The sequence below is a fragment of the Miscanthus floridulus genome, chromosome 11, assembly GCF_019320115.1.
Source record: "Miscanthus floridulus cultivar M001 chromosome 11, ASM1932011v1, whole genome shotgun sequence".
Lineage (NCBI taxonomy): Eukaryota > Viridiplantae > Streptophyta > Magnoliopsida > Poales > Poaceae > Miscanthus > Miscanthus floridulus.
The window spans coordinates 94,682,327-94,752,517 of record NC_089590.1 but is presented as its reverse complement, the minus strand read 5'-3'; the positions used below and the strand labels follow the sequence as shown (position 1 = coordinate 94,752,517).

The 70,191-nt window shown below is 47.1% G+C and overlaps 4 protein-coding genes and 1 pseudogene across 10 annotated transcripts; 3 read left to right on the top strand and 2 right to left on the bottom strand.

Moving 5' to 3' along the window:
- Positions 1-10,833: 10,833 nt before the first annotated feature.
- On the top strand, positions 10,834-13,482 carry LOC136494006 (myb family transcription factor RLI1-like). 2 transcript variants are annotated; one of them, XM_066490145.1, is made up of 8 exons: positions 10,834-11,024; positions 11,129-11,784; positions 11,899-12,136; positions 12,281-12,357; positions 12,523-12,568; positions 12,788-12,842; positions 12,951-13,020; positions 13,111-13,482. In XM_066490145.1, exons 2-8 carry the CDS (start codon positions 11,152-11,154, stop codon positions 13,348-13,350), a joined length of 1,359 nt encoding a protein of 452 aa, XP_066346242.1. In that variant the 5' UTR covers positions 10,834-11,024; positions 11,129-11,151; the 3' UTR covers positions 13,351-13,482. The 2 variants fall into 2 exon arrangements, with proteins under 2 accessions (XP_066346242.1, XP_066346243.1); XM_066490146.1 differs by having other exon boundaries at positions 10,840-11,024; positions 11,902-12,136.
- Positions 13,483-43,974: 30,492 nt separating this feature from the next.
- LOC136494005 (uncharacterized) lies at positions 43,975-47,974 on the bottom strand. Of its 2 annotated transcripts, none has more exons than XM_066490143.1 (6): positions 47,202-47,974; positions 45,900-46,005; positions 45,630-45,798; positions 45,349-45,527; positions 44,497-44,633; positions 43,975-44,271 (listed from the first exon to the last, which is right to left on the bottom strand). In XM_066490143.1, the coding sequence occupies exons 1-5, from the start codon at positions 47,813-47,815 to the stop codon at positions 44,514-44,516; spliced, it is 1,188 nt and encodes a 395-aa protein (XP_066346240.1). In that variant the 5' UTR covers positions 47,816-47,974; the 3' UTR covers positions 43,975-44,271; positions 44,497-44,513. The 2 variants fall into 2 exon arrangements, with proteins under 2 accessions (XP_066346240.1, XP_066346239.1); XM_066490142.1 differs by having other exon boundaries at positions 43,975-44,279; positions 47,202-47,973.
- Positions 47,975-49,290: 1,316 nt separating this feature from the next.
- LOC136494004 (cell division protein FtsZ homolog 1, chloroplastic-like) lies at positions 49,291-52,441 on the top strand. The gene is made up of 6 exons (XM_066490141.1): positions 49,291-49,620; positions 50,253-50,352; positions 50,594-50,823; positions 51,268-51,435; positions 51,512-51,745; positions 51,907-52,441. Exons 1-6 carry the CDS (start codon positions 49,393-49,395, stop codon positions 52,162-52,164), a joined length of 1,218 nt encoding a protein of 405 aa, XP_066346238.1. The 5' UTR covers positions 49,291-49,392; the 3' UTR covers positions 52,165-52,441.
- An 846-nt stretch (positions 52,442-53,287) lies between these two features.
- On the bottom strand, positions 53,288-55,622 carry LOC136494001 (uncharacterized). 5 transcript variants are annotated; one of them, XM_066490137.1, is made up of 4 exons: positions 55,406-55,622; positions 55,179-55,252; positions 53,587-53,666; positions 53,288-53,505 (listed from the first exon to the last, which is right to left on the bottom strand). In XM_066490137.1, the coding sequence occupies exons 1-3, from the start codon at positions 55,545-55,547 to the stop codon at positions 53,619-53,621; spliced, it is 264 nt and encodes an 87-aa protein (XP_066346234.1). In that variant the 5' UTR covers positions 55,548-55,622; the 3' UTR covers positions 53,288-53,505; positions 53,587-53,618. The 5 variants fall into 5 exon arrangements, with proteins under 5 accessions (XP_066346234.1, XP_066346235.1, XP_066346237.1 ...); XM_066490138.1 differs by having other exon boundaries at positions 53,288-53,501; XM_066490140.1 differs by having other exon boundaries at positions 53,613-53,666.
- A 1,249-nt stretch (positions 55,623-56,871) lies between these two features.
- LOC136492485 (protein FAR1-RELATED SEQUENCE 5-like) lies at positions 56,872-59,172 on the top strand (annotated as a pseudogene).
- The last annotated feature ends 11,019 nt before the right edge of the window (positions 59,173-70,191 follow it).

Genomic DNA, 70,191 nt, shown 5'->3' with positions numbered 1-70,191 from the left:
ATCCGGGTGAGGTACCACTTCATCCGAAGCTGTTTGGAGGAAGGGAGCATCAAGGCGAGCTACATCAACACCAAGGACCAGCTTGCGGACCTGCTCACCAAGCCCCTTAGGAGGATCAAGTTCCTTGAGCTCTGCTCGAGGACTGGGATGGTTCAACTTTCCCACAAGATGACGCACAAGACTTAGGGGGAGAATGATGGATAAGTCTGGCTGGTTTGGTCTTTGTGGGGCTGCTGGCTGTTGCTACCACAAGGACAACATCTTAGCATCTCGGACAATATCTTAGAGGATAACATCTTAGAGGACAGCATCTTAGCATCTTAGACTAGCATCTTAGCATCTTAGACTAGCATCTTGGCATATGCTTGGCTGGCTAGCAGCCTATAAATATGTATCCCCAACCCCTTAGGTTGGCATGGCATTTGGAAATAAACCAGAAAATTGCCCCAACTCCTAATGTCATCCTCTCTCGATGAGAGTAAGAATTCTGCTACTACCAAGAGTAAGAATTCAGCGACTAACACCCCCTCTGATCTTTACTATAATTTTGTATGCTTGCAATCCAGCTAGAAATGGAAGCCATAAGTAAGAACAATGATAATCTACCAAGGGGAAAAAGGAAGAGAGGGTGAAAGCACCAAAGCCTGTGTTTGTCCCCTAGCCTCGTGTCTAACATGGAAGCTTGCACTTTATATACTAGGTGGATGATCTTTGCATCTTGTTATTCTTTGTCAGTTGCTAGCTGCTTGGCTCCCATCAGGAGGCCCAGGGAGGACCTCATATTCCAATTGGGATAGATGATCAGGAGCCCTTTCTGTACCCATTCTTCGTTTCCAATCCTCCTGCAGATTCCAATCCTTCCTCCTGATACAGAGTGAGTGAGGGACACAATTTCCAGGAAGCCTGCTTCAGTGCTACACACATGTGATGCCTTCAAGTTGTAAGTTGCTCGAACCATATCTGCCGATGCGCCTGCACAATTCCTTCCTCCTACTTGCTTGCATTGTCGTGTTCTTGCTGTTAGTGTTGATCTCTCCAGCTCGGTCTAATGGCCGAGTTGGGCCTTGATCTCGTGCCCTGATCGGGGGCGCCTAACCCTACATGGTTGGTGGGCTTTCCGTCGCACTGTGCTATAAAGAGAGGTGGGGGCCGGCGGCTCTTAGTACGAGGTTCACCGTGAACCACCACACCCACCAACAAACCTAATCCGATCTAGTGAGGGGTGTAGCCAGCGATGGGAAGCACCATCACCGGGACGCTGTCGCCATTGGACCACTTCACCGCTACACCGCCACTGGAGCGCCACCTCTTCACCATCCTCCATACGACGCGATGGACGGTTCTAGCTCCACCAAGCCCTCCGATGGTCGGTACCTCTGCTCCCATCTCCCTCTTGGATCTCGTAGTTCATGTTCTAGGGCATGTTTATCATATTCTAGTCAAGTCAGCATCCCTAGATCTACATCTAATGATCTTGTAATTTTAACAATGGTATCAGTCGCCTACCCTAGCGTGCAGATCTAGATTTCGGGGTAAAAATCCAAGAGAAATTAGAAGGAGATTAATCAAAAGAAACGAATCAAGTTGAATCACCTAACCCTAACCCTAGAAGGGGAACAGACGGAGAAGGAGAGGACATACCTGGTTTCTTCACCACCGTTGACACCGCCGCGTGGGGGAAGGACCCACCGCTACCTCGCCGGCATGCGGGAAGACGGTCGAGCCGCGCTCGTCGCCGTGCACGCGAGCCCCGACCGAGGGCGCCACTACAAGCCTGCTCGATGGTGGCGCGTTCACCCTTGGGTGAACACGCGCACCGACGAGGGGGCTACGATGGCGTCGGCCTTCTCTTCTCCGGCAGCCTCGAGTCACCGCCGCCGCTGCGTCGCTGCGCTGAGAGAAAAGAGGAGGAGAAGAAATGAGACCTAGGGTTTTGGGGGAGGAAGTCGGTCGTGGTTTTGATCGGGCGAGGACTCCGAGGAGCCATCCGATCTAGATGGATGGCTTCGGGCGGCCGAGCCAACTTTTGGCCCAAGCGGGGAACAGCTTTCCCGACCTAGGTCTAGGTTGCGGCCTAGGCGCGGAGAGTAGAGGCATGCCCGAGCGCCTGATGGGACGCGGGCCTCACTTTCCAGGCTAGGCTGAATGAATAGTTGACGACAGTTTTATGTTTTTTCTATTTTTCAGTAGCATTTTGACAATATGTTTTAATCTAGTTTTTATCTCTATAAATTTGCACCAACGTGTTCAATTTTAGAGAGTAGATAAGTACTCAAAAATGCTTATGAAAAAATAGAGTATTTTCATGTTTCCGCTGCTATGTTAATGTTTTATCCCCTAATTAAATTGGAACCAACAAGAAAATTGAATTAGAGGAGTAGTCATATTTGTTTAAGTTAAGTTATGGTATTGTTATTTTCTGACCAACATTGATGATAACAATATTATAAGTTTATTCATGAGTTGTTTTCCATGCATTAATTCCATTTCTACCCAACGGTGATATAGAATTAATGTAGAAGAATGTTGTATTTATAATATTGCTATTTTCTGACCAAAGTTGATGATAGCAATATTATAAATTTTTTTATGAGTTCTATGCATTAGTTCTATTTCTGCCCAATGGTGATGTAGAGTTAATGTAGAAGCACATTGCATGTTTTAATTTTGACCAACGTTAAATTAAGTCATGCAATTATTATGTCATGTTTTCTCACTTTCTCTAATGATGTTTTCAGGACTCAACCCTATGGCATTCATCTCGCACATTCCGCCTCTTGAAGGGGGCCACTATTGCGTATGGTGAGAGAAGTATAGGTTGGCACTTGCGCTGTCCGAGAATGACCTAGCACTTATCTCTCCATGTCCTACTGAGCTAGTGGACCCGGTGAGGGCAGAGAATGAAACTGATGCCGATTTCACTGCTCGGTAGCGAGATCATGCAGAAGTGAGAATGAAATACGATCTTGATCGTAAGAAGTGGGACATTTCAAACCACAAATGTTTGATGGTGGCTAAGTCCACTATTTCAGATGCAATAAGGGGATCAATCCCAGAGTGTGACACCACCACTGAGTATCTCAAGAAGGTGGAGAGTCAGTTTACTGGCTCTTCAAAGGCTTATGCAAGCACTCTGATCAAGAAGTTATTCAATGAGAAATACTCTAGTGGAGGGATAAAAGAGCACATATTGAAGATGAGCAACACGACATCCAAGCTCAAGCCAATGGATTTGGGGCTTAAAGATGAGTTCCTGATTCATTTGGTTTTTGCTTCCTTACCCAAAGAGTATGAAACCTTTGTTGTTAATTACAACATACAGCCCGATAAATGAGACATTGAGAAGCTCATTGCCATATGTGTGCAAGAAGAGGAGAGACTTAAGAGCTCACATGGTGACTTCGTCAACTATGTGAAGGACAATAAAAGGAAGAACTTTAACAAAAATGCCAAACTATAAGGGAAAGCCCCTCAAAATGATCACCATCAGAAGAACAACAATGTCCAAGTTGACAAGGATCAATACAAATGGTGCAAGAAGTATGGACATTACGAGAAGAACTGTTCAGAGTTCCTGAAGAGCCTTTTGAAGAGAGGTGGGGACATTATTACATTCATAGATGAGTTCTTGTATTTAAGTTATGCAAAATCTACTTGGTGGATTGACTCAGGTGCAACTATTTATATTGCCAATTCGTTAAAGGGATTCAATACGAGGAGGACCCTGCAAAGAGGAGAAAGAAGAATTAAAGTAGCAAATGGAGTTGAAGCTAAAGTTGAAGCCATTGGAGATCTCTCTCTAGAATTAGATGATGGTTTTGTACTTCAGCTTTTAGATGTCCTTTATGTACCCTCTTTGCATAGAAGTTTGATAAGTGTTTCACATCTAGACGATGATGGATATGATTGCTATTTTGGTAATGGCAAATGTCAGACTGTGTTTAATAATAAGTGTGTTGGTCTTGCTTTCCAACAAGACAAGCTTTATTTGTTATCACTTTCTGAGAATGTGAATGTTGTGAGCACTGAGAATGAGAATACCTCATCGTCTATGAATGCAAGAAATAAGTGGAAGAGAGTTCATGATGCATCATCAAAATTATGGCACTGTCGTTTAGGCCATATTTCGAGGGGGAAAATAGAGCGATTGATTTAGAAATCAATTCTTCCATCATTAGAATTTTCAGATTTAGAACAATGCATTGATTGCATAAAAGGAAAGTATGTTAAGAAAATAAACAAAGATGTCAAACAAAGCGCATGAGTTTTAGAAATAATTCACACAGACATCTGTGGTCCTTTTTTTATGAAGAGTGTGGATGGTTATATTCATTTATAACATTCACATATGATTATTCTCGTTATGGCTATATTTATCCAATTAAGAAAAGATCAGAAGCATTGGATAAATTTAAGATATTTAAGGCTGAATTAGAAAATTAACATAATTTAAAGATTAAGATAGTAAGATCTGACCATGGGGGGAGTACTACGGTCGACACGCCCCATATGGCCAAGTTCATAGACCTTTTGTAAGGTTCTTACAGGAAAATGGCATAGTTGTCCAATACTCTGCACCAGGCGAGCCTCAGCAGAATGGAGTAGCTAAAAGACACAACCGTACCTTAATGGATATGGCGAGAAGTATGATAAGTTACTCTACTCTACCGATAAGTTTATGGATGGAGGCGTTAAAAACCACCATTCATATTCTTAATTGAGTGCCAAGCAAGTCGATGCCCAAAACACCATGAGTTGTGGACAGGAAAAGAACCCTCATTTAACTATTTACGTGTGTGGGGTTGTCCAGCTGAGGCTAAAGTCTTTAACCCAAACATAGGAAAGCTAGACTCCAAGACAGTCAGTTGCTATTTTATTGGCTATCCAGAAAAGTAAAAAGGTTATCGCTTCTATTGTCCTAACAGACATACGAAGTTTGTAGAAATAAGACACATTATGTTCTTGGAGGATGATATGGTCAAGGGAAGCATGGTAGCGTGAGAAATTAATTTTTAAGAGAAGCGGGTATATGTGCCCACTCTGATGGTTCAGGATCCATTTTTCTTGCTACCTGTTGTTGCTGCACCAATAGTTCAGGACACTATAGTGATAGCACCTGTTGTTAGTTCTCCTATGGCAACAATGAATGAACACGAAGAACCTATTGTTTAGGATCCTATAGAACCCATTGTCACACATGAGGAAGAACAACAACAGCCTCATATAGAACAAGCGTCAACTAACGAGGCCCCTATAAGGTCTGAAAGAGTTAGGAAACCAACCATTCTTGATGATTACGAAGTCTATAAATGTAAAGAATTTCAAATGGAGGGAGCCATGAGAAGCGCTCACACATCAAAGTGGCTTGAAGTCATGCAAGATGAAATAAGATCAATGAATACCAACGGTGTTTGGGACTTAGAAATAATTCCTAAATGAGCCAAGATAGTAGGCTGTAAATGGGTCTACAAAACTAAATATGACTCCAAAGGGAATGTAGAAAGATTTAAAGCACGACTTATGGCGAAAGGCTTCATGCAAAGAGAAGGCATAGATTACAATGAGATATTTTCTCCAGTCTCATATAAGGATTCTTTTAGAATTATAATGGTGCTTATAGCACATTACGATTTAGAATTACATCAGATGGATGTAAAGACGGAGTTACTAAATGGGGATTTGGAGGAAAATATTTACATGGCACAACCAAAAGATTTTGTTGTGGAAGAAAAAGAACATATGGGATGCCGTCTAAAAAAATCTATTTACGGCTTAAAACAAGCTTCAAGATAGTGGTATTTAAAGTTTGATAGTACAATAAGGAAGTTTGGGTTTTAAGAAAATATAGAGGACAATTTTGTTTATGCAAAGTTCAAGAATGAGAAATACATTTTCCTAATCTTGTATGTGGATGACATCTTACTCGCTAATAGTGATGTTAATCTACTACTAGAAACGAAGAAGTTCTTGTCCTTGAATTTTGATATGAAGGATCTCGGTGAAGCTTCGTTTATTCTAGGAATATAGATTCACCGAGATAGAAGAAAGAGGGTTTTAGGATTATCACAAAAGACATACTTAGAAAAGTTCTAAAAAATATAGTATGCAAAATTATAAGCCTTCACCTGCTCCCATAGTCAAGGGCGATAGATTTCGGGAATTCCAATGTCCCATGAACTAATATGAGATCGATCAAATGAAAATAGTTTCATATGCTTCAGCTGTCGGAAGTTTATAGTATGCTCAAGTGTGTACACGCCCTAACTTAGTGTTTGTTACTGGGTTACTTGGCAGATATCAGAGTAATCCAGGAATAGAACACTAGAGACTGGTAACAAATTTTTTGCGTTACTTGCAAGGCATAAAGGCCTCATGCTAACGTACAGAAGATCTGATTCCCTACACATAGAGAGGTATTCCGACTCAGATTATGCGGGAGATGATAGAAAGTCCACGTCAGGATATATATTTACTCTCGTTGGAGGAGCTATATCGTGGAAAAGCTCCAAGCAAACCATCACTACATCGTCTACGATGTATGCTGAGTTTGAAGCGTGTTATGAGGCCACAGGACAGGTGAATTAGCTGAAGAAGTTCATGTCCGGGTGTCGACAGAATATCGTCGGCAGTCCACCGAGGGGTATCTCGTGATGGTAGATTTGTCGGTGGGGGTGCGCATAATCAGGAACCGGATGGTGACACAAGGCGCAGAGACAGCGATTTAGACAGGTTCGGGCCGTCTGATCGACGTAATACCCTACGTCCTATGTCTTTGGTGTATTGTATTAAGATGTAGTAGATAGATCTAGATGGATCGTGTCCGCTAGGGGACCCCTGCCTCTCCTTATATAGTCTGGAAGGGCAGGGTTACAAGGTAAGTATCCTATTTGGTACTATACAATGTCTTGCGATGCACGTCGAGCAACGCTGTGCACGCCTTGATCTTGTGGGACGGGCCACCTCTAATAGTGCGGCCCATGTCTTGTCTTGTGGATACCGGGGGCCATACCTCCACAGCTAGTCCCCGAGCCTAACAGTAGGTGACGTAGTCGCATGGTGCTAGGGTCAAAAAGTAGAAGACCAGCCGAGCAGGCAGCCAGTCCCTGGCCATATCCTCGAGATGAGAACAAGCACATTCACCGCAAGGTGAAGTGTGCCCACTTAGTCCCCGAGCCTGCTGGAAGATGAAGAATGAATCTTGTAGCAGGGTCAAAGAAAAAGAAGTCTGAAAGCTTGCTGACGTTGTCTGACATGCACATATCAAGACCCTAGATGTGCTGCCCAAGATCAGCACCCTGATCTGAATAACATGGAGCAGCTTGATAGCACACCGATGACACATAGCAAGATCCGACAACCAAGGGAGCATCGCGGAGTCCCCGGCGTCGCTGGCGATGACCGAGCACCGAGGAGCGAGGAGTCCCCGGCGTCGCTGACGATGACCGAGCACCGAGGAGCGAGGAGTCCCCAGTGTCACTGGCAATGACCGAGCACCGAGGAGCGAGGAGTCCCCGGCGTCGCTGGCGATGACCGAGCACCGAGGAGCGAAGAGTTCCCGGCGTCGCTGGTGATGACCGAGCACCGAGGAGCGAGGAGTCCCCAGCATCGCTGGCGATGTTCGAGCATCGAGGAGCGAGGAGTCCCTAGAGTCGCTGGCGATGACGGAGCACCGAGGAGCGAGGAGTCCCCGGCGTCGCTGGCGATGACTGAGCACCGAGGAGTGAGGAGTCCCCGGCGTTGCTGGCGATGATCGAGCACCGAGGACCGAGAGTCCCCGGTGTCGCTGGCGATGACCGAGTACCGAGGAGCGAGGAGTCCCCGGCGTCGCTGGCGATGACTGAGCACCGAGGAGCGAGGAGTCCCCGGCGTCCCTGGCGATGACCGAGCACCGAGGAGCGAGGAGTCCCCGGCGTCGCTGGCAATGACCGAGCACCGAGGAGCGAGGAGTCCTCGGCGTCACTAGCGATGACCGAGCACCAAGGAGCGAGGAGTCCCTGGCGTCGCTAGCGATGACCGAGCACCGAGGAGAGGAGTCCCCGGTGTCGATGGCAATGACCGAGCACCGAAGAGCGAGGAGACCCTGGCATCGCTGGCGATGTCCGAGCACCAAGGAACGAGGAGTCCCCGGCATCGCTGGCGATATCCGAGCACCGAGGAGCGAGGAGTCCCCGGCGTCGCTGGCGATGACCGAGCGCTGAGGAGCGAGGAGTCCCCGGTGTCACTGGCAATGATCGAGCACCGAGAAGCGAGGAGTCCTGGGCGTCACTGGCGATGACCGAGCACCGAGGAGCGAGGAGTCCCCGACATCGCTGGCGATGACCGAGCACCGAGGAGCGAGGAGTCCCTGGCATCGCTGGGGATGACCGAGCATCGAGGAGAGAGGAGTCCCTAACGTCGCTACTGATGACCGAGCACCAAGGAGCGAGAAGTCCCCGGCGTCGCTGGTGATGACCGAGCACCGAGGAGCGAGGAGTCCCCGGCATCGCTGGCGATGACCGAGCACCGAGGAGCGAGGAGTCCCCGGCGTCGCTGGCGATGACCGAGCACCGAGGAGCGAGGAGTCCTAGGCGTAGGCGGCGATGTCCGAGCACCGAGGAGTCCCCGGCGTAGGCGACGATGACCGAGCACCGAGGAGCAAGGAGTCCCTGGTGTTGCTGGCGATGACCAAGCATCGAGGAGCGAGGAGTCCCTGGCGTCGCTGGCGATGACCGAGCACCGAGGAGTCCCCAGCGTCGCTGGTGATGACCGAGTACTGAGGAGTGAGGAGTCCCCGGGGTCGCTGGCGATGACCGAGCACCGAGGAGCGAGGAGTCCTCGGCGTCGCTGGCGATGTCCGAGCATCGAGGAGCGAGGAGTCCTCGGCATTGCTGGCGATGTCCGAGCATCGAGGAGCGAGGAGTCCCCGGTGTCGCTGGCGATGACCGAGCGCCGAGGAGCGAGGAGCCCCCAGTGTCGCTGGCGATGACCAAGCACCGAGGAGAGAGGAGTCCCCGACGTCGCTGGCGATGACCGAGCACCGAGGAGCGAGGAGTCCCCGGCGTCGCCGGCGATGACCGAGCACCGAGGAGCGAGGAGTCCCTGTTGTCGTTGGCGATATCCGAGCACTGAGGAGCGAGGAGTCCCCGGCGTCGCTGGCGATGTCCGAGCACCGAGGAGCGAGGAGTCCCCGGCGTCGCTGGCGATGATCGAGCGCCGAGGAGCGAGGAGTCCCTGATGTCCCCGGCGATGACCGAGCACCGAGGTGCGAGGAGTCCCCGACGTCGCTGGCGATGACCGAGCACCGATGAGCGAGGAGTCCCCGGCGTCGCTGGCGATGACCGAGCACCGAGGAGAGAGGAGTCCCCGACGTCGCTGGCGATGACCGAACACCAAGGAGCGAGAAGTCCCCGGCGTCGCTAGTGATGTCCGAGCACCGAGGAACCGGATGGTGACACAAGACGTAAAGACAACGATTTAGACATGTTCGAGCCGTCTGATCGACGTAATACCCTACATCCTGTGTCTTTGGTGTATTGTATTGAGATATAGTAGATAGATCTAGATGGATCGTGTCCGCTAGGAGACCCCTGTCTCTCCTTATATAGTCTGGAGGGGCAGGGTTATAAGATAAGTATCCTATTTAGTACTATACAATGTCTTACGGTGCACGCCGAGCAGCGCCGTACACGTCTTGATCTTGTGGGCCGGGCCACCTCTGATGGTGCGGCCCATGTCTTGTCTTGTGGATACCGGGGGCCATACTCCCACACCGGGTTAAAAGTGGTAGACGATATACATAAGTCACTCAAATTATACTGCGATAATAATCCAACAGTATGTTATGCTTATAACAATAAGTCAAGTGGTGCTGCTAAACATATTGACATAAAGTATTATATTGTGAAAGAAAAAGTCCAGCATCATATAATTAGTTTTGAGCACATAAGTACAGAAAAGATGCTCGCGGATCCGCTTATAAAAGGCTTACCACCCAATGTGTTCAGAGAACACTTAGCCGGCATGTGTTTAAGGGAAAGCCTACGATTTCTGGACAATAAGGGCCTAGTTGAGAATCTATTTCAAAACATAGAGGTGCATTATAACTATTAATCTAATGACACTGACCGTGACGATAAGGCACGCTCTATACACTGATCTGTGATGAAATGAGAAAAAAATAAAGTAAGTTAAGTTTAAGTAATAAGATGAGATCAAGAGGGAGATTATTACTGTTGATCTCTCCAGCTCGGCCCAACGGTCGAGTTAGGCCTTGACCTCGCACCCTGATTGGGGGCGTCCAACCCTACATGGTTGGTGGGCCCCGTCGCATTACGCTATAAAGAGAGGTGGGGGCCGCCGGCTCTCGGTACGAGGTTCACCGTGCGCCGCCACACCTACCGACAAACCCAATCCGATCTAGTGAGGGGCGCAGCCAGTGACAGAAAGCACCGTCACCGGGATGCGGCCGTTGGATCACTTCACCGCTACACCGCCACTGGAGCGCCACCTCTTCACCGCCCTCTCTACCAACGCGATGGACAGTTCCAGCTCCACCAAACAGTCCGATGATCGGTACCTACTCCCCTCTCCTTTTTGGATCTCGTAGTCCTTGGTTCTAGGGCATATTTATCCTATTATAGTAAGTCAGCACCCTACATCTACGGATAATGATCCTGTGATTTTAACACTTGCTGCTTCCTCCTCCGGCGGCTGCGGCATGCTCATCGGCTGTTCGGCGATTCCCAGTAGTTCTCTCTTCTCTGTGCGCACTGGAGGCACTCACCGCCGTCGAATTATTCTCGTCACGCTGCAAGACACGCCACCAGGAATAATATGGACCGGTGCAGGATCCTATTCTGCCACTAGAATTAGAACCCAGCTTCCAAATTCCTTTGGATTGGATGGGAGTGGAACCTATGCATCGTCGGCCCTATTTAAGCATACCCGCCGCGCTAATCCTGCTCTCCTGCTTCAGCTGCCGCCCGAATTAGTTGCTAGAAGTAGAACCCTCTGTTTCAATTCAGGTCTCACATGTTGATGTTAAAGTAAGCTGTATATATGATGAACCGTTGATGCGTCCGATCGAGCTCGTCTTGAAATAATTTGACAACTTGGTTGTGGTCGTTCGTTTGTTTGTTTGTGTGTTCAGTCCCGAGACTTCGTGATCACTAGATGATGGACGCCAAGAAGATTAAGCTGCACGACTACCACCGCTACGGATCGCCGCTGTGTGACCCGCAGCTATTTCCGGCCACCGCCGCCGCCGGGGGGCTCTCCTTCCACCCGGGTCTGGGGCTCGTGGGCTCCCTGCCGCAGCCTCATGCCGGCGGCTGGGTGCACGAGGAGCACACCACGACGACCCCGAGGTCGGTGCTCGCGACGCAGGGGCAGGGCGGCCGCTGCGTCGGCTCCGACGCCGCCGCGTTTTTCGCCGCCGAGGAGCTGATGATGGGCATGGCGCGCTTCGACTGCCCTCTCGGCGGGACGACGACGCTCCCGGAGCTGACAGCGTTTGCCAAGAGACCGCAGTTTGGCCGGCCGACGACGGAGGCCGAGCAGCTGTACCACCGTCGTCCAGTCGACCCGCTGCCGCTCCGCGACAGCTCTGCGGTGAGGACGTACTACGTCCGGCCGCAGCAGCGCGACGGCGCCACGGAGGCGCCTCCGTCGCTCGAGCTGCTATTCCAGCGGCGGCAGCAGCAACACCAGCAAGAACGAGTGCATGGGCTGTTCGGCAACGCTTCCACCGGCAGGCTGCTCGGCGGCACCGGCGGCGAACCCAAAGCCCACTTCTTTCCAGCTCATGTAAGTGAACGCGTGGGAATGGATCACTGATAGAGTTGTCGTTCTCTTAATTAAGCATACCATGATCGTGTTCTGATAGCGGTTCTTCCGTTCTTGTCTGGCTAAACCCTGAAGCAGGTTGCGGCGAGCACGCTTCTCCCGGCGATGGAGGCGCCGGCGGGCATGCAGCAGAGCCCGATGGAGAACCCGCTGTCCAGGAGCTGCAGCATCGGTGCGCCGGCAACCCACGTCGGGAGCGTGAACGTCGCCGCCGCGCCGGGGCAAGGCGCGCCGAGCAAGACGCGGATCCGGTGGACGCAGGACCTCCACGAGCACTTCGTCGATTGCGTGAACCAGCTCGGCGGCGCGGACAGTGAGCGCCCTTGATCTTGATTTGAACTTCCTCCTTTTCCTGCACGAGTTCTTGGTTAATCTGTCTGCTTTGCTTGAATTGAAGTCTACGTCTTTCGCTTACTCAGAGTCATAGTTTTCTCTTGTTGTTGCGTGACACTTGCAGAGGCGACTCCCAAGGGGATTCTGAAGCTGATGAACTCTGATGGCCTCACAATCTACCACATCAAGAGCCACCTTCAGGTACATAGATTTTTTTTTTGCAAATTAAAAAGGCCACTTTTCTGAACTCATCAGCAGTGGAATGGAAAATTTCAAATTTAAACAGATGCTGTCGTGTGACACGAATTTGTAGGACGGCCTAGTTGAATGTAACTAACAATTTCATATTCGCCTCTTGGATTTCAGAAATACCGCATAGCCAAGTACATGCCAGCATCATCGACGTCTGAAGGTAATCTAATCCCGTCCAATCCACCAAGAATTTAGAATAGTACAGTACCACAACAAACTATTCCACGAACACGTCAACGCCAAGCTTTATTCATTCCATGGGCCATGGCCGTTTTGCCAATTGCATGCCATGCCTGGCTGACACATGTTGCCATTGTGAGCTCACTGTGTTCAAATTCAGTCCTATCGCCGGCTGACACATCCCGTTGTCGAATTGCAGGGAAACAGGAGAAAAGAGCCGCCGGAAATGACGTGCAGAATCTCGACCCCAGCACGTACGTAACTGTCGTCGTCGTCGTCTACCTTTTGACATTGCAAGAATCCTAATGGCAACCATGTGCACTAGCTAACAGTAGCAACAACCCTTGCCTTTTCTTTTGCAGTGGGATGAAGATCACTGAAGCACTACGCGTCCAGCTCGACGTGCAGAGGCGCCTCCACGAGCAGCTCGAGGTGCTGTGTCGATCTACGCGTCAAACACTAGCTCTGATGTGTGTTCGTGACATTTGGTAACTTTTTCTTTTTTGGTGGCGTGTGTTGCAGATCCAGAGAAACCTGCAGCTGAGGATCGAGGAGCAGGGCAAGAAGCTGCAGAAGATGTTCGAGGAGCAGATGAAGGCGAGCAGGACCGTGATGGAGCCGCCGCAGGGCACCGCCACCGCCTTCCTCGGCGTCGGCGAGCGGGATGAGGAGGAGGAGGAGGACGCGTTCGACAACGTGCAGGTGCAGCTGCTGGCGGCCGTGGCCAGCAGCGACGCCGGGTTCCAGTCGAAGATAAGCTAGCCTTTGCCGCCTCCAGCTGGCTCTGGCTTTGTAATCGTAGGATTTGAATGCAAATGTCGGCGTCGATGTCCTTTTTTCTTTTTGCGAGCCGGCGTAGATGTCCTTGTATGTTACCTACAATGTTTGGAGTGCTTTGTTTTTGCCAAATCGATCGAAATGTCCATTTCTTCTTTTTTAGAATTTTTTTGAGGGATTTTTTTTAGAAAAGAGAGAGAGAGAAAGAAAGAATTAAATATGCAACTTAGTGCAATTGTGCAAACACAAGAGGTGACAGGATGCTCGTCCTTGCTAGCTGTCCAGGAAAATCTAAATGGCATGAAGGATGTCCTCAAAGCTTGGGAGCGAGACCAGTTCGGGTCAGTGCGCGGGGAGCTACGACTACTCCGAAAACGACTTGAAGTGGTACGACGAGGCTCTCTTGGGATCCAGGGAGGAGCGCGCCATTATGCGTCGCCTCTCTGAAATACTGGCAAGGGAGGAGGTAGTGGAAAAACAACGCTCTCGTGTTGATTGGCTCAACTCGGTCGATCGTAACACGGGATTTTTTCACGCGAAAGCGCGGCAGAGAACAAGAACAATAAGATCATTGCTCTCAAGCGTCAGGATGGCTCGGTTTGCACAGATCAGTGTGAACTTGAGTCCCTGGCTGCTGAGTTCTACCACCATCTCTTTTCGGCTCAGGAGCACTCTCGGCCCGAGGAGGAAAGGTAACTGATTTGCAAAATGAATACTTAAGTTCTCCCTTTACTGAATCTGAAATCAAAACAGCTCTGTTTATGATGAAACCCAGTAAGGCTCCGGGGCCAGATGGCTTCACCGCAGGTTTCTATAAAAAACACTGGAGTCTTGCCGGAAATGATATTTGCCAGGCTATCTTAAGCTTTTTGAATGGTGGAGACATGCCTTCGGTGGTAAATAACACGGTCCTTGTATTAATCCCGAAGGTGAAAAATCCGCAGGAGCTCACACAATTTAGACCAATTGCTCTCTGTAATGTATACAGGGATTTGTTCTAAAGTGATTGCTAACCGGGTATGGGCAGTGCTAGATGAGATAATCTGTGTCGAGCAGTCGGCTTTTGTCCCGGGGCGCTTAATCACTGATAATGTGTTGGTGGCGTATGAGCATATCCACTACTTGAAAAAGAAGAAAGGCAAAACAGGAGCTTGTGCAGTGAAACTGGACATGGCCAAAGCCTATGATAAGGTGGAATGGAGTTATCTCCGTAGCATCATGATCAAGCTGGGATTCGATGAGAACCTGGTTAATCTGATCATGAGGTGTGTGGAGACAGTTGGTTAATCTGATCATGAGGTGTGTGGAGACAGTACGGTTCTCGGTATGGGTGAATGGGCAGCTGTCCAATGCCTTCTACCCTACTCGTGGAATTCGTCAACGTGAGCCGATGTGACAGAACCGTCCGAAATAGCATGTTTTAGGAGGCGCTCGTCTTCCACTAGATAATAAACACCCCGAAAGTATGCTATATCGGACAGTTTCGTCAAGCACACTCCAAGAGAGAACTCGAACAATCCACATTTTTCATCCAGGATCCAATAATAAAAACGAGTTTACAATACTTAGTCAATTTCATACAACAAGAGTTCTCGAAAATACATTATTACAATACCAAATTCAGAGTGCGGAATTTAAACAACGAAATTGAAATAAATATTTAACGATAAGATACATGATCTGTCTATGCCCACCAGAAGAATCCTCCACACAACAACCACTCCTCAAGCTGCACCTGCAACAGGGGTAAATAAACCATGAGTACACAATGTACTCGCAAGACTTACCCAACTAGTGAGAATAATTTTCTGACTCCAAAGGATATGATAAGCTTTATAATTTGCTGGGTTTTCTTTTTGCGAAAAGCCTTACTAGTAGTGAATCCTTATGTATGTATTTTATTAGCAGTCATGTTTAGTTCATTAGCTAACCATTCTATGTAAGCACCTATTCTACTTTCAAGTAAGAGTTGAGCAATTAGATCCATTTATCCTCTTTCATCTTCCAGTTCTTACTATAGTGCTAGATCATAGCCAAGTCGTACTATATCACACGACGATTCGTGAACCAATGTATCCTAGCTGAATAGTCCGAAATACATGCCCCGCTTGTACCCTAGGCACAAACAAGACCAACCCACCACTCTCCTATCAAGGGGTCCAGATCTCCGTCCAAACTTGGACTCCAAGCCCCCACTCCTGTGTCCCAGACTCAGTGTGGTGCTTAGACCTCCACCATCCACGTCTTCAATCAGTCGGTCCGGAAAGAGCCGGAACCCACGACAAGAGAGCAACGAGCATTTCCGCTCCCATAAGCAAGTATGTGCTCAGAATAATAAGTCTGTGACATAGCTAGAATCCACAGCAACAGACGGCCCTTAACCGACACGGATAGGGAAAACAGTGTAACCAAGTTATGCCCCGTTGGCCGCGGGACACAACCTATTACATCCACCAATACCCGTACCATATCTCTGCTCGGTCTCCGTTTCCTTTCACCATTTTATCATGAGAGTAATAATAATAATCAACTATTGTGAGTAACGACATGTTACTCACTCTACAGATAGCTTAAGCATAGCAGCTACTCGACCTATGCTAGTAGAACTCATAGGTAGGTTTATCTATGCATATAGTTTTAATATAAATCCTGTAACATAAATGCACATCACATATATATATTCAGTGATTATTCAAAATAAGGGTTATGCACCGGGGCTTGCCTTGGACAGGCGGAGTGTCAGCTAAGTCAGTCGTCAGTGGATCCGAGGCTTCCTCCTATATGAGAACCTCCTCCTCGTACTCATCGATCACATCCTTGTACTCCTGCTCTCCGACGGTCACGAACTCCACCAACTTATTCTCTACATGCATGCAATGACGATGCAACCCTTAATATTAAGGCAACAACAATTCTTAAGATAAGAATACATCTACTAAACCACTAAGCTAGCTCTAATGACTAAGATACTAAGCTAATCATTATCTCTACCAAATAGATTTCAAGCTCACCCTACACGTGCTTAATTTTTATAAACCAATATCATGCCATTATTCATTTAATCTTAATGGGTATTTAGCTACCATATTAAATAGTCTATTTTAGGGCTACAAAAATTACAGCAAGCACCTAATAATGCCATGAAGCTACTACAGAAATTTCAGAGTTAAAGCTATCACGGATTTGCCACAATAATTCCTACAAATATTATCATAATAATTTTAAATGATTTCAATTGATTTAATATATCTCAGCATCATCATAGATAGGCATAAACTAATCACACCAATAGATAGATCATATTTTTAGAAACCTAACAAAATTAGTTTCACGATTTTTGGACATTCGTTCGAATTTATATTAAATATACAAATCTATCTCAGAATTGAAATAGAAAAGCTTTACTAATTCAGCTAGAAAAAGAAAAAGACCAAAACAGCCCAACTCGGGCTTGGCCCACGCGCGAAGATGGCCTATACGGGGAGCCCGCAGGCGCGCTGACGCTCTTGCAGAAAAGCCCTTGGCTTTTGGACAGACAACCCGCGGTCCACACTACTATTCCTAGAGACGTCACTTATGCAAAAAGACCCTTGTACTCTCTCCTCTTTACAATGGCATGGCCTCTGGCCTCCCCTGCGCGCTCCGGTGCCGCGAGCGGTGGCACTGGCGACATGTCGGCCACCCGGGACCCATGCTAACCTAGCTAAGAGGCCGAATTTCACCAAGGGGTCGACGCGAGGTGATGGGCGGCGGTTGCCCGAGCCGGGACGCCGTAGAAGGACCTCTCCACGACGGCGGGCACCCTGCGGCAATGGCGATGGTGTTCAGGTGAGCCGCAGCAACAACAAGGCAGTAGGGGTAGTGGGTGAGCAACGACGACTCACCAGTGACCTAACCGAGGTGCTGGCTCGACCAGAGATGACTCGAGCGAGGCTGGCCACGTGCGCGTTGCGAGGTGAACGACGAACCTTAAAGGCACGGCCGCATCAACGACGAAGAGGTGGCACTAGAGCTACGACTAGCGTGCGCACAACGAAGAGGGTTTCTAGGCGGGGCTAGTGGTGCGGTCAATTCGACGCGAGATGACGAGGTTAGAGCTGACCACGGTGAGGCGGACTAGGCCTTAATGGCACGGCGGCGGGAGCAAAGCTCTAAAATTGGAGCTCGTCCTGGCCGTAATCAAGGCGGGGTGGGGGCGGTCGGTAAGAGGACGTAAAGGTGGAGACACAGGCATGGGGAATTGATGAGAGGTGCTCACTCTCTGGCTCACCGTGACCGCGACTCGACGACGGCGGAAAGCAGAGGGAGAAAGAGAGAAACAGGGCGCGACAGGTGGGCACGGTTCGTCCTCGCCTTGGCGGGAAGCGAGCGGTGGTGGCTGAGGGACCTATGTCCCAGCATGAGGGAACGAGCGCGATCGTCCGTGACCAGCCATGGCCCGCGCGCCGCAGCGCCATTCATAGCGTGACGACGACGTGCACGGCCACGTGCGGACGACACCCAACCGGGCCAGGGAGGGGGCGGCGCGATACAGCGAGCAGACGCGAGTACAGGAGTGACACGACGACAGCGGCAGCGTTGCGACACGAGGCAGTAGTGGGCAGACGCGACGGCAGGAACAACACAGCCGTGGCGGCACCCATGGTGGCAGCACAAAGCTAGGCAGCAGGGTGCGGGGCCAGCGGCTCGCTGTGGCTGGCCTCGGCCAAGCCCAGGCGGCCCTACCGACCCAGCGTGGCGGCGCAGGGTGACCACGCGAGACGCGACCATGTGCGCGGCGTGGGGAGGCCGCGCACACGGCACCAACCAACCCGAGACAGGTGACGCGCACAAATTTTAAAGCGCCCAACACGACTAAATGGTTGCTCCTAAACCTAAACCGGCTCCACTATGCTCAAGATGGCATATGGAACTACTAAATCGAATCATAGCCCTACACCACTTCTTAACCCAATCTCTCCAAATAAATTGCTAAACATAGCAGCGTCTAGTTGTTGACAGACTCGGAAATTTTCTATTTTTGAACTGAACTTGATTTCAATTTGTGATTTCTAAGCTATTGAAAATATTACAAAGCAATATTATTTTTCAAAAGCAAGTATTTCATCATCATCTACAAAGTTTGCATTCAAACTTTATTTAAGTATCACACACATGTTGTATAGCATTTTTGCTTAATAAAAATTGATTTTAATCCACACTTGTTATGCATGAACTATCGAGTCAACTTTCGTTTAGCGTTTTTATCGATCGTTTTGAGTTACAGAAATTGATCTACACACTTTACCACATGTATTAACACATAAACATGATGCTCATGATATATTTTAATAAATAATTTAGGGGGTGTTACACCCGATGTCCCCCTATTTGTTTCTTTTATGTGCTGAAGGTTTGTCGTGTATGCTGAAATTTTCAGGGCCTCAATTTTTAGCAGCAGGTGTCCGGGTGGGTGTCCATGCCCCCATGGGTCTCGCACTTGCTTTTTTGTAGACGATTGCCTAGTGTTCACGCAAGCCAGTGAGCGCGGTGGGCAGCGTCTTGCGGAAATCCTACACACGGCCACGTTTAGTTGGGCGCCGAATCGGCGCCGCCGGGTTTTTAGGCGGCTACAGTACCGTTTTGTTTTTATTTGATAATAATTGTCCAATCGTTGTCTAATTAGGCTCAAAACGTTCGTCTTGCAAAGTACAACCAAACTGTGTAATTAGTTTTTGATTTCGTCACCATTTAGTACTCCATACATGTACCGTAAGTTTGATGTGATGATGAATCTTCTTTTTGCATAGTGCCAAATTCTGGAATTGGGAGGAAATAAACATGCCCCTATCAGGCTGGATCAGGCCAAATGGTGAATACGGCATAATCAACCATTTTTTACAGCGCGAACTGTGATGATAGCATGAAGGAAGAGATGAAGCAGTCGACCGGTATTCTCACAGAGGCGTTGTGTGAAAAGTACCTGGGGCTGCCCACAGCGCTAGGGCGCAGCACCGCCGAAGCTTTTGAACCGATCCCAGCAAAGGTTTGGGCCTTGGTCGGTGGATGGAGCGAGAAGCTCCCGAGTAGTGCAGCAAAAGAGGTGCTAATTAACACCCGGTTCGTTTGGGCTTGTTTAACTGATACATGGCTGAAAGTATCGTTGGCTGATTTGGTGTGAGAGAAAAATATTGTTCGTTGGCTGATAAGCCATGGCTTATAAGCCAAACACGACCCAGCGAACAGGCTGTAAGTCGGTGGCGCAGGCCATTCCGACTTACCCAATGAGTTGTTTTTTTGCTCTCCTCCAGGACTCGAAAGAAAATCACATCGGCGGTCTCCAATTTCTGGTGGGGCTAGCCTTGCAGGCGGGCTCGTTCGCGGTCGGCCGCTGACCCGCATCACTTGGCACAAAGTTTATTAGCGGGTTTGCGGCCAGCCACTATGCTATAGAGTTCGCGGACAAGTTTTCCACGGACACAACACACTTGGCTGCAAAACCCGCGAGACCCGCTACACTACAGTGTATGTACACGCACAATGTATCTACACGGACACAATAGCATGAACTTATGATGACAAAAACAAGAGCTGGAATGGGAGCCACGCCCGAGACTGAACATGGCCATTCCGAGCCCCGCGTCCGACAGGATGGAGATGGATTGCAGGATGATGGCCAACATCTGAAAGTTCTACCTGCAGGACACCAACAGATCCAATATCTAAGCTATCAACCGACTGCCTCACCGGATCACCCGCTACTCTACTCCACCGACCGATGCATGCATGTCGTATCGGTTGGTAGTTGCTAGTACGGACCTGAAGCAGACGAGCGACCAGATGACACCTATGAGGCTGGAATAGGTGTCTGGGTTGCGGATGGGCTTGCGCCACACCATGATCAGGATGAGACGGGACATCACGCTCATCGACGGCATCGCCATCGGTGCGGCCACCGCGTTGGCGTCTCCGCCCGCCACCGCCGCGGCCTTCTCATCCCCTTCCTCCGCATCCTAGTCCATCATGCCCCTGTTCCCGAAGCTGAACTCGTCGCGCTCCACGCAGTCGTCCTTGCCATGGCCGCAATCGGCGTTCCCATCTGCGCCGAGGGCCAGGACGAGAGTTGTAGAACGGGCAGATGGCGAGCGGAGGAGGACGATGCCCGCCGCCACGCTATCGTGACGGCGACTGCGATAGGGATTGGGAGATGTAATTGTCTGGGTTCTTGCGGGTTCATGCGACCTCTGTCTCTTGCCCAACGGGCTTCGCGGGTTAAAGGATACTGGGCCACAAAGAAATTGCAGCTGAGCCGCAATAGCCACGAAGAGAATTTTTGCGGGGCGAGCATACAGATTAGGTTAAGAGCCCGCCCCGCCTGCAATCTTAGGTGGGGCGGATCGGCAGATAGCCAAGCCATTCACTGGAAAACAAGATCTCACTCTTCCGAAGTGTCATGGAGGGATGGGCTTCCGAGATATAAAGTTGTTTAATTTGGCGATGCTTGGAAAGCAAGGATGGCGACTGATGACATCGCCAGATACACTATGCTCCAGAGTGCTTAAAGGAAAATATTTTCCGAATGGAGACTTCATGACAGCCAGGAACAAACGGAATTCGTCCCACACCTGGCGTGCTATTTTAGAGGGTCGTAAGGCTCTGCAGTGCGGGCTTATCCGCTGAATTGGTGGTGGTGAAAGCACCAATGTTTGGGAGGATCGCTGGATACCGGGTGCTATCGGCGGCAAGCCGATCTGTCCAAAACTAGGTGCCTCGGTAATCCGTGTCAGTGAGCTCATTGCAGCAGATGGAAGAAGATGGGATGAGGCAGCGCTCGACCAGAACCTTTTGTTCATGGATGCACAGGCTGTCAAAAGTATCCCGTTGGGTAGGATTGAACTCATTCAGAACTACTTTTCAACCATAAAATAATGTTTTTCTCGCACAACATTTCAACATAAATATCTACATAAGTCAAATTTCAGCATAAGCAAAGATGATTTCTGCCTTTCTGGGCATGGTCGGGCGAACGACATGGACTATACTCTGTCCGATCAGCCTACCGCATGCTGAGAAAGGGACCATGGCGAGGGCCGGGCTGCTCACTCGGCGGCAAGCAATGACCCCTACTGGCAGAAACTCTGGAAGACCAAAGTACCGCCAAAGGTAAGAGTGTTTTGGTGGCGAGTATCTCACGATTTCATTCCATGTCGTGAGAACCATCACCGTCGACACTTGGAACCGTTTGGAACTTGTTACTTTTGCGGGAATGAAGATGAATCCACATTCCAAGCTCTTACACAGTGCACTATAGCAGTCATCTTTTGGGATAGGCTGAAATCTCTAACAGGGGTCAAGCTTCCGCGGCTCCACCCGGAGACTTGGACAAGAGACCTTCTAGATAATTCCTATTGCCCGGAGGTGGACCGAGGAATAATCCTATGCGGCATGTGGTCACTGTACGTGGTGTAGCAGGAATGATAGACAACACGGGAAAACACCCATTGATCCTTGTCTGGCGATTAACTGGGCACTAGAGACTTGATTACACCTTTCGTCTGACTGTGGAAGTGGTGTCAGCGACAACACAAGGTCACTGTCAACACGATGGAGTCCTCCGGCTCCAGGTATGCTGAAGATCAACTCCGATGGCGCCTTCCTGCAGGATCGCGGTACTGGAGCAGCCGGGGCTGTGGTCCGTGATAGCAGCGGCAACTTCTGTGCGGCATCAGCCCGATGGCTGGGCCCTGTGGGCTCGACATTGATAGCTGAAGCGGAGGCGATTCGAGATGGCTTGCGTCTGATTCCACAAGGAACCATGGAACACATCATCGGGGAGACTGATGCTCAAGAAGTGGTGGCGCTGTGGAAGAATAGGACCAGGCAACGGTCCGAAATTGCAGCAATCCTGAAGGAGATACAAGAGATAGCTTCGGCCTTCACTTCTTTCGAGTTGATTCATGTAAGACGGGAGGCAAAATTTGTAGCGCACACATGTGCCCATTTTGCGTCTTCTTCTCTAAATTCTCATATTTGGTTCTCACCCCCCCCCCCCCCCCCCCCCAAACAAACAAACAAAAAGAGTAGACAAAAAACAACAACGAATCCTATGAGGCTGTGAATTTGGGGCATCCAGCCCATCCAGAACCAAATTCGTTAGGTGATCAACCGGTCAGGCCGAAATGACACTTTCCAGGTTTGTGCATCATCAGTGCATGCAATCGGCCCGTGCGGCCGGATTTGACCTTCATGGATCGTTGCAAATTTCTGTGAAGCTCTGCCATTCTCACTGCGCTGATTTTGTTACGTGTTTCATTTCAGGAATTAAAGGCTATTCGGTGATTATGAAGCACCAGTTTGGCACCGGGGTAGGTTATGTCCGTAGGAGAGTGAGGTTCCTCTGGAGTCGAGTTCCCGTGACTTTGCCACTGATAGACATCAAGGGTCGCCGAATTCACGAAAATTTCCGGGCGGTGCAGCTGACTTGCCGCTGGCTGCACGCGAAGAAATGCCCGGCGATACTGCTTAAGGTGGACCTTTCAAAGGCTTTCGATTCAGTCGCATGGCCGTTCCTACTTGAGGTGTTGGAACACGTCGGCTTCCCGGGGAAATGGCGGGAGTGGATTGCTGCCTTGCTCGGCACTGCAAGCACGAAGGTGCTTGTCAATGGGAGGCCAGGTCGACGCATCTGCCACGCCCGCGGCTTGCGACAGGGAGACCCGCTGTCACCATTGCTGTTCGTCATTGCGATGGACGTGCTCAACGCATTGATTGCTGAAGCCAATCGCAGAGGTGTTCTAGCGCCGCTACCAGGGAATTCAATTAAATTCAGGGCTTCAGTTTATGCGGATGACTTGGTTGTCTTCCTATCGCCAAATACTCATGATTTCAGCTGCATCCGGCAGCTTCTGTGCCGGTGCCTCAGGACTAGCGACCAATCTTGACTAGTGCCTCATTTCACCCATCAGATGCTCTGACGAGCAGTTGCAGGAGGTACTTCAGGTTTTCCCCTGCCGAGTGTCGCCGCTACCTCTGAATTACTTGGGAGCACCGCTCTCAATCCATAGGCTCAAGTGCTCTGATGAGCAACGGATCGTCGACTCCGTGGCGTCAAGGATCCCCACCTGGAAAGCCGGCCTTCTGACAAATGCAGGGCTGACAACTCTGACTAAATCGACACTGTCAGCAATACCGGTACATGTTTCAATTTGTTGTTGCCTGTCTTCCTAGGCAATTGAACAAATTGACAAACGACGGCGTGCATTCCTTTGGAGCGGGACCGAGAGTACATCAGGTGGCAAATGCAAAGTCGCATGGCCGATCGTGTGTGCGCCAACAGAATATGGTGGCCTTGGGGTCACCGATCTAAGGATTCTTGGCTTCGCGCTTCATCTGAGATGGGAGTGGTTGCGGCGTTCTCAACCAGAACCTGGGCAGCGCTGCCATCGAGGCCGGAGAGACTAGTCACTGCTATGTTCTGGGCTTCAGTCACAGTCCAGCTTGGGGATGGAAACACGAGCAGTTGCTCGGCGCTAAGGACATCTGGAAAGCTGCGGTCCCGCCAAAGGTCAAGTTCTTCTTCTGGCTCGCGTTGCATGGTCGCCTTTGGACTGCTGATCGGCGTATGCGGCATGGCCTGCAGCAAAGCGATCTATGTGCACTATTAGCTAAACAAGTCACTAACATACATCGCATGGAGAGGTGGCATGTAACTCCAGCATGTGTCAGTGATTCGATCTTGTACGAGGCTTCGGCCAATCCTGATTGAATGAAAGGCAAGGAAGTCAAAAAAAAAAAAACAACGGATCACCTCTTGCTCAACTGCGTCTACAGCCGTGAAGTATGGCACCGGCTGCTCAGGTCAGCGGGTCTCCAGTCATGGGCGCCGCAGGGACATGATACCGTGGCAGTCTGGTGGCAAGATCGGAGAGCCAATGCGCCATCCCCATTCCCCTCTTCGCAAGAGCTTCGACTCTGCGCTCATGCTGGTTGCCTGGTCGTTGTGGAAGGAACGTAACCGGCGAGTGTTTGAAGGTGCATCGCTACTGCTGCATCGGCTGCATCACCTAATCCTTGAGGAAGCGGACTCGTGGATTGCTGCGGGCTACGCCGCGCTGTAGGTGTTCTTCGTGGCAGGGGAAGTATAGCACCACAGAGGTCGCCCAGTCGCGAAACGACTCATGTAAATCACAACCATGTGCGCAGCCGTATCTGTGTTTTTCCTTTCGTTAGTTTTTGTTCATCCAACGAAGCTATGGTATCTCACCGTGACTTCTTTGGAAATACGAGGATTTGCGCATTCTCGAAAAAAATAGACATGTAGGTGTCCCACAATTTACGGTGAACTCGACCGTAGAAAATATCCAGTTCCCGTGACTTTGCCACGGACATGTAGGTATCCCACAATTTACGGTGAAGTCGATCGTAGAAAATATCCAGTGGGGTAGCATATGTGTGTCACTGACACGTTCGGATGAATGTATTCTGAAACTCTTTAGGTATGGACATGTTCCCTATTAACATGTTTAGCAAATAAACATATGTTTGTATGACAACCATTTTATGAGACTGAACCATTTCGTCCACCTTTCATTCCTACAGGTTACTATGGTGGTGTTGTTGGATTGATCTCCCAGCCAATAAGCCCAACGGCCTATTGTGCCTTGGTCACGCGTCTTGATCGGGGGCGTCCAACCCTACATGGTTGGTGGGCCCCCGTCGCACTACGCTATATAAAGTGGTGGGGGCCGGCGGCTCAACGTACGAGGTTTCCCGTGAGCCAATCCGCCCCACCAACAAACCCTAAGTCCAATCTAGTAAGGGTGCGCAGCCAGCGACGGAAAGACGCCACCGTCATCACCGTCGGCCTCACTGCACCCCACCGCGTCGCCGGACTTCACCGACTCTTCCCCAACCATCGCTGCCCGTGCGCAGACTGCATCGACGAACCAGATGAAGGCCACTGGATCTTCCACCCCTGCGGTCTCGGGTTCGAACTACCTATCTATCTATCTCTATGTCTCCATCTCTCTGTCTAGATGTACTAGGGCTTGTTTAGGATCAACTGATTATCTAGAAAGTTTTTGGTTCTACCCTAGATTGATCCTATGGTTCAAACATTGGTACCAGAAACAGTTGTTACCCTAGGTGTGGATCTAGATCTTGGGGTAGACAGAGAAAGAAGTAGATCGATTCGAATTTTGATTCGGATGAAAGAAACTCTAACCCTAACCCTAGATCGGGTTCGGGAAAAGTGAAATCCAGTGCGGATCTAAAAGAAGAAAGGGGCTTCGGCCGACAAAGGGTTCGGTTGAACCCTAACTTCGATCCTTTCGGATCTGAGAAAAGAATAGGGTTCGGATGAACCCTAACCCTAACTGGGTTAAAGATGCATGGCTCGTGTTCATGTCAAAACCGAACCTCAAACCCGTGAAGAAATCACGGGAAGATAAACAGTGAAACCCCATCCCCAAACCCTAACCCTAATCCCCAAATCGGATGAAATCCGAGCACTAAAACCAAAGAAACCGAAAGGGGAAAAGGGGAAAGGAAAGGCTTACCTCGCCGTCGTGCACGCTGACGCGTGGGGAAAAGAGAGGGCCGGCCGGGGGCACTGCTCGCCGGGATCCGGCCACAGGGGCGCCGCGGCCAGGCCGCTCAACGGCGGCGCGCTCACCCACTGCGGAGCGCGCACGCCGGCGAGGGGGCCGGCGACGGCGCCGGGGCTCGCTGCTCGCTCTCGCCGTTGACGCTCGTCGCTCGGTGCTGCGGTACTGAGGAAAGAAGAGAGTGCAGTGAGGCGAAGAGAGAGAGAGGGCCGAGAAGAATGATCTAGGGTTTTCTCGAGGGCGCGCGGCGTCGGCGTTTTATTCCGGCCGACACGCCCGCTCGGCCATCCGATGCTAAACGAACGGCCGAGATCAAATGGGTCAACTCGCGGCCCAGGCGGGCGCGCGGACGCGCGAGCTTTGCCGGCCCAGGCCCAGGTTGCGGCCTGGGTGGGGCCTGCGCGCTCGTGCAGTGATGGGCCGAGCCGGTTTTGCCGGTTTTTGGGCCGAAACAGTAAAGAATGAGCCCAATTTTCGTTTTTTCCTTTTTCCAGAAAATTGAAAATAGAAATTGGCTCAAAAGAAAATAGAAAAAGTATTTTTCCCTGTGGGTAAAATTCATCAAATTGAATTATTTTCCGCTGCGTATGTAAAGATGTAATTTTCATTATTAAATTCGAACCAACGGGAGAATTTAATTTTGAAAAAAATAGATATGTTTTAATTGATTATAATATTGTAATTATTCTGACCAACGTTGATTAATGGCAATATTATGATGTTTTGTCTTGCATCAATTCTATTTTCTGCCCAACGGTGATATAGAATTAATATAGAGAACAATTGTATGTTTTAATTTTGACCAACGTTGAACTAAGGCATGCAATTGTTGTTGTTGTTATTATTTGTGTTCTCACACTATTTGAATTGTGTTTTAAGACGGATACAACTTAATGAGTTGTATCAAAGAGATCACCACTCTAAAAGGGGATAACTACATTGAATGGAAGAAAAAAGATCGACTTGGCCTTCATATTGGCTGAGGTGGACTGGGTAGTCACCACACCGTGTCCCAAAGAACCTGTGGCACCGGTGAGGGAGACAGATGAGACTGATGCTGCATGGCAGAACAGAGAGCGGGACTTTGCTCCCGTAAAGATGTCTTTTGACCGTAAACATAGAAAGTGGGTCATAGCCAATAAGAAATGTTTGGCTGTGATAAAGAATACAATTGAGCCTGCAATAGTGGGCTCAATTCCAGACTGTGACACAGTCACAGAGTACCTAGAAAGAATAAAGAGTCAGTTCACTGGCTCTTCAAAGACATATGCAACCCAGCTGATCAAGCAGCTGGTCACAAAAAGGTACTCTGGTGGTGGCAGTGGCATTAGAGAGCACATACTGAGAATGAGCAATTTGACATCTAAGCTCAAACCAATAGATTTGGCTCTCAAGGATGAGTTTCTTATTCATTTGATTTTTGCTTCTTTACCAAAAGAATTTGACACCTTTGTTGTTAATTACAATATACAGCCCGAGAAATGGGATTTAGAAAAGCTCATATCCATATGTGTGCAGGAGGAGGAAAGAATAAAAATTTCACAGGGTGGTACTGTCAACTACCTAAAAGATAAGAAAAAGAACTATAATAACAGCTCTTCCTCCAAGTCATCTGGAAAGGGTCCCATGCAACAGTCTCAGAACAAGCAATTCCCAGTGGATAAAGACCAGTGTCTCTATTGTAAGAAGACGGGACATTATAAGAAGAATTATCCTGATTTCCTAAAGATGATTATGAAAAATAAAGGTGAGAACATTATTACGTTCGTAAATGAATCCTTGTATATCAAGTTTTCAAAATCTACTTGGTGGATTGATTTAGGTGCAACTATTCATGTTGCTAATTCTTTACAGGGATTCCGTTCGATGAGAACTTTGCAAAGAAGCGAAAGTTTCATTAAAGTCGTAAATGGAGTACAAGCAGATGTTGAGGCCGTTGGCGATCTTCCACTAGAGCTTGCTGATGGCTTCATACTTTTTCTTAGAGATGTTCTTTATTTACCTTCTTTGCAAAGAAACTTGATTAGTGTATCAAAGTTGGACCATGATGGTTATGATTGCCATTTTGGAAATGGCAAATGTCAGATATTGTTTAATAATAGTTGTATTGGTCTTGCCTTCCGACAAGACGAGCTTTATTTGTTATCACTTTGTGAAAATGTGAATTCCGTATGTGATGTGAATGAGAATGTATCCTCATCGAACAATGCAAATAGAAAACGAAAGAGAGCTCACGATGCGTTGTCGAAATTATGGCACTGTCGTTTAGGCCATATTTCGAGGGGGAGAATAGAAAGACTAGTTAAGAATGATATTCTTCCTCCATTAGAGCTCTCAGATTTAAAACAATGTAGAGATTGCATAAAAGGAAAGTATGTAAAGAAAATTAAGAAAGATGCCAAACGAAGCACAGGAATTCTACAGATTATTCACACAGATATCTGTGGTCCCTTTCCTGTAAAGAGTGGATGGTTTTGATTCATTCATAACATTCACAGATGATTACTCCCGTTATGGCTACATTTATCCAATCAAAGAAAGAACAGAAGTATTGGATAAATTTAAGATATTTAAGGCAGAAGTTAAAAACCAGCACAATTTGAAGATAAAGATAGTCAGGTCTGACCGTGGTGGGGAGTACTACGGTCGGCATACCCCATATGGCCAAGTTCTTAGACCTTTTGCAAGGTTCTTACAGGAGAATGGCATAGTAGCCCAGTATTCCACACCGGGCGAACCTCAGCAGAATGGAGTAGCTGAAAGGCGCAATTATACCCTGATGGATATGGTGCGCAGTATGATAAGTTACTCCACTTTACCGATAAGTCTGTGGATGGAGGCGTTAAAACCCGCCATTCATATTCTCAATAGAGTACCAAGTAAGTCGGTACCCAAAACACCGTATGAATTGTGGACAGGAAGAGTACCCTCACTTAACCACTTGCGTATATGGGGGAGCCCTACTGAGGCTAAAGTTTTTAACCCAAACATTGTGAAGCTAGATCCCAAAACAGTGAGTTGTCATTTCATTGGCTACCTAGAAAAGTCAAAAGGTTTTCGTTTCTACTGTCTAGATAGACATATAAAGTTTGTGGAAACGAGACACGCTGTCTTCCTAGAGGATGAAATGATGAGGGGGAGCATGGTAGCTCAAGAAATTGACCTTGAAAAGAAGTGGGTGTATGCACCCACTCCGATAATTCATGAGCCATTTTTCTCACTACCTGTTGTTGCTGCACCGACAGTACAAGACACTGTGGTGCCAGCACCTGTTGTTATCCCGCCTGTGGCAACAATGAATGATGATGAGGAACATGTTCCTCAGGATCCTATAGAACCTATTGCCACACATGAGGGAGAGCAACAACAGCCTCAAACAGAAAATGTGCCAAATGAGGAGGCTCCTAGAAGGTCTCAAAGAGTTAGAAAATCAGCTATTCCTGCTGATTATGAAGTGTACAACACTGAGGAATTTCAAATAGAGGATTATCCCACCTCATTTGAAGAAGCCATGAAAAGTGATCATTCATCAAAGTGGCTTGAGGCCATGGAAGATGAAATAAAATCAATGAATGCAAATAAAGTTTGGGATTTGGAGATAATTCCTAAAGGAGCCAAAACAGTAGACTGTAAATGGGTCTACAAAACAAAACTTGACTCTCAAGGGAATATAGAGAGATATAAAGCCCGACTTGTGGCAAAAGGCTTTACACAAAGAGAAGGGATTGATTACAATGAGACCTTTTCTCTAGTCTCATGTAAGGATTCCTTCAGAATCATAATGGCATTAGTGGCACATTACGATTTAGAATTACATCAGATGGATGTAAAGACGGCATTTCTCAATGGAGACTTAGAGGAAAATGTTTACATGGCACAACCGAAAGGTTTTGTCATGGAAGGAAAAGAACGATTGGGATGTCGCCTAAAGAAATCCATTTATAGATTAAAATAAGCTTCAAGACAGTGGTACTTGAAGTTTGATAAGACAATAAAGAATTTTGAGTTTAAAGATAATGTTGAGGACAATTGTGTCTACGCAAAAGTTTAAGAATGGGAAGTTTATCTTCCTTGTCCTGTATGTGGATGATATCTTACTTGCTAGTAGTGATGTCAGTCTACTACTGAAGACAAAGAAGTTTTTGTCCTCAAAATTTGATATGAAAGATCTTGGTGAAGCTTCATTCGTTCTAGGGATCGAGATTCACCGAGATAGAAGAAAAGGGGTATTAGGACTGTCACAAAAAGCATACATAGAAAAAGTCTTAAAGAAATTCAGTATGCACAAATGTAGTCCCTCACCTGCTCCTATAGTCAAGGGCGACAGATATGGGGATTTTCAATGCCCCAGGAACCAATATGAGATCGATCAAATGAAAGTGGTTACATATGCTTCAGCTGTCGGAAGCTTGCAATATGCTCAAGTGTGCACGCGTCCTGACTTGGCATTTGTTATCGGGTTACTTGGCAGATTCCAGAGCAATCCTAGAATAGAATACTGGAAATTGGTAAAGAAAGTCTTGCGTTATTTGCAAGGAACGAAAGATCTCATGATGACATATAGAAGATCTGATTCACTCTATATAGGGGGATATTCAGATTCTGATTATGCGGGAGATAATATAAAATCCACGTCTGGATATGTATTCACTCTCGCAGGGGGAGCTATTTCATGGAAAAGCTCAAAGCAAACCGTCACTACATCGTCCATAATGTATGCCGAGTTTGTAGCGTGTTATAAGGCAACGGGGTAGGTGAACTGGCTAAAGAAGTTCATACCCGGTTTGAAGATGGTTGGCGACATCAATAGACCACTGAAGTTATACTGTAATAATAATCCAGCAGTACAGTATGCTCACAATAATAGGTCAAGTGGTGCTACCAAATACATTGACATAAAGTATTATGTTGTGAAGGATAGAGTCCGGGATCAAATGATAAGTCTTGAGCATATAAGTACTGTGGGGGTATTAACCCCTATACCCTTACGGCTAGGCTTGGGCCGGCCCAGATCAGTGGGTTCGGTCCACCAAAAGACGACGCGTGGCCCGGCCAACCTGATCGGAGTCCCGCGCAAGGAGTCAAGGCAGATTTGGCGATCAAGCAAGATCCTGGTTAGTTAGAATAGGAATCCTTATCCGGCCACATATGGCAATTGTAACTGGCTAGGATTAGTTTCTAGATCTGTAACCCTGCCCCCTGGACTATATAAGGTGGGCAGGGGACGCCTCTAAAAAATATCTCTCATTGACATACAACAATACAATCAGACGCAGGACGTATGTTTTACGCCTTCTTAGCGGCCGAACCTGGATAAAATCTCATGTCTGTCTTGCGTCACCATCTTGTTTGTGGCTTGCGCATCTGTCTGCCGACAATCTACTACCTTGGGCATACCCCTAGGTAGACTGCCGACCATATTTCGTCAATAGTGGCGTGCCAGGTAGGGGGTGTGCGTACTGCTCTCCAAGCAAACAAGATGGTCGTCATCTCCAGCTCCATGGCTACGCCAAACGGCCTCACGTTCACCGTTGGCCAGATCACCTAGACCACCGGCTCCGACGACTTCATCGCCATGACCACGGAGGAGGCGTGGATTCAGTCTGCGCCGACCACTGCCTCACCTGCATCGGCTACGGCTCCGACCATGGTGGATACGGCTCCGACCACAACGGATACGGCTCCGACCACGATGGATCTGGCTCTGACCATGGTACATCTGGCTCCGACCACGCCCGCATCACCTTCAGCCACGCTGACAACCCGTCATCCGCTTCCTCACTACAAAGGGAAGCAGATCGACAACACCGACCTGCTCGACTCCATCGACCGGGTCGGCACCAAACTCGCTGAAACCCTAGCTCTGGTAAGTACGATTCAAAGTCAACCTAATGAGCAGGTAACTGCACCCCACAACAGATCTACCCGACCAGCTCGGGCCAGTCGTCCTACATGACTTGGTACAGATCTCGTGGTCATATCTACTCCTGAAGGGCGCTCCGCTCGTCGCCGGCCAGCCTCCGTGATGGGTCTCCGGCTCTCTGAGTATGAAGCCTCGACGGAGAACTACCAGGCCCAGCCCTACGGCCTACGCAACGCTGCCTCCAACTACGCGTATAACATACGACGCTGCTCGGATCTAGGTTTTGTACATCAGCCTCGTCCAAGGTCAAGCAACTTCGTCAACATGATCCGGATTGAGGATTATCAAGAAGGATCCATCCACACGGTCCAAGAGGGTGACTCCAGCTCCTTGTCTGGCATCACATCTAATGCCTCTGTGCACACCGAGCTCCAGCATCATGACGATGAAGGTGTCCAATACGATCTGGATATCCCAGACCACGCCCCGGGTTTCCTGCAATTCCCGTCTTTCCCACCAAGGCGAGGGGGTTTGATCAACGTTGTCAGCAATGACGAACCGCCAGCAGTTGGCGAAACAGAACAAGAAAGGATTGCACGCGAGGCACGCAATATTGACCGGTTTAATCGCCGGCAAATCGAAGCCGAAGCAGAAGAGGAGGCACGATGCATAAGGGTCCAACCACGCGACCTCAACAATGCTTTCGACAGGGTGGGGGACAAACAGGTCTTCAGGACTCCAAGCGCCAACGTAGCCGTCGCCATGGCGACAATGCAACGGCTACCCAACACCCCGGAAACCTAGGCAGTTTGCGATGATGACGGCTGCTATGGCTCAGACCGCAGAGATGGTGAATCAAGCCCAGGCTCCATCCGTTTCAGTAGAATCAAGCCACAGCTGCCAATACTCAAGTCGCTCACAGCCACTCAACCAACGTGGCTCGCGCAACAATGACCCATCAGACAACCGTCAAGGCGGAAACGGCGGCCATGATGGTGGTCGGGACGACAACCGCCGTCGGGAGGACAACCGCCGCGACGTTCGGGATGACAACCACCGAGATAACCGCGATAATCGCCGCGGTCGCAGGGTTAATCAGGATGGCAACCGGGATCGCCGTGATGGCAATAACGATCTCCGCCGCTACCTCGGGGAACGCGATTTGCGCGATCGCATCAACCAGAGAGCCAACGATCGAGCATCCCATGAAAGTTATCGCCGTATGGAATATGACACTGCCCACGGCCCGCTGGGTCTGAAGCAGTTTACTCCGCACCTTCGCCAAGTCATATGGCCCAAGAACTTCAAGCTCGAGAAACTTCAGAAGTACGACAGCGAGGAGAACCCCGAATTATGGGTCATGCTCTACGAAACTACGTGCAGATCAGCCATGGCTGACGAGCACGTCATGTCTAACTACTTCCCAGTCGTTGTTGGCCATGTAGGTCACCAATGGCTGGTCAGCTTGCCGGTGAACTACTTTGATTCTTGGCAAGAGCTCAAGCAGGCTTTCATTGACAATTTCATTGCAACTTGCGAGCAACCGGGAAACAAATACGATCTGCAATGGATTCGAGATCGGAAAGATGAGCCACTGCGCGAGTACGTCCGGCGTTTCTCAGAGACGCGCATCAAGGTCCTGTCAATCTCCGACAACGAGGCAATCGAGGCTTTCATCACTGGCCTCCGCTTCCACGACGCCCTAAGGGACAAGCTCCTGCGCAAGAGGCCCAAATCGGTTACAGCACTCCTAGCCACCGCTAAGAAATATGCAGACACCGACGACGCTAAAAAGATAATTATTGAAGAAGCAGCAAGGGTTCCACGCTCCGACCACCCCCCACACCACGACGACTACCGCGGCAACCGTGGTCAGAACGACAATTTTGACCGCCGCAACCAGCGCAACGACTCTCGTGACCACCGCGACCAACGTAATCAGCGGCGTAACCACCGTGACGATTACAGGAGCAAGCGTGCTCGGGAAGACGACGGCGAGGTCAACACCGTTAAAAAAGGTGGTGGACATCGTAATTACGAAGATGACTATGCCAAAGCATTGAAAGGGCCCTGCCAGCTCCATCCTAAGTCAAACCATACCATGGAGAATTGCCGCATTCTCAAGTCTATCTACACGTGTCAACAGGCTCCGGATACGTTCGACAAGCCTAACGACGTAGGGGAACAGCGCAACGAGGATAACGACGACGACGATGCAGACCGTCGTCACAAGTACGTCAAGCCAACCGATCGCATGCACACCATCATCGGAGGCAAAGTGTCCATCGAGACTAAACGAGAACGCAAGATGCTCGCCCGCGCTTGCTTGAACGTGGCCAACACCGACAACCTCCTCATCGATCCGCGGCTCCCTCCGTGGTCTCACCACAAAATCTCCTTCAGCAGAAAGGACCAATGGGCCGCAATACCTAAGCTAGGATGTTTTCCCCTGGTCCTCGATCCTTGTATCAACAAGGTTCAGTTCGACAGAGTACTGATCGACGGCGGCAGCTCCATCGATATACTATTCAAGAACAGTCTGCCCGCCCTAAAGATAGCTCAGGCGGACCTCAAGCCATACGAGGCACAGTTCTAGGGTGTTCTCCCCGGACAGAGCTCCACACCTCTCAGGCAGATCACGCTACCGGTGCAATTTGGGACTCTGGACGACTTCCGCACCGACTACGTCAACTTCGTGGTCGCTGACTTCGACGGTACCTACCACGCTATTCTCGGTCGACCATCGCTCACCAAGTTCATGGCCATACCTCATTACAGGTATCTGGTGCTTAAGATGCCTATCGAGAAAGGAGTTCTAACCCTCCGAGGCAACGTGTACGCAGCTTATACCTGCGAGGACGATAGTTTCAAAATAGCAGAGGCTCATGACCTCTCTATTCGCATGGCAGAGACCATGCTCGATGCCAAGAAGACCTCGGCCGACCACCTAGAGATCCCAGAGCTCGAGGCTCCACGCAAGAACATCAAGTCCAAGGAGCACAAGGTGATCCAGCTGGTCGACGGCGATCCCAGCAGAACGGCCCTTATCGGGGCCAACCTGGATCCCAAATAGGAAGACGCGCTCGTCAGGTTCCTGAGGAGCAACATGGATGTGTTCGCATGGAAACCTGCTGACATGCCCGGTGTACCTCGGAACTTGATCGAGCACTCCTTGAATGTCAACGGCAAGGCCAAACCTATCAAGCAGAAGTTACGACGGTTCGCTCACGACAAAAAGGAGGCGATTAGGGTAGAAGTTACACGGCTTTTGGCAGCCGGATTTATCAAAGAAGTGTATCATCTGGAGTGGTTAGCCAACCCAGTTCGTGTACGCAAAAAGAATAATGAATGAAGAATGTGCGTTGATTACACTAATCTCAACAAACACTGCCCTAAGGACCCCTTCGGCTTACCTCGCATAGACGAGGTCGTAGATTCAACCGCCGGTTGCGAGCTGCTTTCCTTTCTCGATTGCTACTCTGGTTATCACCAGATCGCTCTCAAAAAGGATGACCAGATCAATACATCTTTTATCACGCCTTTCGGCGCCTACTGCTACATGACCATGTCGTTCGGGCTCAAGAACGCCGGGGCTACCTACCAATGCGCTATACAAGCTTGCCTTAAAGACAAGATAAAAGATGACCTCATCGAGGCTTATGTTGATGATATAGTTGTCAAAACCAAGGAAGCACATACCCTTGTTGACAACCTGGAACGCACCTTTGCAGCCCTTAACACATTCCAGTGGAAATTAAACCCAAAGAAGTGCATCTTTGGTTCTGGCATACTACTTGGCAACGTTGTCAGTCACGACGGCATACGCCCTAACCCGGAGAGAGTCAAAGCTGTCTTGGACATGAAGCCGCCCAAAAAGGTGAAGGATGTTCAGAAGCTTACCGGATGCATGGCCGCCCTTAGCCGTTTCATATCAAGATTAGGCGAAAAAGGATTACGTTCTTTAAACTACTCAAAGCATCCGAAAAGTTTGAGTGGTCGGAGGAAGCAGACGCTGCCTTCATACAGCTAAAACAATACCTTACGTCACCTCCGGTCCTCACTGCTCCAAGAGAAGATGAAACACTCCTACTTTACATTGCGGCTACTAATCGAGTGGTCTCCACGGCCATGGTGGTCGAGCGCAAAGAGCCCGGCCACGTCTACAAGGTACAACGACCAATCTATTTCATCAGTGAGGTACTCAATGAGTCCAAGACCAGGTACCCACAGATTCAGAAGTTGATCTACACCATACTGATAACATCCCAAAAGTTGAAACACTACTTCGACGGATATCGTGTGGTGGTCATGACTGAGTACCCTCTGCGAGACATCATTAGCAACAAGGATGCGAACGGGCGCATCGTCAAATGGGCAATGGAGCTATGCCCCTTCTCCTTGGAATTTGCAAGCCGCACTACAATCAAGTCTCAAGCACTCGTCAATTTCATCATCGAGTGGACAGACTTAAGCACGCCTATCTCTCCAGGATCCGACAAGTATTGGATGATGTACTTCGATGGCTCTCTCAACATTGATGGTGCGGGAGCAGGAGTCCTTTTCGTGTCACCATCCAAGGAGCAGCTCCGGTATGTCCTCAGGATTTATTTCATAGCATCTAATAACGCCGTCGAGTACGAAGCATGCCTACATGGTTTGCGCATTGCGGTTGAGCTTGGTGTTAAATGTCTCTATGTCTACAGAGACTTGGCTCTGGTCATCAACCAACTCAACAAGGACTGGGACACGACCAGCGAAAAGATGGATGCATACTGTAAATCGATCAGAAAGCTGGAAAGCAGGTTCTATGGCATCGAGTACATACACGTGGTCCGGGACAAAAATCAAGCAGCGGATGCGCTGTCAAAGTTAGGATCATCTCGAGCCAAAATCCCACATGGCGTATTCGTCCAAGACCTGCTCACGCCTTCCATCGAAGAGGAAGATTCCACGGTCGACAAGCCTCCAGACCAGCAATTGGTGGCTACGGTTCCAGCGTCGAGCACTCATGAGCCTGACTGGAGAATACCTTTCATCAAGTACCTAACAGATGGTAGCGGTTACACTGATCGGACAGAAAAACGAGCGCTTGATGCGTCGTAGTAAGCAGTACCTGCTCATCGATGGCAAGCTATGGCGCAAGAACGCAAAGAAGGAAATCTTGATGAAGTGTATAACCTAGGAGGATGGCAAACATCTCCTTGACCAAATCCACTCTAGCTCCTGCGGCAACCACGCGGCCTCAAGAATGCTGGTCAGTAAGGCTTTCCGAGTAGGGTTCTATTGGCCATCAGCAGTAGCCGACGCAAAGAAGCTAGTCCGCCACTGTGAGGGTTGTCAGTTCTTCACCAAGAGAATCCACGTACCAGCACATGAGATCCAGACAATACTAGCCTCTTGGCCCTTCGCATGCTGGGGACTGGATATGATCGGGCCCTTCAAACCGGCTCCAGGGAAATTTACATGCGTCTTTGTGCTGATCGACAAATTTTCTAAGTGGATAGAATACATGCCTTTGGTACAGGCATCCTCAGAAAAGGCTGTCACGTTCCTCGACCAGGTCATCCACCATTTCGGCATACCCAATAGCATCATCACTGATCTGGGTACTCAGTTCACCGAGAATGTTTTTTGGGACTTCTGCGATGAAATGAGCATAGTAGTAAAATACGTCTCGGTGGCGCACCCTAGAGCTAATGGACAAGTCGAGCGGGCAAATGGCATGATCTTGGACGCATTGAAGAAGAGGATGTATAGAGAAAATGACAAAGCTCCCGGAATATGGCTCAAAGAGTTACCAGCCGTGGTCTAGGGCCTCAGAACTCAGCCCAGTCGTAACACCGGCGTCTCACCATACTTTATGGTCTACGACGCTGAGGCAGTCCTCCCAGCAGATATAGCTTTCAGATCAGTACGGGTAGAGAACTTCGACGAAGGCAAGGTCAATGAAGTACGGGAGCTAGAAGTGAATAGCGTAGAAGAGAAGTGGCTCGATTCTTGTGTACGTACGGCCAAATACCTTGCTGTTTTGCGCAGGTACTACAACAAGAACGTTAAAGAACGGTTCTTCATGGTCGGGGACCTGGTCCTGAAGTGGAAGACGAACTAGGCTGGTGTCCATAAACTCGAAACCCCATGGGAGGGGCCCTTCATGATCAAGGAAGTCACACGACCAACGTCTTACAGGTTAGCTCACCTGGACGGTACGGACGTACCAAACTCGTGGCACATCGACAAGCTTAGACGTTTCTATGCTTAACTACTGAGATATGTACTCCTCTTGTACTTTCGATTTACTTCAATAAAGCTATTATGATTCCTCCGACCACTCTAATGTGTCACTTCGAATTTTATGGTTATCCTAACTTAGCCAGTAAAAGCCGACCACCATTCCTTCTACGATTTTCGGAGCAGGCCCTGTCTCCGGTTCCTCCCAACACGTGCATGGGATCCGCTCTCTATGTTACGGGTGATCGATAGGTCCCCTTTGGTTTGACTTGTCCATGTTTACGTGTGTACAGGTCACGCACCTCACACTCCGACCACATGGCAAACTAGGGCCGCACAAACTTTTCGGGATGACGTGTCGAGCAAAATGGTACAACTAAACAGAACGTTAACATGTTCTCACTTAGTTACACCAACATGAGTTTCAAGCTTAAATACGTTTTATACAAAGCAAACAAGCTTATGATGATATACAGTTACGTTATTACAAGCTTGCCTGAAGAGGCCCAAGTTTACAATAACACAACTATGTCCTTCTTCTACAGCTCTAAGCCTATTCCATTGGCTGGTCGGGGCGCGCGGAACCTACTGCTCGTTGTTTCCGACATCCTACTCGAGTCTCGGGGACTCTTGTGCTGGTCGAGCTGAAGGGGATGGCCCCGCCGATGCCTGGCTGGTCGAGACCACAGGCTTTGTTGGCTGGCTTGCAGCTGATGGCGTTTCCAGCAGACTTGTCGATGGCGTACCCTGTACAGGTGCTATCCCACCTCCACATAGGTTAATGTCGCCAATTATCTTTGACGACAGGTCCAGCTGGGCCATCCGAAGCTCCTCAACCTTGTCTGGGTCTACCTCCTTCGGGTATCCAGCCTCTAGGCGCTTGAGATCGATCAGGGGGTAGTGGGCATGCACTATGCTTAGCACATGTGCACCCGTGTACTCACCTGTCTCCTTCACGAACTCTTGGAACCATCCCCATGCTTTTCTGCATCTCTCGACCAGTTCGAGCTGAGGCATCCTTGGCTCTTCCTCTGTGAGCGCCGGGTCGATAAGGTCGAGGACGGGCAAAACGCCAGTTGCCACTTCCTGGCACCGGTTCTTCCATGTATCCCGATCCTCGGTGGTCTCTAGGCATCGTGCCTTCCAACCGTCACGATCTTTCATCACGGCTTCTAGATGTTTCTTGGCATTGACTTTTAAAACTACGAACCGTACAAGACATCAAAATGTAACGGCACGACAAGATAAGGCGGGCAATAAAATGAGAAAGGTGGTCTGGAACACTTACTTTTCAGTTCCTCCTTCATCTTGGTTGTGTGGTCCTGGAATTGAGACTGGTTGCACGCCAGTTTCTCGTTGTCCTCCTTCAGGCGACCACACTCTACGGTCACACGGCTATTCTCTTCCTAGAGGTGGGTTACTTCGGCTTCTAAGCCTGCACTACAGCTGTCACTACCAACAATGCAACAACACGTGTCATGCACTTGCTGTGATAAAATGACAACTTACTTGTTTTTTCCTGCTCTTTGCTACTGAGCTGGACGACCAGGTTCTAGTTCTATGCCTCTTGCTCCGTCCTCTCCTGGTCGGCGGCTTCAAGTTGGCGGCGCAAGCGTTCCACCTCGGCCACCAGTTCTTTATTGTTGGCCGTGATTCCCTCAATCTGGCCGAAGCACCTCTTTCGGTACTTTGCAGTCTTCATCAAGTCCTGTATATAAACAAGCTAAGTCAGACAGTTCGACTAAATAGCAGGATCAAGTGGTCAAGCCAAACTTACCTGGACTTCTGTCACCAGACGCTTTGCACCTCGTTCAACTTTTAGGGTCTCTTCGACCTCTGGGATTTCCTCATGCATAACCCACTCGTCGTTCCGCCAGCGCGACACATATACATGTTGTCATTGGTCTTAGGGACGGCCCAGGATCTCTTCTACTTCGTCCTTTTCGGCCTCTTGTTCAGGAGGTGGCGCTAGTCTGGAGTCTGTAGTCTCTGCGACCACTATGGCTTTCCCACGAGCCATAGCATCGGCACGCGTGCTCTGTGCCACCTCCGGCTGCTGCTCCTCGGCTTGGTCTGGCCCCCTTGGTGCCAAAGTGTCCCCCTCAGCAGGGTTAGTGCTCGGAGCACTTGTACTTGGCTCGGCTCTCTTCTCGACCAGTCGCTCGGGGACTGTCGTCTGGCCGCTCGTCTACTGAGGTGCCGGTGGATTTTCTTCCACAGGTTCCTCCATGGTCGGCTGTTGGGTAGTTTTTTCCGCCATTGTTGGCGAAGTCATGCCGCACCCAGCTAGCTGGTCGGGATTTTCGGTGGACGCCGACCTAATATATCAGAGGAAAGTTCAGAAGACATTATTATTCAATACAAATTGTAAGCTTACAGCAAGGTTACAAATACTTACAGCTTGGAAGCATAGAATGACGTGGCGAAGGAGCGTCGCTTCGACCGCGCTTGCTCCACGTGCTCGACGGGTTCCACCGGGTCTTTTTCCACGACCAGTACTGGCGCCGGGGTTTGGTGCTCGACCCTTCCTCTACTTGTCCTCTGTGTTGCAGTGGTCGGTGATGCGATCCCTGCTAGCACAGAGGAGCCACCCTACTCTGTCGACTCCATTTGTCTCCTCCTCTTTCGAGGGACGAGTCGGAAGATGTCTGCATCCTCTGTTTCATCGTCTGAAAGGGGAAAGATGGCTTGACGACGTTTGTTGGCCGCCGGCCGCTTGCCAGCAGCCCTGGCCGTTGCCTCCTCCCCAACCCCGAGTATCGCCCAGTCGACATCTTCGGTCCTGGCACTGGTCTGGGCGGTTGGGCCGGCAACTTGCGGCCAATCCACACCAGGGGGTGGAGACACGAACACTGCTGCTCGGTCATGACCATTACTCTGGGAAACATAAAGGCGACAACACAGCCAAATTTTGTTACAACATAACTCTACAGGTACAAGGAAGTATCATTTACCTTTGGGGGAGGTCGGGCCAGCTTGAAGGCGTGCTCGATGTCACTTAACCTGACATAATTGGGATCAGCTAAGTTGAATAGCTCCCCAATCCTGGCCTTGACTTCGATCTTGTCAAGCGCCTCTTTCCTGGTCCTCGTTGGATCTGCGGTCCCCTGGTATTCGTATCCAGGATGTACCCTCTTCTGGCAGGGCTGGATCCTTCAGCTGATGAAGTTCCCGACCACGCTTGGGCCATCCAGCTTTCCCCACGGGATCATCCCGAGCAGTTCTGCGATCTGCTCCAAGTGCTCGGGCTTCTCCGACCAGTTGTTCTTCTTCTCTGGAATCAACCCCACGTCACACAGGGTGATCGTGTTCGGCTCTTCGCGGATGTAGAACCACTTCTTGTACCATTCGTCCAGTGAGGTGTTCTAGGGGCAGTGCAAGTACTGGGCCTTCATACCATCACGCAGATTGAGGTATACGCCTCCGGCTATCTTCGAGCCGCCGCTCCCTTTCTTTCGCAGACAGAACAGATGGCGAAAGAGGTCGAAATGGGGCTGGAAGCCACCATAGGCTTCGCAAAGATGGATGAAGGTGGAGACAAGAAGAATCGAGTTGGGATGCAGATTGCAAATCCCAATCTCGTAATACAAGCAGAGCCCCTGAAGGAAAGGGTGCACTGGAACCCCAAAACCCCGCTTGAAGAAATCCTCGAAAACCACAATCTCACCTGGTTGTGGATTGGGGAAGCTTTCTCCTTCCGGCGCACGCCATCCCGCGAGTGCCTTGTTGTGGAGCACTCCCATGGTGACCAGGTCTTCGATGGTCTGCTCATTGCTCCTTGACTTCCACCACTCCTTCGCCATGACTCCGCCTTTCTTCTGGGCGTCTCTCTTCGCCATTAATCTGCCCTTGCTAAAGGGGTGGATGCGGTGGAGGGGGGATTGGTGATGATTTTTGGGGGAATAGGGTTCGGCAAGAGGAAGAAGAAGGTTGCGGCGGCGAATGACAATGGGGATCGGTAAAAAGTAACTTACCAGTTCTATATTATAAATAACCAAGAGCTCCGTCGTTTCGTCCGCCCGAGATTCTTGGGAGACGTGCGCACGCGCCGTAGACGGTTGTTTTCACAACCTCGAGATCTACGCCAATAAACGTGCCCCTTCGTTACCAGTGTACGCGCCTCTTCGTTGATAGTGTGAGAGGGCCTACACCGACGCACCTCCATACAGGTGCCAAGCGACTATTTGCTAGAAAGAGCAAGAAGACAGAGTGACGTGCTATACCCGTCTACTTTTTTGACCAGACGTGTTAGATTGGACTTGACAGAGTAAGGAGATAAATAAATACACCAAATAATAATACAAGCGGCGTTCGTTTTTTCGCTGCATGTTTTGTGCTCAAGGAAGGACCAGATCACTACCATGCTCGGGGACTGCTACGACTACTAATGTGCTCGGGGACTGTCCCGACCACTGCTCGGAGATCGCTTTCCTCGGCTACATGTGATTTGTACTCACATACAGTTGAGAGACATTTATTTAGACCTTGCTACAAGGCTCATACTTCGCCTTCCAGCAAGCTCGGGGACTACATCGGTACGATGCACCTACCAACAATCTACTACCTTAGGCATACCCCTAGGTAGACTGCCGATCATATTTCGTCGACAAGTACCGAAAAGATGCTCGCGGATCCGCTTACAAAAGGCTTACCACCCAACGTGTTCAGAGAACATGTAGCCGGCATGGGTTTAAGGAAAAACCTATGATTCCTGGACTATAAAGGGCCCAAAAATTAAAGTATCTATTTCAGATCAGAGACGTGCATTGTAGCTGTTAAATCTATCGGCGATTGACCGTGACGATGAAACATGCTCTATGCATCATCTGTGAAGAAATGAGTAAGGATAAAAGGATTGAAGTTTAAAGTTTAAAGATAAAAGTAATAGTGTGAGATCAAGGAGGAGAATGTTGGATTAATCTCCCAGCCAATAAGCCCAACGGCCTATTGGGCCTTGGTCACGCGCCCTAATCGGGGACGCCCAACCCTACATGGTTGGTGGACCCCCGTCGCACTGCGCTATATAAAGTGGTGGGGGCCGACGGCTCAACGTACGAGGTTCTCCGTGAGCCAATCCACCCCACCAACAAACCCTAAGTCCGATCTAGTAAGGGTGCGCAGCCAGCGACGGAAAGACGCCACCGTCATCACCGTCGGCCTCACTGCAGCCCCACCGCGTCGCCGGACTTCACCGACTCTTCCCCAACCATCGCTGCCCGTGCGCAGACTACCTCGACGAACCAGATGGAGGCCACTGGATCTTCCACCCCTGCGGTCTCAAGTTCGAACTACCTATCTATCTATCTCTGTCTCCATCTCTCTGTCTAGATTGACTAGAGCTTGTTTAGGATCAACTGGTTATCTAGAAAGTTTTCGATTCTACCCTAGATCGATCCTATGGTTCAAACAGGTGTACCTAATTTGGGTATTTATTGAAACTTTTGTTGTACATGTATGTAAAGCAAACATTTCATCTTCACATTTCGCAAGTAACCAGATTACTGACGCATGCTGATTTAGGCCCTATTCGCTCTTCAGCAGTATTTTTCAGCAAACGAACATTATTTTCCTCTAGCCACAAATTAACATAAGCCAAATTTCAGCGACTCCAGGATCTAGATGGCGACTCCATAAACGTCGTCTTTGGCCTGTCTAGGTACAGAGCTCCGGAGACTGGAATAACGCTGGCAAGTGTCCAACAACCGTTCTTTTTTACTTTGACATTTGATTATTTTAGCAACCATTCAGGTAAGAAAGTTTATCAAAAGTCTCATAGGCGCACCACCACCTTTCCTAAAAGCAAAGAGGGCAACGACTGATACAACGAAAAATTCTTCTTCTGGAAGAAGACCACCACCAAAGCCACTGTACTCCACTTCCACTTGGACTGGTGGGCAGTGAACTACTGAAGTCAGATTTCCCCAACATTAAAATATCAGTAAAAGAAAAACTTGACTTTTAAGGGTACAATCTGGCACTCAAATAGAAAGCTTAACTTTACATAGTCAGCAATGACATTTTGACATTTAGGAACTAACACTACGAATTCAGTAAAAAGGTTACACCAGACACCGCAGTGGTAGCCGGCACGCATAACAAAGTACAGGCTACCACAAATAATCTGATCTTTGCCAGACACAATTCATAATCCATAACATTGAAGAAATACATACGCTATGCTGTCCATTCTGTCAAGAACACCATATTGTAATGTTAGGCCTATCTGCCACACTGCAATCCTAGATCAGCACACAAGGTATGAAATCAGAATAAGACAGCACAAAAACTTATATAAAACTTACTATGATTCAACTGAGTAGGTAGAAAATAATTTCCTAACTTGTACCAATGTGCCATAATAAAAATAATTTAGGGAAAAATTACTATCATCCCTGACATCTGGACTGAAATCAGCGAATGTGACACTAGAAAGAGGGGATACAGCCAGAAACTCACCAGTTAATGGGGATTTGCTATGTTTTCTTGATGAAGTGGTGACCAAGCATTTCTGATAGTCCTGACATAGGAATGCTCTCACAGCCAAATAGCTCTTGAAGTTTTGAATCACATAATATTGATTCATTGATGACATCCTATGCATTACCAAAGAGAGCAATTAAAAATGTGGTGTGTTAAGCCATAAATTTCACAGCTCCCAATGACTTTACACTTGATAATCATGACTGTGGAAAAAAACAACGAAACAGACAAAAAAAACAGACTTTTTTTAACTGCTAGTGCCAGTACAAATCTGTGCAGAACTTTGCAGGTCGACACTGTCCTAACCTCAATCAGATTCCAGGATATCTGAACTAATATATTTTTCAATAAACAAAATACCTAGTCCAATAAACAAATATCTACACAATGCCACCCACAACTCTGCATCTCCCATTATAGCCTAATAAAATCTTCCCAGTAAGAACATTCCTAGTTATCCTGACAACCCCTATGGACAACCCACGTCTTCTTGCCCATAAACAGACAGCAGTGACATAGGTTAACAAAATATAACCAGACAGTTAGCCAAAAAGGGGATACAGTCCAAGGTTTGTAGCATTAACACGAAGGTGTTGACTGTTGACTCTACACGGTCATTCTTCACTTTTTACTGTCATACTGCTTCTGAACATTAATGAAAACTTGTTCTAAGAATTGAATGGTCTGCAGTGTATGCATTCAATGTACCTCTAGAAAAAGAACAGTGAATGTGCAGTTCAATTCTTGATATTCACTACAGGCTTGCAGCTAAAGTAAGAACACATGGTATGGATATTCTGCAAACAAAAAGGTAGGGCCAAACCATACCTCAAGTTGGTTTGCTTTTATGTAATCCCACAGGTATTTCAGGGCATCATCTTGAGGAAATGTTCCATCTGTTCCAATGAACTTTGCTAGTGCGTCAGAAATAACTATGGAGGGCTGATTAATGGGAGGCCCAGGTTGAGGAGCCACGGTGGGAGCCTTCATTCTTTTTACTTGATCTTCTGCAATGTCATTAGGAAGCACTTGAGCAAAATCCAGGACTAAACTTTAGTAGCGCAAACATGAAGTAGCATATGTTGATAAAAAGAAATAGAAGCATGTACTTGGGTCAAGTGGGGTTATGTGCTTAGCCAACAATTTATTCATTTTAAACATGTCGGTGGTGTCAGTTTCAAAAACCACACGAAGTTCGTCATTGCAAATGATCTTCCTTTTGTCATCAGGATCTTGAAGATTGTTCTGCCTGATATATGCCCAGAGCTGCTTCACAATCTGAATGAAGACTAATATTAATTTTCTAGAGTCAATAATTCTATGAGTACCAGAAGAGTGCAGAGTGTGTCAATTTCTATCGTAATGGAATTGAGTAGTACCTGAGTTCTTGACATGGCAGTCTCACCAACAATGGTCTGAAGTTCAGGTGAAATTGCACAAACTTTATTTAAACCACCAGGTCCACCTCTTTTCCGCTTAGAAGCGCTAGAAGAAATTACATACATATCACTAATCAGTGAGTTTCAGAAAAGGAAAAGAACCAAGATACTATAGCAGAGTACAAATCAGTTGACGTGCTGAGTAGTGAGTAAAGTTTCAAAACAGATGATCAATCGTGACCAGCAAAACAGAACAACCTATAAAGGAATGTTGGTCAAATATAAGAGTCCTCAACATATTCTCCAAACAAAATAGACTAAATTTCAGGACATGCAGTCCTGCTCCCATAGTACTGTGCGACAGGTTGCACAAGCTTAGTCAATACATCTCAAAGAAGAAACAAAGACATAGGTGCAAAAGGTGCATGCAACCCCACCAAACCAACCAAGAAAATGAATCTTACCAAAAAAACCGAAGAATCAAGTGTCGAGGATGAAGATGTCAGTTGCAAATAGTACATATGAAAACTCAAGTACAGTACATAACAGAATAACAGTTTTTTCCCCTCGCACGGGGGCTCTAGTAAATGTCTGCAAATGATTTGTGCTGTCTACTGGGACCGTTTCATGCACAGAGACAAGTCAGAAATAAGATTCAAACTAACAAGGAAAATACAATTGTTCTCAGAAAGCGGAAAGTAGTGTTATAAATCCAAACAAATTCATGAAATACATGCCTCCCATGCTTGGCTGGTTGTGCCTTTTTTAGTAAACTACTAATGTGCAAGCCTTTTTGTATCTTATAAGTGTATACAGAATATTGACCCTTTCTGCTTTGCAAAATATTTTTGTAAGCACAAAATATGCATGATACAAGCTGTTGACAGAACATCTGGATTCTTCTATGTTTGACCAATACCGTTGAGTTGAAAGAAATTGGCCACAAAACTACAATTAAACAGTTACTGACCGATTATCTGAAGTCAAAGGGGGCAGAAAATGCCATCCGAAGTCACATATCCTGAACACTAGTACACTACAGTACATAAGAACCAGTTGAACTAAAGTGGAACCTGACACAGCCACTAACAAGGCCATAACCCTAAACCCTAATCTTAGCTTAGCAAGATGCCAACTAGGCATCCTCAGTATAGAACTTGAATCCTCAGTATTAACAACCCTAATCATGCGAATCGACGGACTAGATGTCAAAACAAAGTAGATTTCCACGCCAATCGACAGATATACACACGAATCACCTCAATCCGCGGAACGCAAACCCTAATTCCATCGACAGCTCACCTTTCCTTGTTGTCGCCGGTGACCTGCGGTGCAGCGGTTGGGGTAGCAGTGCCACCAGCCCCAGGGGCCGGCTGCTGGAAGGAGACGGTCCCACCCGTGGCAGCCCCAGCGAGGCCGGTGGTGTAGCGGAAGGCGAGCGGTGGCGGCGGGTAGAACGCCATGGCCGGCACGGCCGGCGGCGCGGAGACCGCGGGAACGGGGGCCATGGCGGGGAGCTGGGGAATGGTCTGGAAGATGAGCCGCGGCTGGAGCGGCGGGAGCTGCTGCGGCTGCGGCTGCATCTGCTGGTCCGGAGGCGGCGCCTGCGGCTGCCCCTGCACCTGCGGCAGGACCTGATGCTGATGCTGGGGCTGCGGCACGGCGGCCGCGGGGGTAACGACGGCCTGAGGCGGGGGAGGCGCCGGCTGGGGCTTGGTCGGCGGCTGCGGCTGGAGGCGCGGGCCGAAGAAGAGGTCCATCTGGTCGCGGATGAAGCCCGCCTTGTGGGAGAGGTCGACGCCGAGCGTGGCCTCCGCCTGCTGCAGCACGGCGGCGAGCGAGGCCTCCCCGGGCCCGCCGGCGGAGCCGCGGAGGACGGACTCGACGCAGCTGGCGATCTCCTGGTCGGACACCATGGCGGGAGCGTTGGGGAAAACTCAAATCTCGCCAAAACCCCGCCTCCCTCCCGCGATTCCCCTCTCTCCCTCTCTCTCTCTCTCCTCCGCCCCCTCTCTGTGTCTCTGGCGCTTGGTCTCTCCCCCTTTGTCTCTCTATCTCTCTCCTCGGCCCTCTCTAACTCTTCTGGCCCCTCGGTCTAGCCTCTTGGCCTATGTTTTGTCAACGTTACCTAACATGCCTATTTTTGTCTTTTCCAACGACTTAATTTAAAAGAGAACCCTTCTGCAAATGAGTCTTCAGAAGAAAGAATACTCATATTTGGATTATATCTCTCATGTAACCTAAAATGAGTCTCGTATATAGGTATTATGTTGGAGACTGATACAATATCATCCACGACCCATTTTAGGTTTGATCTGGAGACAGTCTAATAGGGCAAATTTCTTCGGGAGGGGAGAAAAAAAGATGAGGGAAAAGGACAGATCGCTAAGCGCAACACCAATCCTCTTACGCGGCTTTTGATGGTGTGGGCTGCGGGAGTATGGGCCCACATGTCATGGGCGCGGGGGGAGGGGAGGGTGGGGCTCCGTGTCTAGACCGGGTGGATGCAGGAGGGCGCGGTGTGTAATGACGAGAGTGCCCACGGTTTTTGCATGCGGTTGTTGAGTGGGTACTAGGTAGGGGTGCGGTTTTCTGAGCATGTGGACCCGCCCTGGGACGTCTTTGTAGTTGTAGGGAAGAACGAGTGCCGAACGCATGGAGAGGTCGTGGACTGGGGCGAGACGGGCCGTGATGCATGCGAGTTGACCGGAATCACTTGGGCCCTCTTTTTTCTTTCGCTTTCCTTCCAGACCTATAATGGGCCGGAATCATGTATATAGTAGGTAAAAATAATTTCACCTCTAGTAAGTACGATTTTCCTCCTCGTATATAAAACTTGATATCCTACTACAAGAGCTTTTTCTAGATCAAATATGTGCTTGATAATTTGCTTCTAGATCAAATAGACATTGCATAGATCATATATCGTATGTACTTTTACATGCTTTTTCTACTCCTATCGTTCCAAATGCAAATTGTTAAAAACCAAACCTTTTTTTGGAATATTTGATCTGGTTAGGTATATATAAAACGAAAACATTATCAATACAATACTTTTTAATGGATTCAATGAAAGTAGTTTGATGATTTAGGTATTGGTTAATAGTTTGACTTAAGATAAATTTAAAAGTATTTTGCTTTTTCCCTTGCAGGGGATGCATTAATATCATCGTGTTCTTTTCAAAACAATTTTTGTAACATGTTACTTTTGCTATATCAATATAACAGACAATTTATACTACTAGACATTTGGGTGTAAAATAAGGTAAATAAAAAACGTACATTTCAAACCTAACATATTAAATTTCAGAATAGAATTCAGCAAAATGAAAGTGACGCTTAAATTACACACGAACAGAAGAAAACCAAACCTTCCAAAATTCTCAAAAAACCCTAGATCACCTCAGAAGTCAGAACTCAGATCCCCTCCTCTCAACCTCTCACGCCACCCCGCCTCGTCCCCGCATTTCGCCAACGAGGGGAGCGAGTGGCCATGGCGTCATCCGCGGCTGCCTCCCCCTCGGCTTCCGCGCTCGTCCGCCTCCCGGGTCCGGGCCACCTGCGCGCACTGCCACGAAGCGGGTGGCGAGACCACAGGCGGCCCCGCCGCGCGACCGTGCGGTGCTCGTTCGCGCCGGTGGAGACGGCGCGGATAAAGGTGGTGGGCGTCGGCGGCGGCGGCAACAACGCCGTCAACCGCATGATCGGCAGCGGCCTCCAGGTAGTGGCGGGCTGGCGGCGCTCCTTGTCCGTTTCATTCTGGAAATTGGGCTTATTTTCACACCCGGGTTGATGCCTAGATCTGTTTGATGTAAATTTGGAATGATGTACCCCGTTGCATTCTTGCTCCCTGTTCAATTCCGTGACACCGTTCATAATCATAACACTGCCTTAGTTGAGCATGAGATTCTGTGAGGTAGCGCCGGTTGTTTTTATGTGAAATGATGATATCTGCTAATCTGGTCGTTCAAAAAAATATTTGATAATCTGATGTGGATCCACAGCTTTAAGTTACCAAAAGATAAAATATTTATGGGCCATTTTGTTTACATTCTCTCCATCCAATCTATGCCACCATCCATACAGCTTTAAGTTACCAAAAGATAAAGTTAAATGTTTATGGGCCATTTTGTTTACATTCTCTCCGTCCAATCTATGCCACCATCCATACTACAGTGCTTTAGTCTAGCACAAGAGATTTGCTTCAGGTCGTTGTTTATGATATGCTTAGTTCTGGATTTTTTTGGAATATCTACTGAATGGTACAAGTCCTATGTATGATTTAACTGTGGCAATTACTGTATGTTCTTCATTGTGTCCTTAAGTTCTGATAATTGAACTATACGATTTCAGGGTATTGAATTTTATGCTATAAACACCGATTCCCAAGCCCTTATTAATTCACAAGCGCAATATCCTCTGCAAATTGGAGAGCAGTTGACTCGTGGACTAGGTAATGTTATGTGCCCCCTTTATTTATGCTCGATGTGTGTAAAAGAAACATTTTCATGCAAATGTTAGTCTTCTGCTAATTTGCGACAACACCCACAGTACATGGAATTCTGATCAACTGAATGAACTGTACCCTATAACACATGCACCATACAAAACTGTAAATACTGTAAATTTCCATTGAAAATGTTACAGAGGTTGGCTAGATTCAGTAAATATGATATTATGTATCACATGTACAGGTACTGGTGGAAATCCAAATTTGGGAGAGCAGGCTGCTGAGGAATCAAGAGAAGCCATAGCCACTGCCCTGCGGGATTCAGATCTTGTCTTCATAACAGCTGGGATGGGAGGGGGTACTGGATCCGGTGCTGCTCCAGTTGTTGCTCAGATATCAAAGGAAGCTGGTTATCTTACTGTTGGTGTTGTCACCTATCCATTCAGCTTTGAGGGCCGTAAGCGCTCTCTACAGGCATGTATCTGAGGTCCCGTTCACTCCTGAATTAGAATTCAAAATGTCATATCTCATTCTGTGACTTTCTTTTGTCTAATGGAGGCATTAGTTTGTAGTAGTAAATGACAACCAGCCACATTTTATTGCTGATCATGTACAAAATGTAGGTCAAATATAGCATTTCCTGTACTTCATCTCATCATTTTTGTTTCTGACTTTCCGCATGGTTGATGCCCAAAACTATATGCAGCCATCTGGGTGCGGGTAGCTTGTGGAGGGATGTTTATATTGTGAAATATTTCAAAACATGTCATTATCAATATTTTCCCCAGTCGGTATACATTTTGTTGTTACTTTTGAATTTCTATGTCCAGGTTTTTGGCCAACTTCCCCTTTCTAAATAACTTTTGTTTCTTTTCTCTATATTTACTTAATGTCATGACTTGTGTGTGCCCATTTCAGGCATTGGAAGCATTAGAGAAGCTGGAAAAGAGTGTAGACACACTTATTGTGATTCCAAACGATAAGTTGTTAGATGTTGCCGATGAAAACATGCCCTTGCAAGATGCATTTCTCCTTGCAGATGATGTCCTTCGTCAGGGTGTTCAAGGAATCTCAGACATTATCACAGTGGGTGGTTTCTCCCCTCTCCTGCTCTAACTTATCTGCAAATTGTGATCATGTAACTTATGAGAAAACATTGCAGATACCGGGACTTGTCAATGTTGATTTTGCTGATGTAAAAGCTGTCATGAAAAACTCTGGAACTGCCATGCTTGGCGTTGGTGTTTCTTCCAGCAAAAATCGGGCCCAAGAAGCTGCTGAACAGGCAACACTTGCTCCTTTGATTGGATCATCCATCGAGGCAGCTACTGGTGTCGTGTACAATATTACTGGTGGGAAGGACATCACTTTGCAAGAAGTGAACAAGGTGTCCCAGGTGCGTGTAGGATTCCTTACAAGTTCTTTATTGATCCTTGGATGGTGTTTTTAATAAGAATAAATTCCTGAAAATTTAAGAAATGCTGGATATATCTCAGATAGAAGAACCAAATATGTAGTTGTTTTAGATCGTTTTGACCATGTATTCACCTTTTGCAGATTGTGACAAGCCTGGCTGATCCTTCTGCAAACATAATTTTTGGTGCCGTTGTTGATGACCGTTACACTGGTGAGATACACGTGACTATCATTGCGACAGGATTTCCACAATCCTTCCAGAAATCCCTTTTGGCGGATCCAAAGGGAGCACGAATAGTGGAATCCAAAGAGAAAGCAGCAACCCTTGCCCATAAAGCAGCAGCTGCTGCAGTTCAACCGGTCCCTGCTTCTGCTTGGTCCCGAAGACTCTTCTCCTGAGCGGTTCGTTTGGTGAACCGTGACTCGTAGGGCATTAGATTTGGCATTTAGCGTGTTGAGGGCATCCCGGAGGTGATCTTCGGCTATCTGGAGATTTATAGCTTGGATTAGTGTTCGATAGTGGTAGATTGACTTTTAGTGTATGTATCGTTTGCTTTGTGTTTTTGAGGATCAGCACAGTGAGGCTGGGAGAAGTGCTCAGCATTGAACTAGTTTTGCAGAAGATCTTTGATTACTTTTACTGCAACAAGCCAACAACCCTGTGTTGGATTCAACTGATTGTGGGTGCCTATTGCTCCAACTGTATTGTTTTTTCTCCAAGCCTGCAATCATTCGTACAGAAAATCCACACCTCCGAATAGATATAACCTTGTGGAAGTGGTAGAGTAACTTGTCACAATGGCTGGATTGTATTTTGTTGTTTGGATTGAGTGTTATTTTTCTAGTGGAGGAAAGTAGGTTGTCTTGCATGGGGTTCTTTCACCTTCTTGTTTTCTCTAAGGCCCTGTTTAGATCCTTGGAATTGAATTTATTTTAATAATCATTATTTAGATATATATTAATTAAGCTAATATGGTTATATATGAATTATATTTATATACTATTGTTGGCTGTATAAGAAAGTTACTTATGTGTTGTATTTCTACCGGAGTGAGTTGAAAAGCGTGTTATGAGTTGCAAAATAAAAATATAGAATGATGATCTATAGAACCAATTTCCATCTCTTATCCTATGAATTTGAAATAGATTTATATGTGAACTTTAGAAAGTGGTGGAATGTCAAATTCCAAGTTATATAGCCTAATTTATTAAATAGATTTCAATTCCTTCAAATGAAAGGATCAAAAAGGCCCTAATATAAAAGATGCACAGGTCTCCTCATGTTCAATAAAAAAAAATAACCTCTAGTTTATTGGCCCATATACTGGCTTCTACTTTTTTTTCTCTTGCGTTTCCCACGTAACCTTGCTTGCCCTTATGCATTGCAAAGGACAAAGGGTTACAAGCGATAAGGTTCCAGATACGTATTAACACCATCTTGCTATGATAAACAACCACCCTGACGGAAGATACTGAGCATTCAGCAATCAGCACACTTCCACAGAGCACGGCTGATCGAAAAGGTAGATGCAAAGCTGGTAGTAACACATGGAAAATTTTTGGAATACAATCGTGCTAGGGATACAAATTTATTGAACAAACTGTCATGTCATGACGCCTGCTGGTTCTCAAAATACATCCTCGCTCATTCCATTCGTTCGCCAAAGCCATTGTGCTAATGAGCTGTTGTCAGATGACTTTACATCTCCCTCAATCTAGAGCCGGTCTACTATTCCCTACCTTGCACAAGCAAAGGGATCATCATGAAACCAAAGAATCCATGATTTCGCTACCATCAGGAAATGACTTATTACACATCACCAGCAAATTGCTCAGGTGGGACACACCATTGTTCACCCAAAGAGTGATCTGGTTTTATTCCGTTCGAGCCGAGCCTCCCTCTGCAAAACATTGAAACACAAAGGAAATAAGATACCCAAAGAAGTGAAACAATATGGAAAGAAAAATCTGGCAACCAAGTGTATATATAGAGTTATAGGGTGCTATAATCGGTATCAGAAAATAGTACCAAGAGAAGCACTCATGTTAAAAGCAAAATTTTGATACACGGTACACACTGGTTCAGATTAATGAATCAAATAACCTGGACTTCTAGTACTTCATTCAATACGAGAAGTGTCATTTCAATTTGTTTTTTTTTTCTCGAATGCGCAAAAGATTTGTGCATCATTGTAATTAATAAGAAGAGTTAACCATACAAACGACGTGTCATTTCAATTTGTTAAAATAAAATACGGCTCACTGGGCATGCGCAACTATATTACTATTTGATGGCAATTGACATATACAATTTTTACATTCCAATCTTATAAGATCTGCTAAAGTTCATGAGTGGGACATAAATTGAGTTCATCTGTGACCAGCAACCTTATCCAAACTTATATACTGATTGTGCTGTATATAACTTTCTGTATAGGTTTCACACCACAATCATTTACTGCTTTTAATGGTGTGTGTGTGTGTGTTTGGGGGGGGGGGGGGGGGGGGGGGCTAAACTTTGTGACTTGGGAAGGTCAATAAGTACTATGGGAGGTTCAGAAGACAGGGCAACAATAAAAAAAATGGTAGTAAGAGGATGTCATTAATTCACCTTGTAAAAATGTAAGTAAAGGACCATATGATATTTAGTAGTATTCAGGCCATAACAGTAAAAAATTCAGACTTTGTATCAGAGCAGATCTAAGGAGAAATGAGCACCACTCATATCATTGGAATCACTTCTGCAGTCAGGATACTGGATGGATAGGGGGTCAAGCTAATATGTAGATGAAGAAAAAAATAAAAAACAAAGGGTTAACAATCACCTAAATGGATGACTCTACAAATATATAAATGCTAGCAACATGAAAAATCAGCTTGTATTTGCTCATAAGCTCGCCGATCAAATGCACCCTACATAGAGTATTGAACTCAAGGAAGCACAGTTGGGATACTGCATCACAGACACAGTAACCCACTACCCAGTTCTGTAGGTAGATGACAAAGTTTATCTGACATCGAAAAGAAACATGCATTTTAGAGCAGAAAGATATGCTGAAAAATCAGTTTCACCCATTGGTGCACAGATTAGCTGCACAGACCTGTGCCGAAAACTTGAGATCATATACAGAACAAAAATAGCAGGCCAACATGACATGGTTAGAGTACTGAGTCTGTGTAGTAATCACGAGTTCACCCTTATCTGAGGTCCTTAAAAGAGGAATTTGAACCAAAAAATTAAGTCCTAAACTTCATTTTCGAAAAATAAAATAAAATAAGTCCTAAACTTGCCCAACTGAGACATCTCGGACACCAAACAGAGGAAATCGAGACGTATATGAAACAGCTGAAACCATCTGCTTTCTATCACCATTCAAGATTAAGGAACAGGGATGAAAAAAAAGGGGGCAAACCTCTTTCTTCTTGCATTCCTTGTAATCGTCGAACTGCTGCTGGCACTTGCTCTTGTCCTGGTTGGCCTCCAAACCTTTAATCAAGAAACAACGACAGCATCAGCGAGAGGCCATACAAGTATGGCATGTATCAAGTAACACCTTCCTAGCGAACGCTGGAGTGTGAATGGGTCAAGGAGAGGAGGGCCAGATTGGGGATTAGGGCGGGTGGGCAGCTGCGCGCGTACACTTGAGCGAGGCGGTGTACTGGGGGAAGCAGGCGGAGTCGGCGATCCTGGCAGCGCTGGGGTACGGTGGCTGCGGCGGCGACGTCCCCGGGGACGCGCGGTGGTAGGTTGGGGACGCCGACGCTGCCTGTGCCGTCGCCATGGTGCCGCGTCGTCGTCTTCCTCCTCTCCGCTCTCTTTTTTTTGGGCTTTCGATTAGCCGTCGTCTTTCTGGATGGGATGGACAGGGCTTTAGTAATGGGCTGTTTATCTTCCCATTCCTAGAGCTGGGCCGTTTGGACAGTCCGGTTATTCATACAGTATTATGGGACAACTCAGCGATTTCAGAGTACTGCAACCAAAAAGAATAGGCATTGAATTAAGGGGAGCACTGGCGCCCGGACGTCCGATGGATATGGACGCAAGCTCAGCACATAGCTCGTGTACCGAGCGGTCCAAAAATCTTGCTTCCCTTTCTTCCTATCGCGTGCTGCTCCGGTCGACCGTGTTTCTTCCGCGCCGCGCGCGCCGCTCGAGCAAGGCTTCTTCCGCGCCGCGCACCGCTCGACAATCGTTGCAACAATCGATCCCCAATGTCTCACCTACTGCAACAAATCGAGTTTTCCCCAGAGAATCATCCCTATGCACATCGCCCACCCCCAATCGTTGCAAACCATTCGACGGATTTGTTCAAGCAGACTCATGGAGGAGGTGCTTCGAGCAGCAGATTACCAGTTCGTCGATTAGATGGAGAACTCACAGTTGCCAGTTCCAGGAGCGTTCCCATATCTGTTCATGGCATGGCTGAGGTAAGATCTACGATTTTCAGCTTCTTCCAACCTATGCTTGCAATAGTGGATAATTCCTTGTTCTTATCTATAGCAGACTGTATGCAGATTACCATTTGCAACATAGTATTATAGAACGTGAAACATCTACTTATGCAGTTTGCAACATGGGGTGTAAAGCAGGATGACCTCGAATTTATGATGTATTTACTGTGTTCATTTGATCTAGTCCATGGTTGCTTGTCTTCATGTTTGTACCAAGGAAACATAGAATTATAGCACGTGAAACATCTACTTATGCATCTTGCAACATGGGGTATATGCAGGATGTAAATAGTGCCAGCATGGAACAGCAAATATTTGTTGGACTGCCACAAAATGCCGCAAGCTCGAGCAATAACAATTGCAGTCACACAATTGTTCATACATCACGTGGAATTGTTGCTGAAGTAAGATCTTTTTACTACATCAAGCATTGTTTCATTAGTTTCCTTTAAGGAGGGTGCACATGTGTGTCATGCTTAAAACTTTTGCAACATTGTTTTGGAGGGCCAAGGTGAAATTGATATCAATCAGAGTATCTCCAACAATGCCACTGATGTGCAAGGCTATATTGATGTGGATGTGTCATCTGAAGAAGAAGTTTACCATGAAGAAGAAGATGTTGTGTGTTCACAGCCTGTTGTGCCATTTGTGGGGATGGAATTTGACAGTGTTAAAGAAGCGAGGAGAGTTTACAATGCTTATGCATTCAAAATGGGTTTCAGTATTCGGGTTGCATCATCAAGGAACAGTACTGTTACTAAGGAGCTTATTAGGAAGGAATTTGAGTGCACACATGCCAGAAGGCCAAATAGTGAGCAAGAGGACAACACTTCAACTAGCACGGCGACCAATGATGTATCAAAAGCTAAGGCCTCAAAGAGGAAGAGCTCGACCAAAGATGTAGCACAAGCTAAGGCCTCAAAGAAGAAGAGTTCTTCGGTTGTACTAACCACAACGTCAAAGAAGTGCAGCACTGCTAAAAAATACGACTGCAAGGCACATATGGCAGTTGGTCTGCGGGACGGTAAATAGAGAGTGGTTGTGATGAAAGTAGAACACACACATCCCTTGGTGAGGCAGATTGGAAGAAGGAAACAACTAAGGTCCTGTCGACGCATTTTGTTTGCAGATTATGAGCTTCTGAAGACACTCCACCATATGAACATTAGCACCATGCAAATCATGGCTGTGCTTTCTGATTTCCATGGTGGGATTGGGAACTTATCGTATAACAGCAAGGATGTTTCAAACTTGAGGAGTCACCTGAGGAAGGGAGTTCATTTAAGAGATATGGAGGCAACATTGGAGTATTTCTAGAAGCAGCGGTCTGAAAGTCCAACCTTTTTTATGCGGTGAAGATTGATAGTGACAATGCTATTAGGGGTTGTTTTGGGTGGATGGAAGGACAAGGGAGATGTACAAGACTTTCAGGGATTGTATCTTTTTTTACACAACATTTTGTGTTAATAGGTACAACATGCCATTTGCGCCCATAGTTGGTGTGAACAACCATATGCAAAGCATATTGCTTGGTTGTGCCTTGCTTCCGGATGAAACGATTGAATCATTTGTCTAGGTATTCCCAACCTTGAAAAAAGCAATGGGTGGGCTCAAACCAAGGAATATAATGACCGACCAAGATAAGGCCATGAAGGCTGCAATAGCGCTGGTGTTCCCTGATGCTATACATAGATGCTGCAAATTTCATGTAGTGAGAAAGGCTTGTGAGAAACTTGGTTGGTTGATCAACTCTAGTGAAGAATTTGCTAATGAGTTCGATTCTTGCATTAATCATACTGAAACGCCAGAAGAATTTGAGATCATGTGGCATAGCTTGGAGGAGAAGTACAACCTGCATAAGAATGAGGCATTTTAGAATATGTCGGTTGCTAGGACAATGTGGGCACCAGCATACTTTAGGAAATCATTCTTCCCTTTCACAAGCACTATAGGAAGGTCAAAAGTATGAATTCACTCTTCAAGAAGCTAGTGCATCCACAAGATTCGGTGCTGCAATTTGTAACACAATATGAGTACATCATGGACACAAGGATTGAGAAAGAGAATCTTGAAGGCTGCAAGGGTGAGATTTTAGAACCACCGATTTAGGGGAGATATGTATTTGAGAAGCAAGCTACTCGCTTCTACACTAGGAGTGTTTTCTTCATATTCTAGGAGCTATTATGTGACTCAACATCATGCAAGAAGGGGTAGGTCACTGTAGAGGGTGAAGGTGTTTCCATAGAGATATTCAAACAAGTTCACAAATGCGGTCAACTAACATGGAAAACCTACAATGTTTTAGTCCAAGATAATGCAACAACATATTCATGCACCTGCAATATGTTTGAGCAAGATGGACTTTTATGTCCCCACATTCTAAAAGTATTCACCAGCTACGATGTAGAACAAATTCTAGATAAATACTTGGTTAGAAGATGGTCAGAGGAAGCAACCATAAAGATCAGTGAAAACCTCTTGTCACCTGAAGCTTGTTTTGGTGTTCCTACAACCAACAAACTCAGATATAATGCATTGTGCAGAAAAATGAGTGGGCTAGCAGCAGATGCTTGTTTTGCTCCTGACAAGTATAAAATTGCTTCACAAGGGATAGACAAGGTTTGGGAAGATGTTAAGGCAACCTAAAGTGCAGCAAGTATGGAAGTAGATGAATGCCAAGAACAAAGGATGGTCAACACAACCATGGTGAACAACCCTCCCGCCAATGATACACTAGGAAGGCCAAAGGATAAAGTGAAAAGGAAGAAGAGCATTATGCAACAAGTGAGGGAGAAAGCTATAAAGAAGAGCAAATCAAAGAAGAAGAAAGGAAGTAAGAAACCTCCCCCATGCTCCTATTGCAATGAAGACGGGCGTAGCGTTCAAACATGCAAATACATGCAAACAACACAAGAGATATTGAAAGCAATGAAAGAAACGAAGTTGATGCTCTAGTTTGAGTTCTTGTTCATAAATAGGTCATAGCACTAGATCATTTTTAATTTAATTTATAGCATTTTATAATACAATTAATTGCTGCTCTTGCAAGTGGTGTTCTCAAATGTGATGTATCAAAGTTTGAGTGGATGTACCCTAAAGACTACCCGCAGCAAAAGACAGCTACATGTGGTGAAGTATGGCAAAAAGCACATTGATGTTCTGTTATGACATTTTCTGAGACTCTAATCGACCATGTCAAATTGGTAGTAGCGGTCTGTTACAAGTACCTGAATCATATGTTACATCTGAAAAAATATGGTCATGAAACAACATAAATTCACTTTTGTTACATCTGAAAATGCTCTAATGAAACAGTCGAGTCTCACTACTGTTACATCTGAAAAATGTGGTCATGAAAACAGCAAAAATTCACTACTATTACATCTGAAATGCTCTAATGAAACAGCCGAGTCTCACTACTGTTACATCTGAAAATCCTCTAATGAAACAGCATAAATTCACTACTGTTACATCTGAAATACTCTAATGAAACAGTCGAGTCTCACTACTGTTACATCTGAAAAATGTGGCCATGCAAGTATGCAACAACAAAGGTTGACTATTGTTACATCTAAAATGCTCTAATGAAACAACTAAGTCTCACTACTGTTACATATGAAATTGTGGCTATGCAAAAGCAAAGGTTGACTACCAGATCATGCATATGGTTAACATTGTTGCAAAAGTGGACAAACATTGACAAGCATGGACCAATAGGAAAAGAAATGTTGCAACACAAGCTAAAGAACTAACCACATTTTTAGAAAGATGTTCACAGTACACAACATTGCAACACTAGCAGACTTTAGTTGCTACCAAAAGTAGATCAACATCATGCCAGGATGTTTCCAGGGTATGATGACCTAAGATTACAAGCATTCACATATTACCACATAGCATAACAGGACTCCATATTTACAAGAATTCTGGTGTTTCAATGCACATCGTTCTCCTGACGCCACCTAAGGTACATAGCATCAACTTGATCAGGTCTTCTTGGCATCATACTTCTTCACAAAGTCATCTAGCTTAACCACATTGCGTTCTGATAGAAGGAGTAGTGTAGCAGCGTGCTTCCTGTACTCTAGCACCGACCCCTGGGCAGAGAGATAATGAAAAAAAAGAAAGGAGAGCAAAACTGAGCAAGCATATTTAGAGACAAAAATAGGAGTTGCAAAAATAAGAAAGTTTTAGAATGGAAACACATACTTTCTCAAGTGATGAAGCTACAATCTTCTTGCCATCCCATGCGTCCATATAATCCATTGTGTACAGCCCGCAGTCAAACCTTTTAAGAAAAAGGAACAATAAAACATGTGAACATCCAATCATTAGGCGATAATGACAAGGAGGGACATGCTAAATTGGAAACATACAAATTCTTTTGTTTAGGATATCCTATAGGGTAGATCTAGTCAAAACAAGAGACATCAATTTTGAGGACCCCAAGATTTAGTGTTGTGGCTGCAAAATTCTGAATCTAAACAAACAATGAAACAATTCAGGAATACACATGCAACAGATAATCAAGAGCTACTTCAACAACTGAAAAATGAATGTGCAGCGTGTACAAGAGGCAGTGACAAATTAGAAAAAACCAGGTGACACTAGATTTCTAGAATCCTCTTATTTGGTATTTTTTAGCTTGCTAGCTAAATCATATGCACATCATATGTTATCACATGTGTTGAAATTTACACCAAGAACTGCAAATATGTTGCAACAGGTAAGCAAGAGCTATTTCAACAAAGGTGGAATGAATGTGCAACAACTAAAAGTAAAAAGCTACTTGAAACACCCAAGTGTCGATGTTTCACCACCGATAGCCTGCCACGGGGATACCCGAGGCAGTATGTTCGGGCTTCAGCGTATGCGGAACTTGACGGTGAACGCGAGAGACAGTCGATTTATCCTGGTTCAGGCCCTTGACTATGGTCAAGTAACAACCCTACGTCCAGCCGGCGTTAGCCTCTGTGTTGGATTGATTATGAAGTATCGTGTACAATTGTTGTTCTCTCCTTTCCCAGGAGCCCTGCCCTCCTTTATATAGCCAGGAGGCCAGAGTCCTAGTCAGTTCACAATGAGAGTTCCTAGTAGGATTACCGAATAGTACTACTACTAAAATTACATGGGAAGAATCCTAGTTAGACTGGATCTTCTCTTTCCCTTGCGGGGTATCCTGTGGGTCCTGCATCGACAAGCCCCCGAGCACTTCATGGTTGAGCTCTGAAAGTCTCGTTCTGCTCCTTTAGGTCTTGTTGAGTAGGAACAAACGCCATCCGAGTGCTTTTTGAAGTGAAACCTTATAGCGCTTCTTGGGATCTTCGAGTGGTGAGTGCTTTTTTTTGAAGAAAAAGTACATCCATCTGGTTATAGCCCCCGAGCCTCTTGCTATTTGGAACAAGGAGCTGGAGGATCTTGTCTTGAAGTTGCTCTGATTGTTCGTTGAAGTTTTATCAAAAAGAACTCGAATATGGCTCGTTCTAGGTTCTTTTTGTCGTAATGTCTTGAAGTGGTCTGCGTTGAGGAAGTCTTTTGGTGACGTGCACTTTTTCGAAGAAAAAGTGTACTCACTGAGTGTAGCCCCCGAGCCTCTTGCTATTTGGAACAAAAAGTTGGAGGGTCTTGAATCTTTATGTTGTTTGAAAATTTGTGTTCTGAAGTAGTCCCTGAGAGTTGGATTATGTCATCATCTGAGTAGTTTTGCGGCATCTTTCCGAAGCAGCCTTTTAGTCTTGGATTAAACCATCATCCGAGTAGTTTCGCAGCATGCAGCCTCCGAGCGTATATCCTTGTTGTTTTGTTCAGGAAGAACTTGGATGCGAGGTCTTGGCGCATTCTTTGATAGTCTGCTGTTGTCAGATGTGGTTGTATGGTGGTGGTTGAGTGTAAATGCCTTTTGTTCACGGGTTGTACTATGCTGGTATATTCTTCCGAATATGCCTGTCTTCGAGTACTGTTCCCTCTCGCCTGAGTCATCTATTATTGAGTCCTGTCTTTTCACTGTGTCCTTTGTTAGGCTTATTTCATTGGTACTCCTAGTCCATGTGTGTCGCTCCTTTGATCTATAAATACTGTCTCGGAGTGCTTGTTTTCATCCATTGGACTTTCTGTTGAAACCTTCGTGGTCATGAACATGGTAGTTTGTGAAGTAGAGCAGCCCCTAGGCATATTTTGTAGTTCCTATGTGTCTTGTCGTAGCTGGAGGAAGTCTTGTGATAGGGATTAGAGGTAGGCTAATCCTGTGACAGCATTGTGCCAGGATGTACGTGGTGGTAGTTGAAGGAAGTCTTGTGATGTGGGCTTCGTTCCTTCATCTGGCAGTTCTGGGTTGATCCTCGTCGCCTGTCTTGAGACTGTTCGGTGCAGATCAACACCATATCCAGCATCACATTGGTCTTGGGTAGACAGATGCCCGCCGGCCTTCTCTGCTCCATGTTGTCTTGCCGTGCTGCCAATTTCCGCCTTGGATGCACTGCGTCCGTCCTTTGAAGAAAACAATATAGCTGATGGCGGTTTGTCCTTCCGAGTAGCAATTTGGGACATGTAGTCGTTCTAGAGCCTAGCCGTGTTCGTGTTCCTCTTTGCTACTTTGCTTTTTGTGGTGCCGAGTTCGTTGGGTCTTGTAAGATTTGTAATCTTCTATTTTTGAAGTCGCTTGTAATGGAACGAATCTTGTCTTTTGAGTTGTCCTTTACTTTTCTGCTGTGATCCCTGTCATTCATAAGATTACCGAGTTCTTTCTTAAATAACCGGGTTCTTTTGTTCCTTACAAGGTAGCCCTTCATTTCTTCCTGTTTGACGGGTTGTTCTTGTAGTGATCTGATAACCCTGCCGTGGTGCTGGACGGATAAGTCTGAAATCTGCCCATTGGATTGTACTGTTGTGTGGATTTGTGCCCTCTGTCATTTTAGCTGCGTCGGTAAATGGACCGTTGCGTTCTCACACGGTGTTTTAACGGGCCTGGTGGGCCGTTTCTAACGCTGTAAAATTTATTTATAGACCCTTCGTCCTCTTTTTCTTTACTGCCTCTCTTTTGCCTTCAAACCCTAGCTCTTAATCATCCGCCGTCGCCATTGCCGCCGCCGTCCTTAGCGCTGCCATCTAGCTTCATCTTCTCCAGTACCTTTTTGCTTCCGCTAGTTCATGGGTAGGAAGAAAACCACGAGCAAGTCCCAGGCGACCTTCTTTGACGAGGAGTCATCCCTTTCTTTGATCGAGAACCAAGAGTTCGTGGCAATGAGGGCTGCTCAGAAAGTTTGGCCGACTCCAACAACAAGCGAAGATTAGCTGCGCGAGCTCGTCAGCGACGGCTTGATCCAAAGCAAAGTCATCGCTGAATGGAGAGTTCCGGACGAGCATCGGGTTCCTGCTTCGGGTCCTGGTGAGATTGTCCTCTTCGTTTCCTTTGTCCGCACTGGACTTTGCCTTCCTGCTTCCTCCTTCCTTCATCAGTTTCTTGGTTATTTCGGGGTTAGTCTGAACCATCTAACCCCTAATGCCGTTCTCCATCTTTCCGTTTTCGTTCATCTCTATGAAGCCTTCCTCGGAATCCCTCCTTCTCTATCTCTTTTTTGCTATTTCTTTCGTCTGAAACCTCAACCCCGCCACGAAGAAACCAGCGTTCTTGGCGGTTGTGGGATTCAGTTTCGCCAGGGTCTTAAGATTAAGTTTTTTGACTATGACCTGGTCGATTCTGTAAAAGATTGGCGTGCCGACTGGTTTTACGCTGCCAATTTGATCCCTTCCCTTGTCGTCCACTCTGGATCTGGTCCTGTGGTGAATGACCGATGGGATAAGAAACTTGATTCGCCTGCTGAGATTCAAGTGATCCAGCCACTCCTTGATAGGATTAGCATGCTGAAACAGCAGGGTTTAACCGGTTTCAGCATTGTTTTGAGTTTTCTTCATCGCCGAGTTCAGCCCTTGAAAGAGCGGGAGCACCTTGGCTTCGAGTATTCTGGGGCCGAGGATCCCTCACGCATGGTCCCAGCCCTTGAGCTAACCGATGAGGAGGTACTCGAGCGTCTCCAGAAGATGCTGAAAGGAGTGAGCGTTATTCCTCCTGCTGTCTCCGAGTTCTCTGTCAACAATCCGCCCCTAGCAGTGAGTTGTTTATCTCTTTGTTTGGATACTTTATGTACTCTCGCTGCACCCATTTTTGCTTAGCTTTTCCTTGTCTTGCTATTTTATCATTTTTCGTAGGAGCTTGGGCAAAACTTTGTTGACCCAATCCCTCTTGATGTTCTCCCTACCGTGGCGGAGATTAGGGATAAACTTGCTAGAACTTCTGCAACTAGTAAGTCCCCACCCTCCACAGCGCTTCCTGGAGTTTCTTCCAGATTTGTTGATGTATATGAAGAATATGTTCCTCGTCTAGTCCCCCGCGGTCCTCGTAGTGTCCCGAAGAGGGGGCGAACGGATGGATCTTCATCTGGCCTGCCTGTCTCCAAGAAGCCTCGCAAACCAAGTACTCTCTCAGGTACTCCAGTTGTTGCTAGCATGCTCTTAGGTGAGCACATTTAATACTCTTTGTTCCTTTGTTTTCCTGTTTCTCTCTTGAACCGAGTACTTTTTATTCTTTTTTCAGCGGGTACTCTGGTTTCCTTGGCTGAGGGAGAGGAGGATGACGAAGTACCCCTCATCATGCGGCGGTGAGTTGTTTTCATATTCCTGTTGCATTGAATTTCTCTTCTTTGTCTTGACTTTTAGTCTTGAACTTTTTGAAGTAACCAGACGTCGGGTATGAGTTCTTCTGAGGCTCCCGCGCCGACTTCTTCTGAAGCCCTGGTGTCAAGTTCTTTGGTAGCCTCAGCACCGAGCTCTACCGCCCCTCCAGTGTAGAGTTCTTCTATGGCTCTAGCCCTGGCTTCTTCTGTGGCTCCGTTATCCGCTATCCCGCTCCCGTCGTCGGGTGGCGGGGACGTTTTCGCCGTCGTAGTCCCCCCTGTGAGGCCTTCTTTTGGCTTCGCGAGGAAGAAGGTGGTTGGGTGAGTAGATTCTGGCTTCATCTTTTTGCTTCTGTCTTCCTTCTTTTGGTTCTCATCGGTGCTTTCTTTTATCAATTTTCAGTGTTTCGTCTTCTCTCGTTTCTTCGTCGACTTCTTCTCATCCTCCCACCGTGCCCTCGAGTTCTAAGCCTCAGGACTCGCAACATACTATTGGTGAAGTTGCTACGGGGGCTTCAGAGCTACCTAGCGAAGTTGCGGACTTGGCCGCCCCAGAGGTGACTGTGGCCGTCGCGTCGGGTCCTTCTGAGGGATTGGCTTTGGCTTCCCTAGAAGTTGCTTTGGTCGCTCCTTCTTCGCCCCAGCCGGCCTCTCCTTCCCCTTCTCTTTCTTCCGGTGGTCCCTCTTTTACTGGTGACATGGTGCAACAGTTCGATGCCACCCATCGGCTATCGGAGCTGACCACAGCCTGGGGGAGCTTGGCGTCCTCTACGACTTCTTTCGGGGAGAAGCTTCACGTAAGTTTTTCTGAGATTCTTTCTTAGGCCATTTGTTTTGCCTTCGTCCTTACGCCTTATTTTCTCTTTCTTTAATTGTTTAGACTTTCTCTCATGACCATACCGGCTTCTTCTTTTCGTCTGAAACCGAGAAGAAGTTGTCCTCCGAGGTAAGCTCTCTAAAGACTGACCTTGACCTCCTCCGGGCTGAGTTGGAGACTGAGCGTAAGATGCATCAAAAAGAGGAAAAAGCTCTCCATGCCCGGGTGGTAGAGGCAGAGAAACAGAGAGGTACTGCTGCCCAGGAGTTGGAGAAATAGAAAGATGCTGCTATCCGAGAGGCTTCAAAGAACTCGGAGGCCATGAAGAGCTTGGAAGCCGTGAAGAAAGAATGTAAAGGCATTCTGGGTTCTTTTTGTTTCTTTCAGTATTCAAACCTTTCCCTTCTGTTGACTTGTTGTTTGGTGTTTTGTCCAGCTCTCCGAGTTGAAGGAAAAAAGCTCTCGAAGGGCATTGATGAAATGAAGACTCTTGTCCGTACCAGCCATAACAAGGCTGAGGAGGTAACTACTCATGCTGAAGAAGAACTTGCACTTGCTAAGTTGATCAGGCATGGAGCTGATAAAGATCTTGTGCAGGCCCAAAAAACTATTGAAGACTTGTCTGGGAAGCTGGCGACGGCTACTGAAAATTGGAACGTTTTGTGGAAATCCTTTCGTTCAGTAGCTGATGTTCTCCGGACTCCAGCGGATGATGGGCAATCTTGGGCTCAGTTTATTCCTCGGATTCCGACTCGTTTCCAAGAGTTCGCAAAGAAGTGCGCTCAAGTATGTACCAAGAATGTGCTGGCCTAGGTCTGGGTCCTTGCTCCAGAGGCGCCTCTATCCAAGATAGAGGAGGAAGCTGATAGTCAAGAATACCTTGATGCCATTGAGAGGATGGAGCCTGAGGTCGAAGATTTAGCCAGTAGGGTTGTAGACAGTCTTAATATTGATATTTCCCTTCCTGATGACAATGCCTGATCCAATTGACTAGCCTCTTGTAATATTATACTCCTCTTCAAATGAAGATTCTTTATTTTCATTGATGTATTCTTTGCTCGGGTGTGGTCGGAGTTACTTGACTTGCTGAGTACTTTGTCCCGTTTTCGTCTCTGCTCTGTAAACAACTCTGTGCGTTATCCTGACGAAATCCCTCGATTTGTCGAGTACTTTTCTTTTCTTCCTCTTGTGACCCATCGAGTGCTTTGTTCGCGCTATGACTTGTTAGATGTAGATCTTTGTGTTGGCAACCTTTCGTCTGCGCTATGTAAAACGACTCGGCATGGAATGTTGCTTTGACAAACTTCGGCATCCGAGTGCTTTTTTGAGTGGCGCTTGTGCTTTTCTGAGGAAAAAGTATTCCTATCTGGACGTAGCCCCCGAGCCTCTTGCTTTTCGGAACGAATTGCTGGAGGGTCTTTTGAAGCTCAATTTCGGTCGACTAGTTTTAGGTGTTAGCTTTTAGCTACCCTCATCGGTGGGCTCGAGTGTGTTTTCAGCTATTTTGCTCTCGGCTGGGATGCTCAGGCATGTTTTCAGCCATTTTGCTTTTTGTTTCGGGTGTTAGCTTTTAGCTACCCTCGTTAGCGGGCTCAAGCGTCTTTTTAGCTATTTTGCTCTCGGCCGGGATGCTCAGGCATGTTTTCAGCCATTTTGCTTTTTGTTTCGGGTGTTAGCTTTTAGCTACCCTCATCGGCGGGCTCAAGCGTCTTTTCAGCTATTTTGCTCTCGGTCAGGATGCTTAGGCATGTTTTCAGCCATTTTACTTTTTGTTTCGGGTGTTAGCTTTTAGCTACCCTCATCGGCGGGCTCAAGCGTCTTTTCAGCTATTTTGCTCTCGGCCGGGATGCTCAGGCATGTTTTAAGCCATTTTGCTTTTTGTTTCGGGTGTTAGCTTTTATCTACCCTCGTCAGCGGGCTCAAGCGTCTTTTCAGCTATTTTGCTCTCGGTCGGGATGCTCAGGCATGTTTTCAGCCATTTTGCTTTTTGTTTCGGGTGTTAGCTTTTAGCTACCCTCATCGGCGGGCTCAAGCGTCTTTTCAGCTATTTTGCTCTCGGCCGGGATGCTCAGGCATGTTTTCAGCCATTTTGCTTTTTGTTTCGGGTGTTAGCTTTTAGCTACCCTCATCGGCGGGCTCAAGCGTCTTTTCAGCTATTTTGCTCTCGGCCGGGATGCTCAGGCATGTTTTCAGCCATTTTGCTTTTTGTTTCATGAAAACAACTCGTTGAAAGTCATGACAAGACATGCTGTGGATGAATATCATCTTTATTGATCATGAATATAAACTAATACATATGTTGTCGAAGAATATTGTCCTTCGTCGATTGTGAACGTTGGTCCCTTGTGGCTTGCATATCTGTTTTTTCTTGAGTTGTTTTTACGCGTAGAATCTTCTTAGCTGGCTGATGTGCCATGTATTGCTGACTTCTCTTCCATCTTCGGTTATTAACTTGTATGTGCCTGGTCCGGTGACTTTTGTGACAATGAACGGACCTTCCCATGGACTGAGTAGCTTATGTCATCCGTCAGTCTTTTGTATCCTTCTTAGCACTAAGTCTCCGACTTGTAATGATCGAGGATGGGTACCCTTGTTGTAGTGTCATCTTAAACCTTGTAGGTATCTGGCTGATTGGAGGGTAGCGTTTACTCTGACTTCTTCTGAGCTGTCGAGTTCTAATCTTCTTGTGTGTTCTGCTTCTCCTTCATCGTATTGTTCTATCTTTGGTGATGTCTAGATCAAGTCGGTAGGCAGTACGGCCTCTGACCCGTAAACTAGGAAGAAGGGTGAGTAGCCTGTTGCTCTGCTTATTTGAGTTCGTAGCCCCCATACTACTTTCGGTAATTCTTCAATCCATTTGGACCCATAGTCCACTAGTTCTTCGTATAACCTTGGTTTTAATCTGGCTAGTATGAGTCCATTAGCCCTTTCTACTTGTCTATTGGCTTCTGGATGTGCAACAGACGCATAGTCTATACTGAAACTACAGTCTTGTGCCCAGCTTTTGAATTCTGTAGCTGTGAAGGGAGAGCCTAGATCTATGATGATTCGATTGGGCATGCTGAAGCGGTGTGTAATGTCTTGGATGAACTCGACTGCTTTGGTTGCGCTGTATTTCGCGAGTGGTTTGTATTCAATCCACTTGGTGAACTTGTTGATTGCTACAAAGATGTACTCGAAGCCGCCTTTTGCTTTCTTCAGGGGTCCTACTTGATCTAGCCCCCAGCAGGAAAAAGGCCAAGCGGGTGGGATGCAGATAAGATTGTGAGCTGGTACATGGGCTTATCTTGCAAACATTTGGCAACCTTTGCATTTTCTGACAAGTTCTTCTGCGTCTTTCAAAGTGGTTGGCCAGTAGAATCCGGTGCGAAATGCTTTGCCAACCAGTGTCCTTGAAGCGGCATGATTTTCACAGCAACCTGAGTGTATTTTGTCTAGGATCTCTTTGCCTTCTTCAAATGAGACACATTTTAGGAGTACTCCTGATGATGCTGCTCTTCTATAAAGTCTACCTCCTACTAGAACGTAGTTTTTGCTTCTGCGAACAACTTGGGTGGCTTCTGCTTTATCTGCTGGCAATTTATTTTCTTTGATATAGTTGATGAAAACTTGGCTCCATGAAGTGTTGATTACCAAGATCTGAACGCCTTTAGCCTGAATTTCATGGGTTGTTTCACCGGGTTGTTTGATAGAGGGAACTGATAGCTCTTCTATGAATACGCCGGGTGGAACCTTCGCTCTGTCTGATCCGAGCTTGGCAAGGACATCTGCTGCAATGTTGGAATCGCGCAGGACGTGTAAAATTTCTAATCCTTGGAAATGTTTTTCAAGTTTTCGTATTTCAGCACAGTAAGCACCCATGTTTTCTTTTGTGCAATCCCAATCTTTGTTTACTTGGTTGATGACTACTGTTGAATCGCCATATACGAGTAATCTCTTTATTTCGAGGGTAATTGCCACTCGTAGCCCGTGGATGAGGGCTTCATATTCTGCTTCGTTATTTGTAGCTTGCCATAATATCTAAAGGACGTACTTGAGTTGTTTTCCTTCTGGAGAAATAAGGAGAACGCCTGCACCGGCTCCGCCTAGTTTGAGTGACCCATCAAAGTACATCTTCCAGTGGTCAAGGATTGTATCTGATAAAGGCTGTTGAATCTCTGTCCACTCGGCCACAAAATCGGCAAGGGCTTGAGATTTGATTGCTTTCCACAGGGTGAAATCGATGTTAAGAGCTCTGAGTTCAACTGCCCACTTTGATATGCATCCCGTCGCATCTCTGTTGTGTAAGATGTCTCTGAGCGGGAAGTCTATCACCACGGTAATCTTGTGGCTTTCGAAATAGTGGCGAAGCTTGCGTGAGGTGATAAGTAGAGCGTAGAGTAGTTTTTGTACATGCGGGTACCGGATTTTTGATTCAGATAATACTTCGTTGATGTAGTATATGGGTCATTGTACTTTATACATGTGTCCTTCTTCTTCTCTTTCTAT

Bases quoted from the DNA above. Each gene is read 5' to 3' on its own strand.
- LOC136494006 (XM_066490145.1), top strand. From the start codon at position 11,152: ATGATGGACGCCAAGAAGATTAAGCTGCACGACTACCACCGCTACGGA. The intron at 11,785-11,898 runs GTAAGTGAACGC...TAAACCCTGAAG, and splicing joins CCCACTTCTTTCCAGCTCAT to CAGGTTGCGGCGAGCACGCT. The intron at 12,569-12,787 runs GTAATCTAATCC...GTCGAATTGCAG, and splicing joins AGCATCATCGACGTCTGAAG to GGAAACAGGAGAAAAGAGCC.
- LOC136494005 (XM_066490143.1), bottom strand. From the start codon at position 47,815: ATGGTGTCCGACCAGGAGATCGCCAGCTGCGTCGAGTCCGTCCTCCGC. The intron at 45,799-45,899 runs GTACTACTCAAT...GTCTTCATTCAG, and splicing joins CTGCCATGTCAAGAACTCAG to ATTGTGAAGCAGCTCTGGGC. The intron at 45,528-45,629 runs GTACATGCTTCT...ATGACATTGCAG, and splicing joins CATAACCCCACTTGACCCAA to AAGATCAAGTAAAAAGAATG.
- LOC136494004 (XM_066490141.1), top strand. From the start codon at position 49,393: ATGGCGTCATCCGCGGCTGCCTCCCCCTCGGCTTCCGCGCTCGTCCGC. The intron at 50,353-50,593 runs GTAATGTTATGT...TCACATGTACAG, and splicing joins GCAGTTGACTCGTGGACTAG to GTACTGGTGGAAATCCAAAT. The intron at 51,436-51,511 runs GTGGGTGGTTTC...AAAACATTGCAG, and splicing joins GAATCTCAGACATTATCACA to ATACCGGGACTTGTCAATGT.
- LOC136494001 (XM_066490137.1), bottom strand. From the start codon at position 55,547: ATGGCGACGGCACAGGCAGCGTCGGCGTCCCCAACCTACCACCGCGCG. The intron at 55,253-55,405 runs GTACGCGCGCAG...TCTTGATTAAAG, and splicing joins GTACACCGCCTCGCTCAAGT to GTTTGGAGGCCAACCAGGAC. The intron at 53,667-55,178 runs GTTTGCCCCCTT...AATGTTTTGCAG, and splicing joins AGGAATGCAAGAAGAAAGAG to AGGGAGGCTCGGCTCGAACG.